General features: G+C 36.5%; 2 protein-coding genes across 3 annotated transcripts in view; one reads left to right on the forward strand and one right to left on the reverse strand.

Annotated features, from left to right (window-relative positions):
- Positions 1 to 656: 656 nt before the first annotated feature.
- Positions 657 to 36,108, reverse strand: HIPK3 (Homeodomain-interacting protein kinase 3). The gene is made up of 8 exons (XM_051213825.1): positions 34,535 to 36,108; positions 29,913 to 30,292; positions 23,230 to 24,409; positions 21,077 to 21,329; positions 20,522 to 20,690; positions 17,749 to 17,801; positions 15,240 to 15,939; positions 657 to 1,918 (listed from the first exon to the last, which is right to left on the reverse strand). The coding sequence occupies exons 1-7, from the start codon at positions 35,687 to 35,689 to the stop codon at positions 15,344 to 15,346; spliced, it is 3,786 nt and encodes a 1,261-aa protein (XP_051069839.1). The 5' UTR covers positions 35,690 to 36,108; the 3' UTR covers positions 657 to 1,918; positions 15,240 to 15,343.
- Positions 36,109 to 50,884: 14,776 nt separating this feature from the next.
- MS3_00005736 (uncharacterized protein) overlaps positions 50,885 to 72,089 on the forward strand; it is a 23,419-nt gene continuing 2,214 nt past the window's right edge. Inside the window, exons 1-15 of one of the 2 annotated variants that reach the window (XM_051213826.1) lie at positions 50,885 to 50,893; positions 51,324 to 51,526; positions 51,949 to 51,988; positions 52,024 to 52,104; positions 52,138 to 52,357; positions 52,397 to 52,477; positions 52,509 to 52,830; positions 53,552 to 53,684; positions 55,016 to 55,159; positions 56,219 to 59,088; positions 60,386 to 64,770; positions 66,385 to 66,506; positions 67,999 to 68,334; positions 69,797 to 70,006; positions 72,062 to 72,089. The exon at positions 72,062 to 72,089 is cut by the window's right edge and continues 2,214 nt beyond it. In XM_051213826.1, coding sequence (XP_051069840.1) covers positions 64,431 to 64,770; positions 66,385 to 66,506; positions 67,999 to 68,334; positions 69,797 to 70,006; positions 72,062 to 72,089 — 1,036 coding nt within the window. In that variant the 5' untranslated portion in view covers positions 50,885 to 50,893; positions 51,324 to 51,526; positions 51,949 to 51,988; ... (6 more) ...; positions 56,219 to 59,088; positions 60,386 to 64,430. Of the gene's footprint in view, positions 50,894 to 51,323; positions 51,527 to 51,948; positions 51,989 to 52,023; positions 52,105 to 52,137; positions 52,358 to 52,396; positions 52,478 to 52,508; positions 52,831 to 53,551; positions 53,685 to 55,015; positions 55,160 to 56,218; positions 59,089 to 60,385; positions 64,771 to 66,384; positions 66,507 to 67,998; positions 68,335 to 69,796; positions 70,007 to 72,061 lie in introns of those variants that run through there. The other variant, XM_012943135.3, reaches the window with a different exon arrangement.

A 72,089-nucleotide genomic window follows, 5' to 3' on the forward strand; every position in this document is an offset into this window, starting at 1 on the left:
CGCTATCAGTACCTACTTTTAGTATAGATAAGGTTGAAAACTAGAGATTCAATTTGGAAAGTTCAGTCCAAAAATATCGTACAATATTCTAGTGAAACGAAACAAAAGTCAGCATTTACAATTGTAATTCAATAAATAAAATGTCATCTTTTTTAATTTAATTTATTCAAACAATTTAGTCATTTTCAGTATAGGGTTGTGGACATTATTGAACTTCATTGAAACAATGAGCCGATCTAAGTTATATCATCATTGAAAATCTGGAAGTACTGGACGGCCGTTCCGTTCTAGTATGAGACGACTCACCAGAGCACATCCACGATCCCGCACACGGAGATCCAACCAAGAACTTTCAGTTTCGTGTCAGAGCGCTTAATCTCTAAAGCATTAAGCTGAAATCCAACGGTGTTTATGTCTAATTTAAATCAACCCACGATATTGCACGACCATTTCCCATTGTATTCTGTGGGTAACTGTCTCACACATGACACGGATTAGCTCCACTGGTCACAGCTTATCAACAAGACTCCGGAAATTTCCTCTCGAAAATAGTCACTAGTGAGTACATGGTAACTTTCAGTGGTGGAAATTATTAAGTTTCATTGAAATTATGAACTGATCTAAAATAGACCACCAGGATTTCAATGATGATCTAACTTAGATCGGTTCAGGACTTCAATGAATTTCAAGAATTTTCATAAACCTATACTTAACTGTGTTATTGTAAACACCTGGTCAAGAAACGAATTGAAATTATAAATTCTTGGTTGTTTGTGAATATGATGTGTTTATAATTGTCAATATTAACGAAAAGTAGATCCCGTAGGTTCTGCCTTAGTGTTCCGCGTGTTGGATCGTGGACGCACACTACTGAGGGGTCCCGTACTAAGACAAACATCATTCCAGTGCCCAATCGTGGTCTTACGTAGATCAGTGCATGATTTCAATAAAATTTGTTTATTTATCGGTCCGGGCAGACCCTATCGTTTTTCTATAGCAGATTTATTTAGATTAAGTGTTAACGTAATAATCATCATCACGCAACCATTCATATTAATATACACCAAGTAACAACTATCTCAAATACGCTTTATCATCAGAAGCTTTCATTGGGAAGAAAATAGCAACAATAAATATTGATAGTTGCCCACAAATACGTGTGTAGGTGTTATGATTTCAATAAAAATACTTACTTGTGAGATGAAACAACATCCACGATGAGAGATTCGTCAACCGAACAAAGAAATTTACACATTGAGTGTCTGTAAGATGCGAGTAAAAACTACAGGAAAGGCAAACATTAAAGAAATTTAGGGTCTAAAAATAGTGGATACATCCTCAGAGTTACTAGGAAATACCTTTTGTTCACGCTCGTGTAGTACAGTAGACAACCATTCAAACGCAGTGCCGTTATAAAAGAAAGTAACTAGAAGCCGAAACCTGATATCGAAGAAATGTGCTGACCACTAGTAAAGTGTTGGAGATTCTAGATCCCCAGAAATCACTTGGTTAAACATCTTATTTTCATAATTTTATTTTAGAAGTTCGAATTTCTCGTTTTCAGGCCAAAAGCGCCCAGTTTTACCTTCAGATTGTATTTCCTATTTCGAAGGACCCTGAATTATTAGCTTTAATCAATATTATATTTTTGGTACAATATAGAATTCTCAGTGCAAATTACTTCGACGAGTTTCGTTTTCTTATTTCTTGATCGATCTTGACGATAAATATTGAGTGATCACCAATTAGATGTTAGTAGTTCAGGAATCGATGTCTGAATAATGTACCTTCTTTTCGATGTATATTACCAGCAACCAAAATGTCTCTGATTGTGCTGTTTCCTAACTTGTACAGCGAAAGGTCGTGAACTTTTCACAAGCGCACCTGAATAAGTTGTGCAATTAATTGACATAATGATCTGTTGAAACAAACAAAAGACAGATGATTTGTTGAAATATCTAGAGAGCAAAAACGACGAGTTATCAAGCGTCTTCTTGAGGATTTTGAAAAGGGCTAGACAATATCAATGTCCATCTGCCTTCTATCACAATTTGTCAGCGATTACAATTTAGTAGAGTGGGCTAAGAACGCATAGTTATTTTTTCAAATACATTCAAGTTATCCTGATGTAACTTGGTTTTATCTATTATATTCAGCAGAAGCTTTGGGAATTCAAGTCATCAATCCGAGTCTGTGTCTAAAAAAAGTCTGAAGTACATCTGTCCCTTCACTAGTTTGCTGAAACCTTAAAATAAGTCATACAGATTTTCTACCTTTTGCTCGTTACTCTTGACCTATTCAATCTGTCTTTTTTACCACTTACATATACAAACTAATTGTTCACACACTTCATATTAGGTCATTTTTATTCATTACTATTTTTATAAACTTACTTCTTCAAGTTTTGACCTACTTCTGATATCGTATTTTTTCTTGTTCCGTAGCAGTTTATTGTACTTGTACTAAAAATACATTAATGAACAAAGAATGTTCTTTTTAATGAATTTTCACCAGATTTTGCTGTTATAAATCCAATTTAATGATTAAAATGTATGACTAAGATTTAAATAAATACAGCTTTCCCAATTATAGCATATGAATTCACCACTGTCTGTAAACTAACATTATCAGAGTTGAAATGAGGATTTACTAGGAGAACATTCTTCGTTTATATTATCTGTTTTAATATCCTGGGGTTTTTTGCATTTGCAACCAGACCTACCCTCTCACTATCCACTTTTACCTATTACTTTTGTGGCCCTCTGGAACCTGACTCCAATTTGATTATGTGATGGTCATATGAATGATTGTTATTGAATAATGACAAATATGCATCACTGCTACCCTCGTACATAATCATCGACTTAAATCGCATTGGTGAATAACGGAATTAAATAAGTCAAATAAGAGAATAAATTCCGAATATGTATATTTCGTACAACCCTTTGATCGGAAAGCGAAGCAAAACAAAATGACTGGCAATGGAGAAGGCAAGTGAGCTAACTCTATTTAACCAAGCGTGAATTGATATTTATAGTCGAACAAAAATAAGTTACAGATATGTAATGAGTAAGATAAGAAATGCAAACACATAGGCTTGCATAAAAAAATAGTCAGGATTAATAAGCGAATAAATGACAGAGTATAAACGTGGCTTGAGAAGAATGAATATATTTATCTGTCGAGAGGCTAGAATAACCTATGTGGGTTAAACATAGTATCAGACCCTACACTACATATTATGATTAATTATGTATTGTTATCATTGACTCACTGACTGCCTTTTAATATTCTTCACAAACATATACATGACCATCTCAAAGTAATGACTGCTAAAGATCCTGCTGAAGACAATAATATCCTCTGATATGAATTAATATTTAAATAAGAAATTTCTCATGTTTTGGAATCCAGCTTTTATCATAAGATGACGTCATATTGATAACCTTCAAAAGCCAGGAAACGCTAACACCGTCATTTCATTCTAGTTTGAGACTCTTAACAAATTTCCATTCATAAATTCATCAACTCATGAACTTAAACAATTCGATTCTCCAAACTAACATTACTATTTATGGACTACTGAGTTGAAATTCATATTTTCAACCTCAATCCATTTGGCATTAAGCTGTCCCAATATCGACATGATTAAACTCCACAGATCAATGATTCTTATTAAAAAATCTGGAAATCTTTTCGTGATAAAGGAAAACTAAACTTTTTGAATTACTTATCACTTAAAAAGTAGATATATACTGACACCCAGATCAATAAAATGAAAATTCTAAGAATAAAACAATACAATAATTGTTTATCTACTAAACTATTCCTCTTTTCTTTACCTGATAATATAGATTAAGTGATAGTATTTGCATTAACCAAATTAATAACATCGATAATATACTTCAGAAATCATCAGTTCTTACATTTGAAAACACATTAATCATCTTTATTATATGAAGTTGTGAATTATTTCAATAATCAAATGGGCGAGACTCTAATTTATGGACGAGCCAATCAGAGGCCTTTTAGAGATTTCAAGGTTACGGCGCCAACTTCAGTGCTTAATGCTAACGTACGATCGGTTCACAGGGAATGTTGTACAAAACGTGATAATTGAGCGGCTATAACAAATAGAATGGTGAGACCATAATTTGTGGACGAATCAATGAGGTATAAGATAATAGATCTTGGATTTTAACGCGAAAGCCTTTCATCCATTTGGCTAAATAGATTTCTGGCGTTATAGCTGATGTCAGTTCGTGATGAAAACCCCATATATAATTCCTAACTAAGGCAAATTACGACAATTAATGCGAACTGGATAATAAAAACACCAGTAACACTGGTTGCAACCAGGTACTACAAAATATACGGATGATTGGAGAGTGTACAGACTTCTACATAGGGTTGGTTATGTACATTGTATTGTTATCCACAAGTAGCGTTTTGTGCACTCAACAACCGGAGTGCACATAAACAATATTGAAACTATGTGGTCGAAGCTGAAAGAGTTTTTGAGACCTTATCATGGCTCCAGAGGCCGACCATTCTGTAGCCGTATGGATGATTTCCTCTACTGCATGCATTACGATTTTAGAACCTCGGAACCTCTTTCTAGCCTTGACAAGTTTTTGAACCACGTATAAGAAGTGTATCCACTTTATTTCCTTGGTTTTGTATAACATATTTTTACTCTATACTGATTGTTTGCCGATTGGCTAAGATTTCTCAAGGTCGCTTAAGATTCTTTCAAAGGTCGTCCATAAATTGGAGTCTCATCATCAAATGACTAAAAATACTGGTTATTCACTATACTATGATCTGCATCGGAATGATTTGTTCACGACTATTGATCTCGAGAAACTATATATATATATATATATATATATATATATATATATATATATATATATATATATATATATAGTGATACTGTGTTCGGTATTTTTCCAAATTCCAAAGATCTATTTTCTAATTTCCAATTAGTACTTTTCTTCCAGATTCCATTCAAATAAAAGTTAGTAAGCAGAACGTTGGAATATATATAGATTGAATCTTTTATAAATGACTATATTTTTAGTGTTTAGTAATTTTAAATAATTACCGAGATATTGTCAACTTAAACTATTTGTGATCGAATCGAAATTGAAGGTGAATAACCAAATTTCAAAGTCTAAGTTAATATAACTAGACTGTTGACGAATTGACCAACATTCTGCAGGATTAATTTTTATCGGTCAAGCTGTAATCTGACTATTAAGATATTAGTTGAGATGATATTATCAAACTCATTAAGTGATTAAATAGTGCGAATAACCATTACAAATTGAAGTTATGTTTAAAAGAAAAATGGTGATATCCACTTATTACAATTCAGTGTTAGTTACAATGTATTGCTAGTTAGAACGATTAATAAAAAGATTCTCAAAATTTATATGGTACAGAACTATGACCCAAGGCATTTTTACAATATAACATATAAAGAGTATAACTAAGAATAATTATACAAAATTCACTTGGTATTGTTTTGTTTGAATCTTCTCATTGATGTTTAGGACTGCAGTTGATCATTCCCTTATTGGCATATGTGCATCCTGTGTGTATTGCCTCGATATTGCCTTAATCTACAAGTATTATAAGCAAAGATGGATAGTGGCTAGCAATGGAATCAAGGATGCGCGTTTCGTCCCATTTGGGACTCTTCAGCTGGATGTACCTGCATCTGGGTTGATGTTCACACCGGGACTCGAACCCAGTACCGTTCAGCTCCAAACGCCACTGCGTTATCCACTTAGCTACTGAGTCCTGATAGCCACTGATCAATTACAGTATTAAACATCAATAGGTAGATTCAAGTAAAACAATACCAAGTGAATTAAACTTCACCTCATTGCACAAGCAAGTGGCTGTCAGGACTCAGTAGCTCAGTGGATAACACGATGGTGTTTGAAGAGAACGGTACTGGGTTCGAGTCCCAGAGTGAACATTAACTCAGATGCAGGTACATCCAGCTGACAAGTCCCAAATAGGACGAAACGCGCATCCTGGATCCCACTGCTAGCCACTATCCATCTTTGCTTATAATTATAAAAAATGTTTGTATTTAAAGATCAAAGTATAAGTCACGTCAGTTAAATTAGTAATTGATTATGTGTTCCTCGCCGTTAATTCCGAGTCAATATTAACGTATCATTACACATATCTACCGAATACAAAGGTTATTAATTCTATTTAATTATTAACTTATTTAGTAATTGAATTCATGAGTCAATTGAAGCTAGACCATGATTGACAAGCTGGATGCACTGAACAACCGTTTCATCCTAGTATAGGACTCCTCAGCAATGCGCAACCACGACCCCTCCCAGCGAGATTCAAACCCAGTACTTCCAGGTTTTCCATGGAGGTCTAGCTTCAATTGACTCAGGAATTCAATTATCAAATTACTATAATCTCAACAAAACCCCTCTTTGATTATTAACTTATTATTCCATATTGCTTAGAACTTATCTCTTTTAGATCAGAATTTAACTTATTAATGAATTTTTTAAAATCTGAGTCCCATGATTACAGACAACATAAATTACTGCTTTTATTTTCACCAGAATTAGTACTTTACAGCTATTCTTGAAAAGATAAGTTATGCATATACATACGTTAATAAGTGAATATTCTCCAATTATTACCTATGGATTATCACAGGAATGTTGGAATTCATAGAAACCTCGTACATAACTGAAATGAGTATAGATGTTTAACTTTTTAGAAAAATAACTGATAAATTCAAAACACTGAATGTTCCATTCCTCCATGCATATCTGAAGCATATGTCTTTAGCTACATGGCTGATTAGTAAATATTAAGAACGCTTTGAAAGTACATGAAATAAATAAATTTTCCCCTTAAAAACCCCACTAAATTAAATAAAAATATCCTGGATCCTTGACATCTGAATGTTATTTGAGTGAATTTCAACCGCAATGTGAATTCAGACCTCTGGAGGATATAAAAGGTGAAGCACATGATAGCCCTATCAAATATTAAGCATATTACGCAGCCAGATAATGTGTTTCACTCTAAGGCTATGAAACATAATCTTTGACATTGCACGATATGTGCAATGCATAGGAATTCGATTACGGGTCACTTCCAAATTGTTGGGGTGATCCAGAAAACTCCTCGCAAAAGACAAGAAAGGTTTAGGAAACACTAAGAAGCATTTTATTCAATCAGCGTTCACATGAAGTTTAACCAGAAACATCAAGAAAGTGAAAAGTCACATGTAGAGATTCTGATTGGCTGATTACCATACTGCTACTATGTTTAGTAGCACTCTAGAATTTTCGGGAAACCCAAGTACATCTAAAATACTATAAAAACCCTATATTTTCTGTACTAAAATGAACCTTTGGAGTAAAGTGCTTCTCGCATATTTTGCGCCTTTTCTCGTGTTCAGGTCGCTGTGTAGTGCTAGCTTGGGGATTACGAGAATAGCTTAGGAACCGAATATAGCGTTCAATTAGCAAGACTTATCACAAATATTATTCCCACACTCTGTAACAGCTAAGTGAACGGTGGTAACGTTGAGTGTAGACTACTAAGCATAAATCAGTTGACAGAGTTGTGAACATTATGGGATATGCATTACCAATGACTAGCTACTGACAACCTCAATACACAATTTTAACCTGAATGGGATGACAAGAAATTAAGTGTGCCCAAACCAAGATGTGACACCAGCCCATAAGCATGTCGATAAGCGTAGATTACTTTGTGAGTGTCCGCACAATAAATGCGATGAATAATTAGAGTCCCTCAGCGAAATGGCTCAAAATCAGTGACAGAAATAAAAGCGTATTCATTTTTATCGTCCTCTGAACCTTGAAACCCAATAATTTTAAGAATTTTATTTCAACGGTTAATCATATTAAATCAGTTTAGTTTTCTTTACTAACATGACACGATTATTATCATCATTTCAACTCCTTGCCGTTACTCATCAAGTTAATTTCATTTCATTTTGCCGGTACGATATGATAATTTAAGCTAGATGAACAAAAGTACAAATGGAACAGTTAACTTGAGTACACATAGCAAACACAAATTAATCACTAATTTAGAAACTAATTTAATAGTGTACATACAAATTAGAACAGAATAACTGTATAGTCCTCTCTCTCTCTCTCTCTCAAGTTTAGAATGATTCTTCAGTTGATACTAGTTATAGTAAGTAGTGAAGATTATCTTTCAACAAATCAAATTTCCATAAACCAAAAACAACAAATAAATTAGTACTATTCATTAATACCGATAAATAGTGAGAAGATAAATACCAATGAATAAGTATATACATACTGTTGTTAATCCGATCAATTTTTGAACTAATAACATTCCAACAGTTACTTATTCATATGATTTTATGTGTATTAAACTGTGTTATGCCCCGATAAGAATAATGAGTGGGATCCATTTGTGGACCAATACTATAGTATAGTATAATTGTTAATTAACTAAACTATTCATATTCATGTCTCTCTTATTATAAGCTTTATTTTTATCCATAAACTATTAATATACGTTTTACCATTCTTGAGTTATACCAAGTATATTAATTACTACCTCCCTCATTCACAGACACCATCTGGCTAATTCTTGTACAAATGTTATTTCATATTTTATTTGTACGTTGTGGTCTGTTTGATTGGTATATAAACTCAGTATGTTTGAAATATAATGATTTATACGCAGAGACTGAGATTGGCGTTCTGGACTTGACTGGCGGGGCTAGGCGGAAAGCAGGACCAATCAGAACTCTAGGCTGCTCGCACGTGTTTTACGCGTCGTTGGTCCGATCGGTAATTTGGTGCTTGTGATTGGCGGCTTTGGGCCATAACAAACTGTTATCATGTCATGAGTTTGGATGAGATATAATATATTAGTCTGAGTTAAAATGAACGAGAATTCCGTCGTATTCCTTTTTATAGTTTCAATATAATCAATTAATTGTGGCCTAATTCATCTCATTTGCTGCTAATTAGTTTGTCTAAATGTAATCAAGCTTTTCATCTACAGGAGTGTATATTATCGATTTATAAAAACATCAATTGGTGAATAAAACTCGTAATACATCCAATTACATGCTGTGCTTCTGTTCAACCTTTTTCATTTCAAGAGAATTCAATGTTTTGTTTAATACAAAACTTGTTTTATTCAATCGAAATTATCGAGGTCAATAGAGCTGACTATTTTAAATATAAAAATTAGTTGATTGAAATTTTAAAAATATCTTTCTGAAATGTGAAATATACTAGACAGTTCACATACTAGTATTTAGATAAAACTTCTTTAGTGTTAAATTCACTCAAAACCAAGAGCCATACAGTTGTGAATGAATCGTTTTGGAACTCAACTTACCGCGTTTAAACATTGTGTTACAGGGAAGATACGTCTACAAGTGTAAATTACAACTTTAGTTTTTATTTCATTACAGAAAAGTGACTGACGTTTGGAGCCCCTTGCTTACTTCCAGAGGATACCTAAAATCTCGTACTGATTCATCCATTCTTAGAAAGTAACAATTAGAATATCACAACCCCGGGTTCAACTTCACCTAAACAGAATGTCCAATAGGAAAGTCTCTTCTGAATTAAAATAGGTGCTTAATTTATGTTCTGGGTATGTTTCTTATTGAAAAAACTATATTATATTACACTAAGGCTCAGTTGTAAACCTTACGGGCGACACCCAGAAAATAGTGATAAAGCATAGTAAACTGGTCTGCAGTCATACCTTCCTCTACTAACAAGAAGACTAATCTTGGAACTCACTAAGGGCTGTGTTCCAATCAACTTCCTAGTTCTTCAAGCGGAAACCTGATATATGCTTCAGGACTCAAGACAGCACTTCGTACTAATTTACTAGAACTTCTCTTCCAGTTATTTCATATTACCTCAGTCCCTACCTTACGTAATCGGCAATATACTATCACTTGGCACGGAAGCTCGTTAAAGGAAAGCTTCTTCTATTCCGTTCACGGCCATTTGAAAGTGATGAAAACTGCTGTTTTTAATATTCTTTAGACATATATACATAGTATTTATAGTAAGAACTAAACAATAATTCAGTGAAATTTACTGGGAAATAAGCCACTTAAAGATGATGCATTCAGTATCCACCACGGCCTTGATCAGCTTCTAAGATCTGTGAAATGCTGCTTTCAATTACTCCAAGAAATAACTTCAAATACCTCATAAATCTGATCAATTAGATAACCCCTTACAGTGTACTTAATATGGTCAGTATTTTTCTCAACAGTCCATCAGATTGTAATGAGAAGTTAGGGGACCAAAGGTCGAAGCTGAAAAAATCCTAACAATTATCAGTCAACCATATCTAAGTCTTCTTCTAAGTAGGGTTGACTAGTGAATCTTACTCCCACAAAGACTTCTAAAGGTTATTATCACAAACAAACAATTCATCACGGCCTTCAAGATCTCCATATAACCATAAGTTAAGCCTAGAATAATACCAAAAAATAAGAGGTGTATAACTTTATCCTCAATTTAGGGGAGAACATCCTTGGCATTGTAGTTGGATTATGTTATTCTTAGTGTTGTGTGGCTACTTCGAACAATTCTTTCCATCAGCGAGAAGCTATACTGTTGCCGGTAAACAGGTCGTTCTAATCCATTAAAGTTTCTTCGCCTTTGTCAAGTGATTACCCAGAATTATTCCTGCAACAATTTGACTATTAAACCCCTAGTACGAATATTTGCGGCATAGCTAAGCGAAGAAAACTGTTTGCAATTGACAACAGATGACATATTGACAAGTTTCTATTTATCTCCAGTAGTTTACTTCAGTATTACAAAATCAATCTAGTTGAATAACATAAGTTAGACATTTACAACAAGAATTTAGTGTGTATTGAAGAAACATTTTTTTCCAAATAAATATTCTCTCAAGGTATTAGAGATTACCATAACTTATGAAACAAAGAGGACTAAACAACTGCTTGGTCTTAGCCGCTGGACTTCACAAAAATCTATATACGGGACAGTATGAATTTATTGGAGTTGGAAACAGACCATTTGATTTCTACTGGCCTGTCTACAACATCCATGGGACTCGCTGAAAGGACTATACAAGCTAAAGTTTCCAGTTTATCAAGGAGCCTCAGATTAATAAGTAGATGTCTGTTGTCACATATTTTAAGGAGTTTACCAGTTAGTGTTAGTTATTAATGACTACAAACTATTTACAGATTAAGGCAACTTTAGAAAAACTGTTAGCGCAGATGTAAAGCAATAACAGAAAATAGTGCCTAGCGCCATTAGACGTTTAAAAGTTGTAGAGAGAAATCAAAGATTTTAAAAACATTTTATGACAGACATTTATTTATATTTACAAGCAATTTTTGCATAAGTTGAGTAAAATTCATGATTTACTGATCTGAAGTTTCTTACTTGGATTTTTCTTAATTAAATTGTACTACTTATATGACATCTACAGTAAAACCAGTAAGAACAAGGATTTATATGTACAGAATTTTTGTAGATAAATTTAAAAAAAACAAGCAGTTTGCAAAAATTAGAATTTATTTTACCTCTTATCTAAATCAGTCTATTTGATCCACTTTAATATATTTTCTTTCTTTCCAACTTTATACAAACTATTTTAAAGATTAGATATGAAATCTCATTTAGTCAGTCGATGAGTTGTATGGATAGAACTATTATATGTGTACAAAGGCATGTAGACAAAATTTTTAGGTTAAATAATGTTAAAATACATTATTATTCATTAGGAAGATTACTGAGATACAGCATAACAAACTTAATGATTACAGCTGAGTTATGTATTGTAGGCAATAAATAATATGTGAGATCAGTGTACACAACAGCACCATATAGCTCAGAATTTCCTATCGTTAATGTAACCGTATCCTATAGTGTTGTCCAGAATGATAACGGCAATTTTGCAATCAAACTACTAACAAATAAATTGCAAATGAATTTTGCTTTTTCTGTACTCAGCAAAATCTTTAATGCCATGTTTGTCAATGCAACACTCAATGGACATCTTCATTTTACGTGTCCCAAGATCACTACCAATCATTCTATAACTAAACATTGCTGTGGGTTAATACAACATAACCCTCTTTACATCTACAGCTCTCAGTAAATAAGATGATTATGTTAATTACTGAATGGAAATATGTGTAAACCCATCTACATCGAAGCTTCGATTCTACTACATAAATTCTTACTAATATTAGTATTCTTTCTATTATATCTTGAAATCAGAAGAGATAAAACCATACTCCGTATATAACGTTCAAAGTCTTAGTGGTCATTTTCTGATTTACTTAGAACCGTACAAATCAACAGTATGTCCGAACAGATCTATGTTGTGATAAACTTTTCATATCACAATCCTTTAATGAATAGACTAGTATGTTCAGAAGAGAAAAACCGAAATAATTTACAAGCCAGCTGACCTATTTAATACAATAACAAATTCTAAAACAAAATCTTTCAGTTCACCTTAAAAATGGCAACGTATCCATTTATGATGCTAACTACAAGAACTATGCTATGTGAATTTAAACACATAAAATTATGAAGTACAATAATAATTATTTAATTAATGTATTTCTACATATAGACCAGTTTATAAAATTCGAAGACCAACTCAACATTAGTAACAATACAAACTATTCAACGAATTGAATGAACAATCAAGATATTGAAGACGAGCCCTTCATTATGTTTGCATGCTCGACTTCGGTTAAAAGATTGATTATATAAATAAACTAGACTTTTTGTAAGAATCCAAATTTTACTTTGGGTAGCAAATCTTCAAATAATATATTTCCTGTTTCTACAGCTATTTTGTACAGTTTTCCGAAATTTTACGTATTTCGCTGCTTAGACCGATTGTGAATATTAGTATAAAGATCAAGTGCTTACTAACATTTCGGGTTGGACCTGATAAATTTTTTAATCAATATATAAATCTCCAAAGCTGAGATAATCGGTACTGGGAATTAAATGTCATTTATTCACGATTATACTTCATAATAATCGGCTAATTGCGTAAGCCTTATTATAATGGGTATCCAATTTTAGAAAATTAACACCAATGAAATAAAACGGTTTATGCAGATTTGACAAAATATAGTCCCAGATAAGCAGATTACGATCGCATGTCAAACAATCAGGCCACTTCTCGGATAGCATTTTTTCATCCCACTGTGTTCTGATAAAAAAAACATGAGAACTGACTAAAACAACACGTCTACCATTATTTATTTGATCATTAGTACTAAGGGGCACCAAAATGAACATGCGCCATACAAACAATTGAATTTGTGTGAGCTGATACCGTCCGGGGTGCTCAAACCGAAACAAGTGATCTTATTAGGACACTACCCGAGCCTTTGACCTAAAGGTATAATCCACAAGGCGGTGGAGCAACGTTAGGAAATGCAGTCCCACGGTAGCCGATGACCAACAATAGATTCATACGCCATTTGTTTCCTCGGAATCCTGGAGCCAATGTACACCATTGGTTTGGAACCTGGTTTTTCCGGTTCCTCTAGGCGAATGCACCGTACTAACCGAGGTTAAGCTCCAGATGATCGCTTTTCATCCTTCCAATTTTATAAACACTGATGCCGTGATACGGGAGTGGGACTTTTCTGGCCGTGACTTTGTATATGTGTCCGTTTGAGAGCATTTACAGAGGAAGAGTGGACTAACCACACTCTCAGCCGTACCAGCTAATAATAATTCTTTTTTCTGAAACTGCAACAGTGCATCAATTCGCATCGATTTGTAGCATAAACTGTAAAGCTGTGTTTCATAACGACTACTAGTTGAACAACGAAGGCTGATGTATAACACTGGTATCAACTGTTAGCAATATAACTTCGTTTCTGATTACACCATAGTGAAATTATTTCGAAATATGTTGTACTTTAATTTAGTATATACTTCAGCTCGTATATAAAATATCACGAGTTGCAAAAGTTTAAAATGAGAGACGATAGCACTTAATCAAACAAATAGAAACTAATTTGTATTGAAAAGTAACAAATGATCGTTAAAGTACATACAGGAATTACTGAAAGATGAAGAGCTTCCAAAATGCATGTATTTCGCTCGTGATTCGGTCAAACTTTGTAAATTGATAACTTAGTAATTTCATATTTAAACTTGAATAAACATAAAACTCTTTCTGGAAAAAAAGGACTAATTTCCGTTGAACATAAACATTTCTTTCGCGATATTCTTAAACATTTATGAATAAGTGATATGAATAGATTAAAAGCCTCAAGATCAAGAACACAATGAAACGTTTCATCAAAACTGAATGAACGCTATTATTAGCACTATTATATTTGATCAAACTTCATTACCTATACCTGTCACAAGCCACGTAGAACTGCACTTTAAATGAATGAACAAAACATCAATTTTTGTGAACTTTTACTTAACAGTCAACATTCAACCAGCTGTGGTTGATAATATATAATATTGATGGAAATTTCATAAGACTGAAGTACATTGATAATAATAAGGCTAAAATTATTGTTAAACAATCACCATCCGTTCCACCAAAAAAATAGGAAATCACAGTATTTGGCGATATAATAACCAGTGAATCAATATACTGAAACTAGAACAAATAATTCGTATGCATGTTCTTGTGAAATGTTACAGATTATGTAAGATTACAAGATTAAAGGGTATATATATATATATATATATATATATATATAGAGAGAGAGAGAGAGATGAGACAATTTCCGTTCACAAACACACAAAAAGAAACTAAGTACCATTACTAAACATTTACAGTCAACATTCACTCATCTGAAACTAAGTATCCAATATGTATATATACAAGTGGGACAGACTAAATAATCCATAAATTAAATAAAAGTTCTGACTCTAAATTTACATGTGCAAAAAAATAGAGAAAACAAGATCACACAAACTAATTACTGTAGTTTAGAATGAGCAAATTTAAGGGAATGCTGTGCAAGGATTAAACAATACGAACTAACACCAGACAAATATAAATAAAGATAAAGATAAGAAGAAACCAACCAGACTAAAAAAATTATTAAGACAGAGGTAGATATATATATATATATAATGACTACGTGAGTGGAAGCAATAATTGTGTGATGGTATGGAAAAAACCACAACTTTTATAGAGATACATACCAGAGAAAAATATCTGTATCCAAAGATGACTCGTTTTAATGATAATAAACGCATATGCAACTCTATCTCCGTATGTGTACGTAGGAAGTGATCTCTTGAAATTATTAAACAGCACCCGACGAATGTTCAACAAAATCACGGCAACCAGTATTCCAACCGCCAGATAGCACTCTCTGAGAATGCTGGTATGTCTCATTACAATGATCAGGCATATTAGTTTGGCAGACAGTAGGAATTCCAGTGATAAGACTATGTTGAAGTTGTTGTTGAGTTTGTTGTTGCAATTGTTGTTGTTGTAACTGAAAAAACATTAAATTATGATAGGCTGCAGCGGCCGCATGAGCAGCCGATAATTGGTTATTTGATTGTACAACATGTTGATCATCCCTTGTAATGGATAACTGAGGATTTTTACGTACACTTCTACGATTAGATATATATTCTATTGGTTGCTGAGTATTATATGGAAATATATCATTAGTGAAATGATTACATAACTTTTGAGGAATGGAATTATTAGTATTCACCGACTGCTGATGGAAAGGTGACGTAAATACAAACAAACTTGGATTTGATCCCCAGACAACAGACTCTCGACTAGGTGGTATATAGTTGACAGGTGATGATACAGGTCGACTGGAGGAATGTAAATGACTTGAATCCTCTTGTTTTATCATCGGTTGAACGCGACCAACTGGTACTAAAATTAAAATGATCGAAAGAATAAGTAATTTAATCTACTACATAAAAATCCCAAAATATTATATTATATATTTGAGTACTGATTCGTAAGCAGAATCTTTTACGTGAAAGGGAGAGTGACTCTATTTACTTGTACAATTTGAATATACATTTTTGTTTTAGCTTTTATGATGTCTACACTTACAACTCTTTAAATAAAGTGGTGTCTCAAGAAATCTAAGTCAGTGACTACCTGATTGCGACCAGAGACAACAACCAGTCATCGAAGCACAATTACAATATCACAGTTAGGAAGAGATTAGCTACATTATTTGTATTTGATATAACTTTGTTAAATAGAATTTGGAAAGATAAATATAACAGTGGACTGATAGCTGTCGAAATCCAAAACGAATTCAGTGTGAGAGGAAAATGAATGTATGAATCTGTATTGTTTATAAAAGTTCCGTAAATAAGTGCTTAATTTATTACGTAGATAGTAATGATTATGACAACAGTTTTCCAGCCATAACGTTTAGTCTGTCAAAAAATGGATGTATCTGTCCGACAACAGTGATTATTAACTATATCACAGTCACTTCAATCAATAACCCCAGTTAATGAGTGGATCCCAATTACGCAATCTACACTCACCCACTATTAGCTTTCGAACAGCATTTCGTGCCATGAGAAGTGATTGTCAGATATATATAACGTATGATCTAAGGATTAGTTGAAGGTCTAAAAGTGGCAGAAATAACGTACACTTTTTCAAGACTTAGAAAACTGCATTTTGTCAACGTTTTCCTCATTGAACAGGACATGTTTTACGTCATATAATTCAGAAAGGTAGGTGAAGAAATTGTAATTTCTATTAAGATATTTAACAGAAAAAATAAGAATGAGAATGGTAGGTTTGGGTAAATAGCCTTCAGAAGGTTTACGTACTTCTCGGTACATCCTCCAGAGAAAAACATCGCCGCAACACAACTCGGTCAACTTGGTCGAATGAAGCCTTCACTTCAAGAGATATTACGGTCGACCGTCGTCATGCATATTTGTTCTAAAACATGCCCAAGGGTGAAGATTTGTTCAATATCTTTAGTCAGGTCTAAAATTACATTGTTTATCCCGGGTTTGCTGTAGCCCAGCCCCATTTAGAATATTTAAACTCTGGTGGTTAATATTTTAAGCACTGTATTGATCAGGCTGATTACTTTATAGCTGTCACAAAAGTGAGTAAATCACGATTGCAATTTTTTTCGGAATAAGATCAATATCAGACAACATTTTAATAAATGTTCCTTAGACGAGACTGGAAATTTCCCCAGTATTCATTATGGAGGTCGGCTTTTCATTTTCCACCATTGCTCACAACAATTTAGTAAACTTTTTGCTAGCATACGTCTAAACTTAGATTCAGATAGTTGTTGGAACAATATCTCTACATAATTTTTTGGATAGAAGATATAAAAACCAAAAACGATACCAGTGCCTACGCTAACAATCCACTAACTGGCGAGAAGTAAACAATGGATTACATCTATTAAGTGAAAACTATATTGAAACCGAAATTCATGAACAAAAACAAAAAGTGAATGCCTAGTTAACTTATGGTGTACGAAAAGTTGTAAGGATAAGGTAAGTCTACTCGCATCGAAATTACGATATGCCTGAGTAGGGCTCTGGGATTCACGTAACAAAGTCAGTAAGAACGTATAGATTTAGTTAACTATTATTATTAGAAATCTTATTCAGTTTGAATGTGATTATAAGACTACACGTATTCACATCAAGATATTAGAAATAACCATGAAAATGAACCTACTTTTTTTATCGGAACGCTGTTGGCACATCAAATCGAAGGTTGACTTGTACGCCCTAAGATAAGTTACAAAATATATTCCCAAAATAATTTACAAATTTAAACAAATTAAAGAAGTTAATTACTTGTAACAGTAACTAATTTATGGTATACGTGAAGTGATGATCAGACAGCTAAAACAGACATCTTTCACCTCATTTTTGGACGCCATTTTACTTCGATTTTGCATTATTTTAGGAGTACTTTTAATGTGCATAAGTCGTAGTCTGAAGAACTTTACACAAAGCTGTAAATTGGCTGCCGAATTATTATTAATCTTATTCATGAAATAAATGATAGGAAGAACTAAGCATAACTAGAGACATCAGTGACGATGAGTATATTACCATTTCGAACCGTTAAAAAAAAACAAATAATTTCAGTTGAATACACGAAACCATTAGCAACACAAAAGCTGGTAAATGTGTATTATGTTTTGCTGGTTGAGAAAAGCCTGAATGTAATGTTTCCTAATACAAACATAGCGCCTCTTAGTTATGATTCAAACACTTGGATACAACAATAACCCTTTCTTTATTAGCCTGGGCTATTCAAAAGATAATTCTGTAAGATAATAGTAATTGGTAGATACCAAAAATGTGATTAATCCAAGCTAACAAATGCGCAGAAATCTTGAAAACGAATTAGAAGCTTATTAATAGGAAAATGACAATTTCAATTACCAAAAAAAAGTTTAAACTTGCAAAGCTATCGTAAAAAACAGTTAGTAAGTAGGTATCGATACCACGGTTAGACTCCATAGTTTCAAAAAAATTGAGCATTGATTAGAGTTAATAATGAATATATTTTTGTTACATCCCAATGAGTATGAAAGTTGTATTTCCGACGTTTCGTGACTTAATGTAAGCCACTTTTTCAGAGTAAATAAACAACAGAAATTCGGTTATTTATGGCGACATATACGTAGTTTTCCTACTTCAAACTTGTCTTTTCAATTTATTTATTTATTTGAACACATAAATATTGGTACAAGAATGCACTTTTTTATGAACAAAGTAAAAGAAGGTTACAGCAGGATCGCCACTGGCTCCTATTCTGATCCATATCTGATAACGTCTCTAGTCACTGTGTCGCACCATCTCTCAGACCCCAGCCGGGAGTTGTGAAGGACCAACACAAGCCAGCCCTTTGCAGCTTTCTTTCATACCACGACACCATGTCATATACTGACCACCTCTCCGCTTCTTCCAACCAGTCCCAGAGTCGGCAAATAATGCACGACGTGGAATTCTCTGGGACAACATTCGCAGAACATGTCCAAGCCACCGAAGTCGGTGTTTCAAGATGGTGGCACTAATTGCATTATCGTCTCTGTGCCCGAACACACGATCCCGAACCTCTGCATTACTAACATGGTGTTACCACTGGATGTCAGCAATCCTTCGGAGACAACGATGATCAAACACAGGGAGTCGTCTAACAACCTCAACTCGGAGAGGGCAGGTTACACAAGCATAGAGCAAAACTGCTCTCACCGACGCGTTGTAGATCCAAACTTTTACAGCCAGACTAACATCACGAAGGTGCCAAAAGTGGCCCAGATTGGCATAAGCCGCTCTGGCTTTCACTATACGTGCATTGATCTCATCACTCACACCCCCATCAGCACTTATGCAGCTACCCAAATACACGAACTTCTCGACTACGTCTATCTGCTCACCATCCAGGGTGAGTACATGATTAGAATCCTGCCAGTCTTGTAGAAGTACTTTGCACTTCAAAGGTGCAAAGCACATACCATACCTACGGACACTGATTGTCAACTGATTAAGTGTGGATTGCATGGCTTGGGCATTATCGCACAGTAAGACAATATCATCTGCATACTCAAGTCTTTCTCCAGGCAACAGATCCACACAACCATTACTTATATCCATCAGAACTGTTTCCAGAATGTCATCAATGGGAAAGTTGAAGAGGAATGGTGAGATTGAGCAACCCTGCCTAACCTCATTGCTTGAATGGAACTATGGAGAGAAGTGATTGTATGCCCTCACTCTGCTTGAGGTGTTTATACATGGGTTTTTTAAGATGTTAATAAACTTCCCAGAAACACCCTTCTTCAAAAGACAATCCCAAAGAACAGTCCTGTACAACGGAATCGAAGGCAGCCCTGATGTCATTAAACACTACTATTATTTGCCTGTAATAAGTATGACGGTGTTCCAACATTTGGTGGAGGGTGAAGATATGAGCAATACATCCTCGACCATAAAGAAAACCAGCCTGCTCCTCGTGAGTCAATCTTTCTCGAGTTTTGAACAACCTAAGAAGTATGACGGAAGCCAGTAGCTTGGACGCAATCGGAAGTAGACTTATCCCCCGATAGTTGTTACAAGAACGACGTGAACCCTTTTTAAAGATAGGGACAACTATCAACTCATTACATGACGTTGGTACACTCTCTAGTTCCCAAACCTTTGTAAACAACACAGTCAGTTCCTTAGTCAGAAAGTCACCACCATCTGTAAATAGAGTAAATCATCAGGGTCAGTCTTCTCAATAACACACTACTGACTTTTTGTTGTCTTTTATCCAGACAAGTTAACTGGACGAAACGTTTGAATTATTTAAATTTCAATCTCTGAGATTATTTTAAATATAATTTTCACATATAATGAATATTCAAAGAGATTTGTGGGACTTGGTGATCTCTATACTCGGCGCCCAAGCTTGACGAATATTCGTATAAAATCTTTTAAACATTCAAACTTACCCCGGAAATCCGCAATCCGATTTGATAGCATTAGGATTTGATATAATTTCTGAAGGACAGCTAAATGTATCATGTTGAACTAAACTATGAGAAATCCTATCTACATTTTCAGAACTAGAATTTATAGCGACAGACTGACGTTTCATGCGATTGGAGTTATACGAAGAACCTAACAAAAAGTAAAAACAAAAACATTGATGTGATAAGATTCTATGCAACACAATGCTTCAACACAAGGACCACAAAAATGTTACTAAAGAGACACACATACAGCAAATATGGAGACTATAGAAAGTGGTTAATTAAAGAAACAAACAGTAAACAAATATTTGGAATTTGTTGAATGATAACTACTTTACCATCTGTACACAAATTCAATTAGTTTAAAAGTAACTTCCTCAGTCAACAATATGTGACTGTATGTTTTTATTAAATCAATTGTAAAAAAATGGACGCAGAATGTGTACAAACAACTTAACAGAAAATCGGCATTTAATAATTCACTGAGGACACTTAGATTTCAGTTTTCGATGACAAAATAACATTTAAACATACTTGGAGGAAGCATTGACAAATTGACAGCATTATTTACAACTGGTTCTGAGTTGTTTGTTACTAAATTCATAGGCATGCAATCTGTATCGTTCACAAAAGGATTGTTCGGTTGGACTTGAGCAACAGAATGTTTGTGGACATCGCTATGGTTGACCATGTGAGGTTGTTGATCTTGATAATGAAATGAAGTAGATTCCTGGCGTGACAGAGATTGTTGAGTTACCGATCCATGAACTTCATACGTTGGAGCACGCTTCAAGAAATACAATTAATAAAAGCAGTTAGATAAATGTAGATTTAAGAGAAAACGCGATATCACTTAAAATACAGAAAGTTAGCATTCGTAGTTATATGGAGTAAACTTACAGAAAAAAACTATGCCAGTAGTAGGACAACAGAAGTTAAAACTCACAAACTAAATATAGGAAGGCGAACAAAAAAACCGCATAATACTCGGTCACGAACTTCAGCACTACAAAATGATATCACCACCAAACATCAACAATCATTTGGAGAAAACGATGGTCAAACCCGGAATGTCGTAAAAAACCTTCGACCCGTATATGGAATTTCACAAGCATACAAAAAATTGCTCTCACCGGCATGTTGTAAATCCAACAACTTCACCCAGACTTACATCACGACAGTGCCAAGATAGACAGTAGCATAAACCGCTCTGAATTTCACTATACATGAACTGGTCTCATAACTCAGGCTATTTACGGAGCTGACAAAATACAAATTTTTCAACTAATTTTAACAAGTGAGTGAACGAACAGGCCTCTCTCAGTTTTATAGAAGTACTTTGAACTCGGGTGAAAAAATATGCCATACCTACCAACACTGATTACCAACTGATGAATAAACTTCTCAAGAACGTAACTTCTTAACATACAACTGCAGAGAACAATCCTGTATGAGGGATCTAAGACAGATTGATAGCAAGAAACGTAGAAATCGGTGGACTTCAATAATGATGGCTGTGTTCTAACATCTAGTCTACAGTGAAGATATGACTAATACATCCACGACCAGAAAAAAAACCAGACTGCTTCTCACGAGTCAATCTTTCACGGGCTCTAAACAATTTATGAATCATGTCAGAAGTCAATAGTTTGGACGCAATTAGAAGTAGACCTATCTCTTGATAGATGTTGCACAGGCAACGTAAAACATGGGCTAAATACTTCCTGACTTTTTGAACTTATTACTATTTGACTATGGCAAAGGAAATTATGTGAGATGTCCGTCTCAAAATTTGTCTGATTTACTTTTATTTGGATAGGTTTTGCCTTGTCATTTTCATAGGATAAGTCAACAACTAATCAGTGTACTAGTAAATTCCACAGGATTGACCATAATTATGATATATATGTTAAAAGTAAAACTGAGTATGTGATTAATGTATTGTGAGTTTTCTTCTGTATTTAGTTGTTTTTAACTAGCTTATTTTGTAGTGCGAAATGTTTGAATATACTTAATGGATTATGAAGTTCCGTCTTCGTCACCTAAACATAATCGGATATATTAGCAACACCATTTAAGTATGACTATGGTGTGGCAGGTTTTGTTGCACCGCAGATCATCACTCAGCTAATCAACATGAAGCATTGTAAGGGGCACTAGATATATTCAAATCAGTGACTCAATAAATTATCACAGCTTCAAATGTTTATCGTTATCCAAATTATATGAATCTACATACAAAAATTCAGCTCATTAACACTGTGAGGGACACGAATAAGCGACAAAATTCTATTATCAATCCTTATCACGTTTAAATCTCGCAAGTCGACGAACCAACTTGTCAACCATAGAGTAATATAAACAGTCATTCTTTTATTGACAATTAGTTATGTGAGATATCACAAAACCAGAAACGTTCAACTTTCGTAAATATTATGTGATCTCATACCTTGAATATGGTACTCATTTACTTTAATGCTAACCATAACTTATACATTGGTATGAGTAAAGTTGTTTTCGAAATTTCTAAATCCATCTAATATTAACATTTTTACGAATACAGATCTACATTTAATTCAAAATGGAACAAAGTTATGAACACATAAAAAAACAGATGCCTAGAATAAAAGTAGTCATCTTCAAAAAGCTTATAACGAGTAATTAACTCAAAACACAATAACACTTACAGAACAATTAAGGTCCGGTCGAACTATCTCATTGATTCTCGAATTGATCAATGGACCTTTGACTAAATGTGATGGACAAGCTCCATGACACTCACATCTTCTGGAGACATTGTTAACAAACTCAGATCCACTGCTGCGGGTGGACTTAAATAAAGTAGAGGGATGTTTTTGATTATTGTTGAAATTTTGCTGGTGATGAGCCACAGCTAAGGCTGCAACAGCAGTTGCGGGATATTGATATAAATGTTGCTGATTTACTAAAGCACACAGAGTATCACATAAACCAGTATTCGGTTTACACGTCACATCAATGGACTCTTGACGAGCAGTACAAGCCCCATTACCTTTTTCTCGACCTACAATATCCAGCATAAATGAATTGTCACCTTCAGATAACCTGCTGAGTTCAGGTTGAATATAAACAGAGTGGAGAGGATGATGTAGCATTTGTCGGATATGGTTTGTTTGCGAAGAGTTTGTCGAGACACAACTCAGTGGCTGCACTCTTGGAGCTGGAATGGAGCTACTAATTAAAAATGGTGATGGCGCAGGTGCGGTGACAGCATTTAGTAGGGATAATGCACTACCAGCACCACCAGCAGTTACCAAGTCGTAGAACGAAAGAGAACGTTGCATTGGAGAAGCATATGTTGCTGGTAAACTATCAGCAGTTACTTGACTCGGTCTCGCACAAACCTCAGATTTGTTTTGAGAAATAATTATAGTTGCAGGAGTACATTCAATGACTGGGCATACATTCCCAGATTCTGTCGCAGGAAGAGACACATGATTAGTTTCATTGATAGCATTGAGTGAAGAGTACTGATGCAAGCACGGGAAGCTGGATGAATTACTATTAGGAATTGGGATGAGCTGTGAAGTTGATTTCGCCGAAAACGCAGCCGCCGCTGCTGCTGCTGCGGCATAGTATGCAGCTCTAGCATCAGCCCGACAGTTAGATGAGTGATTGGCCTGATGATATGGGTGGCTGTTAATTTGTGTAGACAATGCAGTTCGAGTATCAATAATATTCGAAGTAACATAATGAAGAGTTTCCGGGAAAGTGCTAACAACCTTCTGTGGTAAAGACATACATTTCGAATTGGAATTAAAATCAGTTGCATGCTGCCTACGTGCGTTACTATGACAAACCTGCATCAGTGTGAGAGATTCTTGGGTTCTAAAACAGTAACAAAACAAAATTTCAAAAGATAATTTGAGTAAGATAGAAATGTAAAGTAGCACACTGAGATAGAGAGAAACAAACTAAGAGTACAACTATCAGCAAATAAGTTGTCAACATCTCTATTACCTGGTTTCGACTGTGCAGATTTACAATAAACTTTCAGCAAGTCAGTCACAATGTAGAACCTGTACGTACACATATCAATTCCAGTTACTATACCACATTAGCACAGAGATGAAATTGTCAGGCCAAATGCTAAAACAGTAGGTAGCAACAATATCGGTGATAATAGCACGGATTAGGCTCCGTAGGTACGACTCAAAAAGAAAATTTAAATTAGCGAAACGAAAAAATATTATGAATTTAGAATCTCAAGATTTAAGGGAAGACAAAGATTGGATTCACCTGAGCTATTCCAAACGATTTCGAGACATTTAATTCAAAGTCAAGCCAGGTTGTCTACACCCATTAACATGGACAAGTTTAATCATCAGAGACCTTATGGGCTGATGCCATTTTCTGATTCGGCCGCACCTAGCTTTTTTCCAGCCTACTCCTTCACTAGAAAGCATTGCCCGTCGAGGTAGGCGATGGATGGACATTCGTAAAATGTCCCAACCACCTCAGTTGATGGAGATTTACTACTTCATCTATCGACTTCTCATCTTTATTTAATATTCTCTTCCTGTCCCGGACATTGCATAGTCCGTGACCCTATGCCTATGCCACAAGTGAAACAAGTTACCAAAAGCCAGTCGAGCCTTTTGAATCCGTGCCGAGATTTAGTCAGACACCAGACTCCCAAGATAAGTGAAGTCGATGTGTACAACTCTTTCACTCCCTATCACAAACTCAGCAGATGACGCAAGCTGACCTTGAAGTAACATTTTATATTTGGAGGAAGAGAACTGCATCGCAAATATGCTTCTACTGTTGCTTAAGGTGATCAGACGACTCAGATTTTGTCAGTGTCATCACCAAATGGAATTATGTCATCAGGGTATTCAAAGTCAACATGTCTATCTTCTGGTAGAAGATTAATCCCCAAAACGTCAGACGATGAAATTGTTATCTCTGGAAACATGTCTAAGACAAAGTTAAACCAAAACCGGGAAAGATGATAACCCTAACGAACAACACTTGAAGTAACCAATTCGGACGACAATTCACTATAAGCTCTAACTCGACCGGAAGAGTTCGAGTAGCAAGCGCCAAAACAGGAAGACCTTAAAGGAAAATAAAAAGTTAGAAGTATTTGAACCACTGACATCAACCAATCTGTCGCCGAAGATTTACAGACACTGATTCGAATTATACTAATAATTTTACGAATTGTTGGTCAAAATGATTTTATGTAATATGTAACGGCAGCATTCTGATTCAGTGGGTTTTCCCTCAAAATGTTTCATAAATTTTGTTAATTCCAAGTTTGTTCAAGATAACCATGTGAGTAAAATGACCCAAATTACAGATGGGAAGTGAATTTCATTGCAAATATAATGTGAAAGACGAAAGTGAATATCCGAAATGCATGATTTCTAAGAGAGATCTTGTCAACAATATGAAACGGTGGTTGAAAAACTATGTAACTATGGTGTTTGTTGATGTGTATTTATTAATCTGAACATAGACAATAATACAAGGGGAACCAAATATGCGCCAAACAACAACAATTAGGTTGCGAAGTGATAGAAAAAGGTGAGTATAATAAAAATGTTTTAAAAAATAGATAGGAATTAGTGTATAAGGCTGAAATAATAACATTATTATTGTGGGAGAAACAGTTCAGTTCGGAAAAATGCTGGCTTCTATTCTGAGACATGTTTAATAACATCTCAAGCCATTATGTTGCACTGTCTCAAGGACTTCGACTAAAGGGTCGTGATGGACCAAAAGAAGCCAGTCCTATACAACTTTCAATCATACCACGACACCATGTTATACGTTGGTCACCTCTCCGCTTTTTCAAACCGATCTCAGTCAGAAAATAATACACGATGTGAAATTCTCTGGGACGACACTCATAGTAGACCAAGAGACCAAAGTCAATGTTTCTAGACAGTGAGACCAACTGAATTATCGTGGCTGTGATCGAACACACGATCCCGAACCTCTGTTGCCACCAAACGTCAGCAATCCTTCGGAGACAACGATGATCGAACACAGAGAGTCGTCTAACATCCTCAACTCGGAAAGGCCAGGTCTCAAAAGCATAGAGAAAAACTGCTTTCACGATGTGTTGTAGTTCCGAACACTTACAGCCAAACTAACATCACGAACGCGCCAAAGATAGCCCAGATTGGCATAAGCATCATTGGCTCTCACTATAATTGAATCAATCTCATCACTCACGCTATCACTAGCACTTATGCAACTACCTAGACACACGAGCTTCTCGAATACTTCTATCTAATCACTACCCACGGTGAGTGCAGGACCAGGGTTCTTCCAGTCTTGTAAAAGTACTTTGCACTTAGAAAGTGCAGAGCCTATACCATACCTACAGACACTGACTGCCAACAGATTAAGTGTGGACTGCGTGGCTTGAGTATCACCGCACAGCAAGACAATATCGTACGTGCACTCAAGGTCGAAAAGTCTTTCTCCAGGCAACAGATCCACACCACCGTTACCTACATCCATCAGAGCTGTTTTTAAAACGTCATTGATGGCAAAGTTGGAGAGGAATGGTAAGATTAGGCTGTAGTGTCAGCTTATTCTAGCTTTCGGAAAGACCAGATTATTTATTCTTCTTGAGTCACATTATGACCTTTTCAGTTATTCGCTTATTAACCTTGACTGTTTTTATATGAGCGTATGTGTGTGCACTTTTTATTCTATTCATCACATATCTGTACCTTATTTTTATTCGACTATAAATATCAATTAACGCTTGATTATGCTGAATTGGCTTACTCGCATCCTTTTATTTTGCTTCGCTTTCTGACCACTGACCGTACGAAATATACGTACTCAGAAACCCATTCTCGTAATTGACTTAATTCCGCTATTCACTAACGCGAGTTAAGTCGATAATTACGTGCGGGGATTGGCGACATGTATACTTTGATAGCAATCGTTCATAAGATCCAAATGGAGTCAGATATAGGGCCACTAAAAGGCAACCCTGCCTAACCTCATTGCTTGAATGGAACTATGGAGAGAAGTGATTGTATGCCCTCACTCTGCTTGAGGTGTTTATACATGGGTTTTTTAAGATGTTAATAAACTTCCCAGAAACACCCTTCTTCAAAAGACAATCCCAAAGAACAGTCCTGTACAACGAATCGAAGGCAGCCCTGATGTCATTAAACACTACTATTATTTGCCTGTAATAAGTATGACGGTGTTCCAACATTTGGTGGAGGGTGAAGATATGATCAATACATCCTCGACCATAAAGAAAACCAGCCTGCTCCTCGTGAGTTAATCTTTCTCGGGTTTTGAACAACCTAAGAAGTATGACGGAAGCCAGTAGCTTGGATGTAATCGGAAGTAGACTTACCCCCTGAGAATGTTACGGAAGCGACGTGAATTCTTTTTAAAGATAGGGACAACTATCGACTCATTCCATTATGTTGGAACACTCTCTAACTCACAAACCTTTGTAAACAACACAGTCAGTTCGTTAACCAGAAAGTCGGAGGTAAGTCATCTGGGCCCGGTGATTTGTAGCGCTTCAAAATTTGGAGTTCCTTGCGGACTTCTGCTGCATTTGGTGGACCAGTCGTCACAAGCCATGGAGGACAGGACAGTCTGATCGATGTCGTCGGGGCAGCAGACCAGTTTAACTTCCCCTCGAAAAGCTCTGCCCATTGTCCAAGACGTCGGTAGACGTTAGTGATTGGCAATCTTCACAAATTGTTTCGCTCATACTAGACTTCTTGCTGCCAGTGGCTCGGATCAGTTGAAAGAGCTTCCGGCAGTTACCAGATGCAACTGCTTCTTCCAATTCTTTGGCATGCTCCGATCACCATGCAACTTGGTCCTTACGCAAGCTTTACCCAATTTCATTACGTAACAGTCGTCGTTCGTGGTCAGACTCACGGTCAACCGGAGTAGACCGATGGGCTTCAATGAATTGTAAGGAGACAGAAGAAACCCAGTACTTATAAGCGGGACGTTCCGCGAAGCCGCGAGCGACTTTACCCACCATTTTCATGGCGTCATACAATTCCAACTAATGCTCATCTATACTTTTCGACGGGTTGATAGCCAGTCTTGAACCTAGGATGGTTAATTACAACAGAAGATGCAACAAATTTGCTGAGATTGATCCGTTGAGGACGATGAGTCTGGTGAAACGTAAGGTAAGAGTAGGGCAAACAAGAGCACGATCAGAGTCCAGATAGGTACTCCAAAAAGAACAGCAGTCTTGTACACAACCACAGTGGTAGCCGATTGCGACGTGATCAATCTGAGCTCAGGCTTGAGACGCAGAGGGAGGGCGCCAGGTGGCATATCAGTGACGACTGTATCGATAGTTAGTGCTAGTCAGAAACAGGTTGTATTCTGCGCAGTTGCAGTAGACGGTCACCATTATCTGACCTGAGACCAACAGGTTCCCATTGGTCACCTAAACGACTCTATTCTGTGCCTAGACGCCCGACCTAGGCATTCAAGTCTCCGGCTAGTACTACAATATCTGTAGAACGCACTTTTTGTAAAAGAACCATTAACTGGTGGTAAAACTCATTCTTGGTCGTATCCGGGCTGTAATCTGTCAAAGCATAGGCGGAGATGACGAAAAGACATCGTTTCTCACATCGATTTCTTCTCACTTAGATGTAACAGCACATAACCGACTGCTAATGGGGATCCGATCCATTAGAGCTGCCTCAGCTCTAGCGCTTAGTGCGACACCAACGCCAGCAAAACAGGAGATGTCACAGAGTTCCCGGATAAACGAATGTAAAACAAACTTTCCGAAGCGACAGATGGAGAGCGAATTCGTAGTACTCTAATAGTTTTGGATACGGGTCTTGAATAGACAATAGACGTCGATATTAAGACTTTCTAGACATAGCTAACCCTATCTGCATTAATATGCGAATGTTGAGGGAGGACAGTTTGAATGATATACGTGGTTTTAGAAAGACTGGTTCAGTATTCGTAGTTGGTGGTAGCATTCAACTTCTGACTAGTCAGTGACTTAAGATCGTTTAGATAGGACTGAATCTCCATCATAGGCGAGCGGCTGCATAAATTGGGAAATAAAATACACAAAATGAGAATAAAAGGTAGTAGATAAGTGATGTACAAAAGAAACAAGTTATCAAATGATTGTATGATATGTCTGAAAGTTGAAGCAAGAGTAATTTTTCCAGTAGTAATTATCATTTGATTGGTGTTTATCGAAGCCAATAGTACAGATCGATTAACTTACATCCTTACAAATAGTTTATGTTATTGAAAAGATCCAAACATAAATGCTTGTACAAAGTAAAACATACTTGTGACAACTACTACTGTTACAATAAACAGAATACAAACTTACCGTTTAGCGAAAGGCTGACAGTGAAGGTGAGTCATAGTTACGAACGAATGTTGAAGGGCCACATCAGGTGTTATTCGATCACATGGACGCATTTTTAGCATCTCCGTTAAAAGATAGGTAAATTGCTGGCGATCGACGATATCAAGGTCTAATTCATCAGACGCAGAATGTCCATTTACATCACGGATTTGATTTAGAGAATTGAAGAAATATTTCCTAGCCTCTTTAGCTTGCTGACCAGTTTCAGAAGCATATTCTTCCGGAGTCTTTAACCGCCAATCACATCGATAATGATCACGTACAAAAAATGTGTTGCATTTTCCAGCATTTTTTAACATATCAGAAGGGGGTAAACCTTGGGTTTCTACTATGTATCTCATCTAAATTTGGAAACGTCAAAGTAAATCAAAGAAATTAGTGGTGATATTATACTACTATAAAAGTACTTCATTTGCTATTACAAAATGTATGAGAAAATAGATATCAATTTTACTGTTGAGTCTAACTCAACACTCCCAAGCAAAAACAGCATCTAAAATACTAGTCTCAATAATTATCGGGCGCCTAACAAAGACTCGTGAACTGCAAACACGAGAAAATCAGGCTGACTTCAGACTTGGTCGTGGATGCATCGACCACGTATTCACTATCGTCAGGTCCTAGAACTGAGGCATGCTTATCGGCGTCCGACAATGGTGATCTTTCTTGAATTAAAAGCGACACTTAACTTTGTAGACCGAGAGGTTCTGTGGCAATGTCTATCATTGAAAGGTGAACCTCAGAAGTAAATAACCGTTGTGAAGGTTCTTTACTCGAACACTACCAGTCGATTCAGAGCTTATGGCGAACCTTCGTTTGATTTTGCAACCTCAAGTGGTGCCCGGCAAGACTGTCTACTATTTGTTTGATTTCATCATAAACCTACTGCTGGAAATAACGTTCTCATCGTCTAGATTTTCGGGAATCGATCTCCTATCAGGAGACCCACTTATCAACTTAGAATACGCAGATGACATAGTCCTGTTGGTAGAAACGCAGCGTCTTGGTAGCACTGAACAACACTGGGATGTTAGGGATGCGTCCCACCACTAAATGCAAGTTGTCACTTCAGGATTGGCCTGCGTCAACACCTGAACTAAGGATAGGGAGTGAAGTAGTCGAACGCGTCGACAACCTCAATTATCTTGAAGTCTGATCAGCCCTAATTGGTTGGTGTCTGATGAAATTTCTGCATGGATTCAGAAAGCTCGTTTGGCTTTTGCCAACTTACGTCACTTATGGCGAAGGCAAGATATCCGTCTATCAATTAAGGGACGAGTATACTGTCCAGTAGTTCGTTCTGTACTACTTTACGTCTGCGAAACGTGGCCATTGAGAGTAGAAGATACCCGTAAGTTACTAGTATTTGACCACAGATGTCTTAGAAATATTGCTGGCGTCTGCTGGGATCACCGGGTAAGTAATAGTGAGGTTAGACGCAGGGTATTAGGGAATGATGATAAATCAGTTGATGAGGTTGTAGATCTTCATCAACTGAGATGGTTGGACAACGTATTGCGCATGCCAAACCACCGATTACCACGACGCGCAATGCTGACTAATGTTGGAGACGGATGGAAAAAGGTTAGAGACGGCCAAACCAAAACTTGGCATTATTCCATAAAGTCACTAACTTCTAGTCTGAGCCATGTTGGTAGATACAGACTACTTGGTTGTGGTCCGTGTGATTATCGTATCTAATGGTTGAAGACTAGGTGGCATGGCTCAGAATCGATCACAATGGCGTAGGTGTATGCACACTGTCTTCCCTTAAACTGTGAGATTAAACTTACTTTATACCTTTCTTTCTACGAACTAATTCTTTCTTCCTGTATTGTATCCTTTTTATATATTACTATCATTGAGGTAACTACTTCTATGAATCTGGTGTTCATCTTGTTATGTTAATGAGGTGTGGCAATTTGGACCGTTGCATATATGTGCCTGGTCTTACGTTGTAGCTGACTTAAGCAAAAATTAATAAACATCAACGTACTACCAAGTGACCAATACTGAGGTTATGAACAGGGTACTGGGTAAGGATGACGAATAAGTTGGTGAAGTAGTATATCATGATCAGCCTAGGTGGTTATATATGTATTACTTGTGAAAATAGACCGGTTACCTCAACGAGAAATTCTGTCTGGTTTACCAGGCTAAAAGAAAGCTTGGGTTGATCAAACCAAAATGTGGCGTGAATTCATAAAATTAATGACAAGTGGAGTAACGCAGATAAGTGCAGACTACCTGGTTGGGGTCCGTGTAATTATTGCAATCAAAAGTCCGAGGCTTTAAGTGATACAGTTCAAGACCGATCACAATGGCGTGGACGTACTGTCTTGGTCTTTCGACAAATATTGATTATTGAAATCCCCTTAACTTTCTCCTTCTATATCTAAGCCTTTCTTCTATTACTAGTGACTTAGCTAATGCTTCTAGTAATTTGATAATCTTCATGATAGTTTTGCCTTGCTGTGATGTAATGTGGCAATTAGAACCGATGCACACAAGTGCTAGATATTACACTGCATATTACTGACTGGTACCTTACTATTCCTAGAACTCAAGATTTTTGGAGTAACTGCTTCTTTACATTTCAGCTAGGCAAGCGAGTCTACTAAAGTTTGTAATCACAAAAATGCAGTCGCGTGTTGAGTTTTCCAATGCCGAAAAGAAGGAAGTCCGGTACGCACTAACAACAGTTATGAAACTCGGACAGACTTTTTCGGAACCTACAGGTTGCTACAGTAGCCAATTGCGATTAAATAGCTTGAAATTGGGAGTTTTCGTCGGTTTATGGGACTGATTCATGGAAACAGAAGCAGTCAACAAGAACATCTTCAAATACTAATTATAACACTGTCATATTTCAGTAGTCAGCGACCGCTGACAATACTACTGTGAAATATTTAAATAACATTCTATGACATGAAAGACTTGTAGTCGAACAAAATCGTGTTAAGTAAGGGACTACGGATAGACCCAAATATCATGTAGCTACTCTGGTAAAAGAACTTTTTGAGACGAGTCTTCGAGAGGTTCGTAGGTTAATCAGAGTGGATAATGGGGATTAGTTTCATCGAAGTCAAAATGGTGTTTTGTAAACCGATAGGTAATTCATGCCACCATGTACATTTACTTAGATCCAGATGGCGAAGTACGGCTAATCTTAAAAATACATAGCTTACTAGTATTAATATGTAGTGACATCATATAGGAATGAAATTCTATTCCTAAAAGACTACCGTCACCTCAAATTGTTGTGAACATAGCAGTCAGTTGGTATAAAGTACGGAACTTACAAAGCTAAATAGCTACGCGAATATTTTCCGCGATATCGAAGGGTTTACGTAACGAACGAGTAAAATTAATAACTCAGCGAGCAAGGAAGGAGTAATGCAATGATGTTCGAGGCAAACGCAAATGGCACACAGCAGTTTGAGGAAAACGACAAAACATTCCAAGTGACAATAGCAGTAACCAATAAACAATGGACCTAACTATCGTAACCAATGGTTGGAGACTAGTTGACATGGCTCAGAATCGATCACAATGGTGTAGGTGTATACACTCTTTATCTTCTCTTAAACCGTGAGATTAAAATCGCTTCATATCTTCCTTTCTACGAACTAATTCTTTCTTCCTGTACTATGTACTTATATGCAATCTTTCTTTTATATATTACAACCACTGAACTAACTACTATGAATCTGGAGTTCATCTTGTTGTGACTGAATGACTGGATCTAACACAAAACCGCATCGATCTAAGTCATTATAATTCCCATTATCATACACACAGAAAATGACTACTATTTGTGTTGTTGGACCTCAAATAAATGTGGCTCAAAGCAGCACGAGAAAGCGCAACTAGTAAGTTATCTATTACATCTCTATACTTCATTTGAGTAAAACCACACGCACCTATAATCCCAGAATTTTAACTTCTTATGAGTACATCTCCCCAAATAGAAAAGTAAACACTTATCGGTTTACAAAGGCTGTATGAAGCTCATTTACAAAATTATTAATTGGTGACATAAAAACCGAATTTTCGGATTCTGATTTATTTTTTGAATTCAAATTTCTGGTCACTAAATGAATAAATAATTCATCCTTAATATATCTAACTCGACACACAAGAACTTGTTTACGTATTGGAGTACATAACTCATTCACTAAGTATTTGTTTTATTACTGTAATTTGAACCAGTAACTTATTGGGCCAATAATATTATTCAGGCACCCAAACCGGAGTAAGCTGCCACTAGAACCCGCGACGTTTCGGGTGCAAGCGTCAATTACAACGCCAATATTTCACACAAAAGATATACCATAGAAGAGTACTATTCCCCCTCAAGAATAGACTTTAGCGTGTAGTATGAATCCCTTAATAATCACTACGTAATGAAGTGCTTTTTTCTTTGATGAAAAATATACAAACATAAGATTCAGACAGCTAACACAATCTGTGATTAACTTAACACGCTATAAGCATTTCAGTGTCGTGACATGCTAGTTATGTTTGATGAACAAATTCCCAAACTAATACATAAACGAAACACAAACAGGTTTAAAACTCACTTGATCATATTCAGATGAACCAGGATATAAAGGCCAGCCGAGGAAAAGCTCAGCTAAAACACATCCCAGTGACCACATATCAATTGCTTCATCAAAAGGTAAGCCCAGAAGGATTTCAGGAGCACGATAGTAACGTGACTGAAGGTAAGTATTTTGAACAGCTTTGGAGCTATGGCATGCAGAACCAAAGTCGATTACTTTGACTCTGTAACGCATGTTTTCTGAGTTTGGATTCACTAACATTATATTTTCCGGTTTCAAATCAGCATGAATTAAACCAAGAGTCTTTAACTTTGATAGGGCCGTGAGAACCTGCTGAGAAATGGGGCGGATCTCAGGAAGCGTCAGTGGACGAAACTTATTTGACTTGAGATACTCATATAAGTTTTGATCCAATAACTCAAACACGAAACACATATGGTTTCTATGTTGAAAGCACTCAATCGCCCTGACAATATTATGAGACTCTGTATCCTGTTGAGCCAGTGTTTGCAAAATTTGAATCTCTATATTGCCTTGCCTTAAATAGGAAGGTAGATTCTTCAATATCTTGATAGCTACATAACGACTCGTTGATCGACAGCGGCACTTGACAACCTGGCCGAAAGTTCCTCGCCCGAGAAATGAAAGAACTTCATATGCCTCGCCACCAGAATTGAGCATCTCCCCGACAACTATGGCATAGTCACCTTCAGTTGTAGTTAGCTTTGAGTTCGCCTTTGCGGTTGCAGCCGGCAGCGTATTCATGCTAGAGAACTGTATAGCACTACTTGAGATGTCAGATATTGGGGCATTTATTGCAGAGATATCAGATGCGTTGTAAGTACATGTCTGATGCTGTAAAAACGAGCCAACATGAGCTCCCAAATGACCATGTAAATGACCACTAGGAGAAGAAGGAACATGCAAGCGGTGTAACCTTGGTGCAGAAGAGCCATCGTGAATCTGCAAATTGGCGTCGTCTGCTTTCCTCTTTTTATGAATAATATGGATCCCATTCCGAGCAGGATACAAATCATTCTCATCTTTTGGTCGATCAAACTGTTTCTGAATATTAACAAGCTCTGAATATCTGGGGAACCCCGAATATTTAGCAAACTTCAATTTATTTTCTTTGAAGACATGTCCTTCCGCATAAACCGTTTGTAAATCCATTAGTAGTTAATTAAAGACGAGAGATAGATGCATTTCAAATATCAGCAATCAAGAAAAACAGTCGGCCAAACAAAACCGGCTGCGAAGATACCCGCCACTGTGTGCTTGACTCCAACTCACTCAAACAAACTAGCGATCTGAGATGAACCACTATATACATCAGTCTGCACATCGCACTGTTGAAAAAGTCACGAACAAAACTGTCTTTGAAGAAATCTTATTTCTATTTTATTACAGCTGTGTAACGGTAAATAAATCCTCAAAATAAATAGCTTTGAAAAACTTCAACATTTGATGCTGACCGCATTCGTTTTACTGGATGCACATAACTGAAGGTACTCGGTTACGCATTCACACCAGATCACAAGTGGGTACGTTGTGCGACGCGACTCTGACAACCGTTTGCTAGCTTAGATAGAACGCTGCCTGATATGTCGACAGACATTCAAATATATATTCGAACCTCTTCAGTTCTGACTTCTGATTTGACTGGTTTGGCATATTTCGATTACAAGGGTGTTGGTCGTAAAGGCGTTATCAAAATCCGAATACTTGCGGCATCATCAGTAGTGATCTTAACGTAATCTAGTACACCTGTTCTCAAACTCAGCCAGTTCCTTGACGGAACATCATAAATTATTTCTTGTTATTTGTTAAACATTGAGATATTGTTTCCACATTTTCGGATATTTTTCCCGTTCATTGGTATACTTTGTACTTATCATGGTGGAACAGACCTCCACCATTTCAGCTAATGCTATTTTGGACCGATAATATAGAAGCCTGATTCCGCTACGCAGCTGACTTTCACGGACACAGAGTGAGACATACGTCCACAATTCCTTAACGTAGCGAAGGCACTACTGCGTGATCTTAACAGGTACATCACACCAAGTACGTTTACTAGTGATGTTTCCGAACCTTATGATACTTTAAAAAATTTTCCTTAAATTAAGAGACCTAACCAACCAACGAACGTTGGACCAACATTTCCATAACACTGATCTACAGCATGGCTTAGCACTAGAAACGTTGGGCCATTGGTCAACGGACCTTTGACGAGGGCCTGGTTAGACAGCTCTTCTAATCTAAGCTTCCTCAACAAGTACAGGCGTCTCTTGTCTCATTTCAAAATAGCTCTGTAGACAAACTGCCGACCGAATTCTGATGAGCACGAGAATCCTCAGCGTCGAGGTCTAAAAGCATTATACTATACAAAACGACGTTACGGACCTCTGTCATACTCTCACTCGTTATAATGTTCATCATAATCGTCGACGATTAGGAACTTCTCACAAAAAGATCTGTCCCTAGACAACCAAGGGCAGATAATCCTGATCGATGCCGGTACCACAATAAGTACTCTAAGTTTTCTCGAACTTACTGAAAACGCTGCAATTTTTCAAGCTTCGAACAGTTCCATCAGAAAAACCATTGAGGACACTCCACTGACGACACATATTTACGGCTACCTGTGAACATAGCCGTCTGCTGCACATCACTGATATGGTGACAAAAATTCTCCATCGCGTGCGGAAGCTAGAGTTCTTCCAGCAAATTCTAACAACCTGCTTCACGAAGCAGTTTTCGATTTTCAGACAACGAACCGACTGCCATTTGCGGTAACCGATATGTATATCTTAACATGGGATCATGCAAACAAATTCACCGGATTTTCATTGTTACAGCTGTTTCTATGACAGTCATTGGTACAGACCTGTTTCAACACCATAATCTACTCGTCAACACTTCCTCTTCCGGTTGTAGTTTATCCCCTTCACTTTAAGGCACATAATCGACCCATTCTATCAAAAAATAACCGATAAATACCCCGAACTATACCAAACGCAACCAAAATAATCGTTTGTAACCCGTAACGTTACACACCACATCACGACTATAGAACTATCCGTATTTTCGAAAGAGCGCCGACTAGCTCCCGAAAGGCTTAGGTTGGCTAAGAATGAATTCAACCACTAGACACACTTGGGAATTATCCGTCCATTAAAAAGCCCATGAGCATCTCCCTTGCACATGGTTCCTAGAAAAGACAGCGATGACTGGAGTCTGATTTAACACGAAAATCAGTCCATATCGTTACCCGTTGCCGCATATTCATAATTTGACAGCTACCTTAAAAGGTACAACTGATTTTTCCGCAAATCTACCTGGTTAAAGCATACAACCGGATTCCCACCAACAATTGAAAGCTTCACTGTCAACTGCAAACATTTCAGAGTGGACTGACAGTCTTTTACTCGTGTTACTTGGCATTCACAATGCTGTGGCACAACTCGTTTATGGAATGTTACATTGACTTCCGGGAGAATTCATGGACCCATTGCCTTCTTCAATGAATATGGATATAAACTCCTACACCAGCAGGCTAACAAACGCCATGCGTTCCATTAAGCCTGTTTCCACTCGACCACGGTCAACGGGTGTTTTCATTCAGCTCACCCCACAATATAGTACACATTTTTATAAGCCACGACTCACTTCGAAGATTCATCGAATGGCATACGGAAGAAATGTCAAACTCCTTCATCGCAGACCTAAACACCGTATAATCTACAAAGGTGGAATCAACTATAAAATCTGGATTGACCATCTTTAGGTCGCGTATTTGGAAATAAACCCTAGTAATGTTGATTTTCCTCCCGTACACTTGAATGATACGAGCCTGACAACCACGATAATCAACCTGATAATCAGCGATCGCGGCGAAAATCCGTGGACATCTGACAACCGGCCTGAAGCAACGAGCTCTGGAATAAGGTTGCGCTTTTCGGTACACTTGATCAGTTACTGTGCATAGGGTAGTGCATAAAATCTGGTTTCATCTCGTTTGTTTGTATTGTTGTGTCCAAAAACAACATTTTTCCAACATGCCCATAAATGTGTATCTTTTCTTGAAAAATCCAAAACATTATTGAGCAAGTGTTTTCACGCGTATTTTCCATACGTATATATACCGCTCTTTTTGCTTTTTCGCCCGTTTTGTGCCCTTACGCACTTACTAGTGCACTTCCATATACCCTTACATATCCTTTTTTCTTTCACGAAAAAACGAAAACTGGCGAAGATTACGATGGATTGGAAATTTCAGAATACTCTCCATTACTATATTGTACCACATGGCCTCTTATAGTAAGGAAAGACAACCAGACGCTACTGGACATAGCAGGCTATCAGAAGAGCGTTTACCAATGACGAACCCGTTGGATTTAAACTTCTGAAATGCCACGTCTTAGGTCATCACTATCTCACTAGGGAGGGAGTGAGCTGTAGAGGTAAATAAATCCTCAAAATAAGTAGCTTTTCAGGTCTTCAACGTTGATGCTAGGGACTGGATACACCTAGCTGAAGGTGCTCGGGTAGCTGCTTTGTAGCTGCTTCTGTATGGGCAGAGGTTCAAGCCTCAGATTTGTATAAGAACTTAAGGCCTCAAGCCCGTGCAATTCTTTGCTAGCAAGCCACTCCTAGTATTTAGTATTTTCTTTAGCAGGTCGGCTGAGTGCTAGAATATGGCTTCCTTCAGTATCAATTTCGGTGATCTAGTTACTCCTGTAAAATATGCTTACCGCGAGGACTTTGTACGTTATTGGTTTTCGAAGTGACCTGCCATAACTCCAAGATTACTTATAACCATGTAGAAGAAAAGATTATAACAATATATTTCTGCATGAGCAGGTACACGCCATTTTTACAGGCATGATCTATAAATTACAACATTTGTTGGCACATAGCATGCTTCCCAACTTATTAAGTTTATAGTTGTTATAAAGTAGACTCGTAGAGCGCTTGTTGTAAACCATGACCCTGAGGAGATGCAGACGTTAAGTTTGTTCCAGACGTCAGCAAGGCACTTAGATATGAACGCCAAACGTTGCTTAACATTATGTAGTAGAACAGATATAGGTATAATAAATCAGATTAAATTCATATTATCACTTGTTAGAGTGAAATGAAGTCAGAGGCTCTATATAAGAGAATGTAATAATAAAGACCAATGAGTTGTGACGTTTAACAAGTTGGAGTAAGCTCACATGAAGGAAGGAAAGTCAAGGTTGATACAAGGAAAGCGGTTTATTAGAAGGGAGTGTGCATATAGTGGATGAAATGTTAAGAATACTAATGTCTATATCTTTTATTATCTAATTTTTTCTTTCTTTTCTGTTTTCGTCCATCCAATGCCAGCAACACAATCCTAGTGTAAAAGTCCGAGTTAGCATGTTATAGGTTATCTTAGTAGAATAGCTAATCCAGCATAAAATGAAACACATTAAACAGAAATTCACTTCCGAATATCCCGAAAACCACAATTCAATCACTGTAACGGAAAGAGAACGACGAAAATCACTCCGCAGCATTTTTGTTGGACAGTACTGTCATTTATTTGTCGTGTATTTCATTCTTTGTTCAGATCTCGTTTAACCACACCTTTTGTTCGTCAGTCTTCCTCGTCTGAGCTTTTGTTGTGTGATCTTGATTAAAGACTTATCTTTTGTTACCTAATTTTTCATTGCATGTTGCCGCACTATTGACAGTAGGGTCGTGTTTGACTAGGCTCAAGGCCAAGGCGTGGTTCATTGTGTGGCTGTTAACCTATTGACTGTCTGCTTGGGAGGATTGCTGGAATCCCTGCAGATAGATATTTGATCCCATCTTGTTGGGAATATTTTTATTGATTATCAGGTGTCGAACCCTTTGGTATTTACTGTTTCTTTTATTCTTTAGCGCGCTGCTTTGCGACAGAGAAACTTCTGACTGTATAGCACAGACTGTACCGTATGAGGTATTCTGTTTTTTTTTATATAATTTGTTCTATTTCCAAAATTTGAACCGTTTAAATTGAGCACAGAGTTTGTGTTTTGATATAATTTAATATGAGTATCGCAAAAACGCTTCGTACATTATACAGAAGAATGTAGTCTGTCCTATTCGAATAAATTTTGGTTCATCAGTCCTGCGTTCGAATCGAATACTAGAAGTTTGATCGTTACAATCACCTCGTAATCTACGGTAAGGTAATGTAAAAAGGTCTTAATTTCGAACCCGCATACCACAAAATATATGCGCTAAGCCTCTCTATCAACTGTTCTCCATAGGTCCCAAAGGCTTTCTAAATAATGGATGGTGAGCTGCCCATATTTTATTTGTTGTGACCTAACTAGGATCGTCAAAAAGTGACATTACTTTGAGTCGAGGCAGAGCAAATAATCTAAATTTCATTTCCAGTTTTGTGCTTACTTTTGTCCTCCTATGGTATTTAATGCCTACTTAGTTACACGTGTTATCCCTCATGGAGGGGCATAGACCGTTCACCAGGAATGCTATTCAATACAAACATGTTGAATGTATTTAACTACACAATCACTTTGGACTACTATGTCTAAGTAACAGTCAAGAGAAATAATTCAGTTCCATTGGTAAACTTGTGTTCAGTTGTCTGTTTAATTAAAATGCCTTATATGTAGTTTCTTACAATAATTATTTACTTGATTACCCATCTGTCTATCCGCCAATCATATTCCATAATTATTTTGGTATATGAACACCTGAGATACGCTGATTATTTGGCACTTTTGACAGTTCGTATTAACTTCATTGCAATGCTGATTAGACCAGTCCAACTCTGTTCTACATTTATCTCACTAGAATACAATTGACGGATATTCCAATATCAGCTCTATTTATTTTAATACAGTTTCTGATTATTCTAATTTCCATTAGCAATATAAACCCAGTTAATATATGTTTATCAAAATCACTAACAAGAGCTAAATTAAACGTGGAAACCATTAAATGCATTGTCATACCATATATCGATGATTTGTTGGAAAACACAAAACAATTATTGAGACAATTTGGTTTAGATATGGCACGTTAGCCAGTAAATGTACACTAAGCAATCTTATGCAAACCAGCTGATTAAATGACAAAAGAAGGGCCTAAAATTATTACGGGTATTAGAATTTCAACATGACATCTGCACTCAAAACCTTTATAATCGAAGTATGCCAAACCAGTCAAATCAGAAGTCAGGAATTAAAATATAATTGAAAATCCACCGGTATGTCGAGAAGCGTTTTGTTCAGGTTGACTAGCAGTTACAAGATATACATAGCACACAGTTCCCACTTGTGATCTTGTGTGAATGCGTAACTGAGCACTCCTAGCTAGGGTATGTCCAGCAAAACTAACGCGGTCAGCACCAATGTCAAAGACGCATAGAACCATTTAATCTGGGGATTTATTGACCGTCACAAAACGAATGTCATCTGCAAAGTTAATTTTCCTGACTGCAATAAACACCCTATTGGATGACGTGGTCATTCTGTTCATCCTCATATGCGTGTATATTAACTGACTGTCAAACTAAATCATATCAATCCACGTGAACAATTTTAGACACATATCAGTCTTGGAAAATGTTGAGATCTTGGACAGAAGAGATTTGGGATTATTTTCGACTTCATAACTATGACAGTCTTTCTAAGTCCTAGTGTTTTCTTGATTTATGGGAGTGCATGAATAGAAATAAACGTAGGCATATCATCGTCCCTTAAGAGGTAATCCATCACACTGTCTATACGCATTTGGTCATTCCTGTGCTGAGCACTCACACTATGTGAAAAACCAACTGGATGGCTAAATTTTCCAAACGAGTATTTTTCTACTTTTATGGTAGTAGATGAACTAAGTCATCATGCAATTCAAGGGTTGTGGCTTTCCAAGTTGATTATTATGTCTTGTGTTATAGTATATTAGATGGTTTAGTTGTTTTATCGAAACGAAGTATTCTCAATTCTGAGGCAACGCTGGATGAAACAACTTTTAATATGGAGTTTCGAAAATTCTGTAGTGAACCTCCTAAAAAGAAGATACTCATGCATCAGCAGTTATGTAGAATTACGGTTTACTTCGTTGTTAGTACTGCTTCAATAATAGGCTTGATCCAAAAATTATAGATTTGTCATGATGCAACTGCCTAATGTATAAGATCTTACGTGGAAATCACATCATCGTCTACACTGGCTCATCGTACGTGACAATCAACAATATATGATGGAGAACACATTCGGACTGGAGACAGAACAATATATTTAATATGAATATAAGGTATATGTTAACACTCAATAATGACCACGCCTGCAAGGCGGAGCCATGTCGTCGTTGGGCTTTCTCCGCGTTAAATGTTGAACATTTATTTTGCTAAGTGTCCCCTGTTTATCTTTGAGGATTATGTGGTTAGGGCTCAACGCCACTACATGTCTATATATATATATATATGTATATATATATATATATATATACATATATATATATACATATATATATATATGAATCCAAAAGCTACATTGTTCGTATTCAAGAGGTTTGTCATCAGCCTCTTAGATATACTATTCTGACACCTTATGCAATGTGGCCTCGAGAGATAATATTAGCCTCTTCGTTTTTATTATTATTACTGACCTTATTCAATATTACATTTTTGGTAAAATGCAAAATTCTCAGCACAAAGTGTTTCAGCTAGTTTCCGTATCTTACTTCTCAGTCGTTACTGACAATAAATATTGAGTGATCGTCATTTGGATGTTAGCAGTACGATAAATAGGCATCTGAATAATGTACATCCTTTTCGCTTCAAATTCCCAACAATCACGATATTTCTGATTAAGCCTTTTGTAATTCGTACAACGAAAGATTGCTCACTTTTCAGAAACACACCTGAATAGGTGCAATATCATGACATCATGATGTATTAAAACAAACGAAATTAGACAACTTGTTGATGTGTTTAGATGTCAGACACAGGTAGCGCAGATGTCCAGTCATGCCGCCAAAGAATAACCGGTGAGGTTAAGTAGTCTAGCATAGCTTCAGCTTGTTGTATATTAATTAATTCAAGGTTTGAATGTCCGCCAACTAAATACATTATTAGGATCAACCCATTAAAATTATTTTAAACATTATCAACAATAATCAGCATATCATCTAGTTCTTTCTTTGTATTCGAGACTCTTTTTCTATTTCGTACGTGATATTTGTAGCTTTGACAGGCGGAACTGATATTACGCCGAGAATATGATGAACATTTTGAGTGATGTTATCATGGTTAGATGACACATGTTCATTAACTACATACTTTCTAAGTACTACCATTCGAGCTGTAGGTTTTGAATCGTTCAAATCGATTACGTACCGTTTTTATTCACTAGTATTTCTTCATTTCAAGCAATGCTTCTTCAAAATAAAGAGAAACAGATTATGTTGATTGGTAAAATGACGCTAAAGTTAAGTGATGTTTAAAATAAACTGACTGTGAGGAGAAATTTTATTCCAAATAGTAGTTAGAGGAGCTGAAGTGAACAGATGTATTCAATTTCTAAATGTTATATCTTGAAAAGTTGATTTTTCTTGATACTACCGCGTATAACAGAGCACTAGAACACCAAAACCCTTCCAAGTCGCAGTAAGAAGACAGAAGACTAACGAAAGGAATATTATTCCAAACAGTGTCAATCATAGTACAAAATTGTCAGGTATTTATAGTTCTTAGTGAGAACGAAATCATCATTACAGTCTTCCAATCCGCATACAGGGGGTTATAAGCATTATCCAATCGGGAAGCTACACGTTGGAATTCTAGAATATTCTTCCGAAAGGTGATTGGATGAGACGTCTTCGGCTCCTTCTGAGCCTCTTACAGCTTCCTCGATTTCACCAGTGGTCCGTCATCACACTAAATATCATAATACTTGTAAAGTAGCAATAATTATGAACGTGAGGACCTGACCAAGACATCTATCAAACCGGATTGTTTATAAATGGAAGGACTAGTCACTGCTCAGTGGCGACGTGTGTGGATTTGCGAATTAACGTTATAGATTCAATCGACTCAGCAGTTGGCAGCCCCTGCTCGTTTTACTGTTTCATTATCCTAGTACTGAAATAAAACATTTTATCCACTATTGAATCGTTCCGTTGCAGCAAAATCTACTAGCACCATATTGGTGCTTGCGACAAGTGATGGAGGACGGACACCTGCAGTACACCTTTGGGTACAGATGCGTCTAGCAGTTTCGAAGGTATTTCGCCTAACAGTTACTCCTTCCAGTCATCACAAGAAATAATCCATACGTGCCATGATATAGCAGTATTCATCCCATTCTAGCTATGCTTCTAAAAGGTTAAGATAGTGTGGTCATTACTCTCATCAGGCGTTGGAAAACCTAGGCGGCATCTGCCATATCTCGTTACCCTAACCAGCAATCATAACAGACGGCCGTAACCCTCCCCGTGGTTGGTGTTAATGCGTACCAGTGGCCGAGCTTCCTGAAGAATCCGGGCTCGGGGAACCAACAGAATTTCCTGCGATTTCTGGAAGAATTGCCGTATGTGTTGTGGTACCAACACTAACAAGGGGTATCTGTCTAAAAAGGTATTTTTTGTGACAGGACACTGGGGGGTTTCGCATCGTCTTCCATCCTTCTGAGGGTTAGAAAAACTAGGAAGCGTATAAGAGGTTCGCGATTTCGTTTTGTGTCATTTGACACTTTTCTTTGATAGAATAAAACTGTGTTAGGGGTTCGTATGATCTACAGAGTCTTATAGGTAGATGTAACCAGTACATCTACAGCATTGTTTTGGAATGAAATGAACACTGCCAGCATTTTTCGGGAGCTTCAAAAAATTAGTCGTCCATAAAGACTATCGTCCAAAGTTCTTTGTCCAACGACCTTTCCCGTGGGCAATAATATTTACTTTTCTGAGCCATGTTGCAACGTGATATTTTAGAACGGTTAATCTGAGCTTTGCAGGTCTCCAACTTTAAGGACTATATTTCAAAACTACCGTAAGATTTGGAAACATAACTAGTGGACAGACTAGGTGTTACGTACCTGTTGAAATCGCGCAATAGTTCCTTCACTACTACAAGGAACTGTGCATGTGAGTCTGTTACACCGTGCTCGTGGAAGTCAGCTTCCGCATAACAGAACCAGACATCGATGTTGTTAGGACAAAATGACATGAGTTTCAAGGTGAGAGGCCGTTAGAGCCATAATCTATATCACTTTGGGCGTGCATTCCTAAAAAAGAAGGACAAATCTTATAGATAACCGGAAGAACCCGGGAAAACTAAAATCATGACACAATATGTAAGAGTATAATCTTACTACAAGGAACAAACTCACAGTGTATGATTTGGTGTACCAGATCATGCTGGGCTCACCAAAAATATCATGTACTGAGAAGTATTTGACCTAAGCTGAATAGTTGTTGCGATCTGGTGTGGATGCTTGACCGGATATATTTTAATTCTGCAATACATAAACATAGGCAGAAGAAACGATACATTCTGAGCTAAAAAGAGAAATTAGGCATGGAGATAAACATATATGAATAGATCCCACATATCCTTCCGCTCTCGAGGAAATTGAGAGCCTTATCATGATTCAGCTCTGGATTTGAATGAGTCCATAAAGGTGGGCCCCATCAGGGAAGGAGATAACAAGCATACGGATGTAGGCATTGCCACAAGAGAAAAAGCATGCCGAGAAGAGGCTACTTATAAACAGTACTAAGGTATGTAAATCTAGAGTTTCAGTTCCGGACTCACATATCAACGCAAAACAAACTATGAGGGAGCAAAATCTGGGTGGCGTAGGGGATGTGATCAAGAGACGAAATAAGGTAAATGAGTGACACACAGTCACACCTAGGAAAAGAAAAGCAAGAAAACAGAATGTGACCTTTGCGTTTGACGCTAAACTAGATTCGGTTTGCAGAGAAGGGGCAATTTCAGGAACTAAAATTCCACAGCGTGTTAAGACGGACCTCACTGACGAGTTAGTCATTTTTCATAAGTTGCGAGAATCTCCTGAAAAAGAACCAAAGGCTAGATTTGAGCACAACCTCAGTCACATTAAGTCTTTAGTAAGCAATCTACTCCCAGAAACAGTTTCAAGAATTAGCATCTGTAAGATTTTTAAAATAGGACAAAAGGTGGATTCCTAAAGTACTCAGAAAAGCAGCCTCTTCAAGGTTACCTTTGCTACGGTTGAAGAAAGAAACTGATGATGGGAAACTCACGCAAACTGATGGGATCCGGAATAAATGTCTGCGAGGATCTCAGCCTGGCTGAACGTATTAGGAGACGAGCTGCATAAGTAGAAAAAATGAGCGCCGCCGACATGATGAAAAAAAACTGTATTTAAGGGTTTCCAAATTGCAAATCTTCGGAGCAAAATGATCCCCAGACCACTGTGCGTGATAAGGCGAAATTCTCAACAGAAATAAAGATTTGCTGCACAAACGTTCGCAGCCTACCAAATAAAGTGACGAAGCTCAAGACGATGGTGGATATAGAAAAACCGAATGCGATAGCTGTCTCAGAAACATGGTTAACGTGTTCGATAATGAAATTCAGTTGACTGGTTTTTTATCCAGTAGGGCTGATAAATACGGTTATCCTGTACACAAAGAGTACTTTAACCATAGAGCAGTTGAAACGGTGGCAGGGACGTGTAAACTGGTGAGTTGCAGGCTGGAATTTTGACGGCAAGATATTGAATTAGTTGTAGTATATCGCAGTCCAGAATGTGTAGTAGATGACTTCCTCCTATGCCATACTAATTCCTGGTGTAATAAGGGTAAAAACCTTATAGTAGGCAACTTTAATGCACTTTGATGTCATCGCGAATATCTAGTAAGACGAGTGGAAGAGCGTCAGTTCACCGAGAAACGTTTGCAGCTGATAGTGAGGCTTTTAGTTGTCGGTGAAAATGTTCTACCAACCCGTTTGCTTGTGGATGGTAGGCGGTCGTCTGGAAGTGAATGATTCATAATTGGGCGGTCAGACAACGAAAAGTTCAGATTCGAACTGACGTACGCGGTCTGTAGTGATAGTTGAAGGGCAGCCGAAGTTTGCTACCCATCGTTCGACGAAGGCGCGAGCCACTGTTTCAGCAGTGATGTCCTTGATAGGTACTGCTTCTGGCCATCGCGTGAAACGGTCTACGCAGGTTAAGAGGTAGGCGTATCCATTTGAATCTGGTAAAGGTCCTACCAAATCCAGATGAACATGGTCGAAACGAGCATCGTGAGTTTTAAATGAGCCTAAGGGACATTTATTGTGTCTGATAACCTTAGATTTTTGGCAGCTTACACAGGAGCGTGCCCACTCCCTCACGTCTTTATTCATGCCAGGCCAGCAAAACCGTTCTGCTATAAGTTTGATGGTTGCACGGACACCTGGATGAGAAAGTTTGTGCGATGTATTGAAGACATTGCGTCGATAGTTTTTCGGAATGATTGGGCGATCCCTACCTGTAGATGTGTCACAAAGTAAGGTTTCCTTACTTGTTCCCATCTGTTTGATGCGTAGTTTAAGGTCGACTCCTTGGAAACTGTTCAAGGAAGTTATGCGAGATAAGGCGTCTGCAACTACATTGTTTGCTCCAGAGATGTGTTGAATATCTGAAGTAAACTGCGAAATGTAGTCCAGTTGTCGAGACTCACGTGGTGAGTACTTGTCTGAAGAGGAGCTTAAAGGGAAAGTAAGAGTTTTATGGTCAGTAAAAAGGGTGAATTCACAGCCTTTGATATAGTGTTGAAAATGCCGTACAGCATAATACATAGCTAGGAGTTCCCTGTACCTCTATTCACTGTCTAGCAACCGTCCAGAGAAAAATGCCAATGGTTGCCAGGAGAGCCTAACTCATTGTTGCAAAACTCCTCCAATTGCTGAGTCGGATGCGTCTACTGCGATGCTAATGGGTGCTCGGGTGTCCTGATGTGCGAGCATTGTTGCTTTAGCGATCAGTTCCTTAACTGTGGAGAATGCTTTTCGTGCGGTGTCGTCCAAATTAATTGACTTCGCATTTCCACGAAGTTGGTCGGTTAGCGGTTTCATGAGTAATGCGCATTTCGGTATGAATCGTCTATAGAAACTTACAAGGCCGTTAAACGTGCGTAATTGCTTGATGGTGGTCGGTTCTGGGTAATCTAGAATGGCCGCCACTTTGGTTCTAAGGGGTCGGATGCTTCGGGCATCGATAGTATGTCCTAGGAAGTCTAATTAGTCAGTTCCGATTTGGTATTTCTGAATTTTTACAGTAATGCGATGTTTTTGTGGTCGTTAGAAAACAAGATCCAGTTGCTGGAGATGAGATTCTCTGTCCGGACTTTCTATTAGACAGTCATCAACATACGCATGTTCGGAGTTGAGACCTCGAAAAACGTCGTCTATGAACCTTTGGAAAATTTGGGCAGCGTTTTTTGGACCGAAAGGCATTCTCAAAAATTCGTAGAGTCCGAAGGGAGTTATGATAGCTGTTTTTTGGAATATCGTCAGTAGCCATAGGGATTTGGTTATACGCCTTAACCAAGTCGATTTTCGAAAAGACAGTTGTACCTTTCAAGGTAGATGTCAAATTGTGAGTGTGAGGCGACGGGAGACGATCAGGGATGAATTTCTCATTCAATCGCCAATAGTCACCAGTTGGACGCCAATCGTTGCTGTCCTTTTTAGGAACCATATGCAGCGGAGATGCGCATGAGCTGTTTGACGGTTGTATGATTTCTAAGTCTATCATGTTGTCGAATTCGTTTTCGCCAATCTTAGCTTTTCGGGGGCCAGTCGGCGTGCTTTCGGGAATATAGGTAGTCCTGTAGTCGTGATGTGATGTGTAACATTGCTGGTTACACACGACAATTTCGGTTGCCGTTGGTGTATCCCAAGATACTTATCGAGTAGTGGTTGATAGAATGTGTCTATCGTGTGCATAATTGTGACTGGAGATAATCTGCAACCAGAGAAAGAAGTTACGCAAACAGATAAGTTAGTGTTTCCGTCTACTAGCCTACGTTTGCGAGTATCTATGATTAGATTGTGGTGTTGAAGAAGGTTTATATCATTGATTGACATAGAAACATCTGCAACAACAAAGATCCAGTGAATGGGTTTGTGTAAACTCACGTTAAGGTAAACGTACCTTTTGCCATACGTAGCGATAGGTTTTCCGTTTGCCGCCTGTAAGTTTAAAACCGATTAGTGAAGCCGGTCGTTAGAATTCGCTGGGAGAACGCTAACTTCTGCGCCAGTATCGACGAGGTAGCGAACTTTCGTTATCACGTCTGTGACGTATAATAGACGGCTATGTTCGCCGGCTACGGTTGCCGTTAACGCGTGCCGGCTTGGGAGTTTTCCGAGTTGTTTTTCGAGTCGGTCGGTTTTGAGTTGGGAAAATTGCATGGTTTTCTGCAATTTCTGGAAGACTTTCCATACTGGTTATGATACCAGCACCAGTCGGGGTTATCCGTCTCTCGTCGTCTAAAGGCAGATAGCTTACGTGAAGTGCTTCTTCGCAGGGTGTGTGATCGTTTACGGTCGTTCCGAACTTTAAGATAACGTGTAAGTGTATGACATAACTCTTTCATGTCATTCTGAGTCGTCTGAGGCTTTTCTTTGACTGAAAAAACCTCGGCATTAGAAGATTTCGTGATTTATAAGATGCGGTCGGCAGATGAAACCAGCTCTTCTAAGGAGTTGTTTTGAAACGAGACTAGCACAGCTTGCATCTGTTGAGGAAGTTTGGATAGGAAATGTTGTTTGAATGAGCCTTCGTCGAAGGCTCATTGGCCGATAACCTCCCTCATTCTTTGTAACATGACTGTCGCAGAACCGTGTTGCAGGTCGATGTTATTAAGGAGTTGGTCTAACTTTTGTCTATCGGTTAAGTCTCCGCGTTTAAGAATAGAACGTTTCAGCGTTTCGTAAGGTTCGGAAACATCACTAGTAAACGTACTAGGTGTTACGCACCTGTTGAATTCGCGCGGTAGTGCCTTGACTACTGCGAGGAATTGTGCAGATGTCGTTCACGCCGTGTTCGTAAAAGTTGGCTTCTGCGTAGCCAAACCAGGCTTCGGTGTTGTCTGGCCAGAAGGGCATTAGTTGGAACGAATGTGGGGACATGGTCTTTAGCTTTAGTACCTTGTGTGTCTGTTCCATCATGGTGAAATATCAAGTACGAGAATGAATGAGGGAAAAAACATATCCAAAAACACGGACAACAATCAAAATGTGTGAAAAATTAAAATAAAGCAATGATTTATAAAATCTCAAAAAGGAACAGACTCACAGTTTACAATTTAGTGTGCCAGGTCACGTCGGGCTCACCAATAAAGATGCCCCAGGTATTCAGAGTTTGACAACGTTTTAACCAGTAACATCTTCTAATATGAATCGTACCCACCCAGTGAAATCAAAAGACAGAAGCGAGAAGGCTTGAACATATATTCGATAGGCTATCAATATATCGTGGATCGTCTGATCTAATCTGGCTAGAGACTGCAGGGGTTGTTGAGCACGGCGTTCCCACTCGTTATCTAGTGCGGATGCATGACCGAGCGCCCTCAGCCAGGTGAGTCCATTAAAACTGATGAGGTCAGCATCCAATGTCGATGACTTACGGAGCTATTTATTTTTGGGATTTATTTACCGCTATAATACTACGATGTTCACTACAGTATACACAACCTTAATGAGAACTGAGCTTGAGAACTGCGCTCGGGCTGCAAGCCTCTGTTTAAAAGGGTGACTCAGATATCCTGGAAAAAAATACAGAGGGCATCTGCCCGTGCAATTCCAGAACTGCGGGGTTTACCATACAAAAAGCTGCTTGAAAAGCTAGATCTCTTTACTCTGTCCCATCGGAAATTAAGAGGTAATCTGATTTTGATGTACAGAATACAAAGAAATGCTTTTGGATATGATATATCTTCTCTTTATCTCCTCACTAGATCGGGACATTTCAAAGGACATAGCAGGTGAGTAGAAAAGTCAAGAACGAAAAAAGTACCCGCAGCATACAGGTTTTCGCACCGAGTCATCAATTCTTGGTACCTGTTACCCGAAGCAGTGGTGTCAGCACCTTCAACTGATCAGTTCAAGAGAAAGCTGGACACTCATAAAAACACACAGAAAAGAAATAAAATAGACTGTAGACCTTCTGTCCTTACTACACAAATCTGAATCTGAATTCGATTTCATCTAAAAACAGTTCATCGGATTAGTGACCAAGGATTTTAACAATAAAAGTCAGAGTATCGTTCCAAATCTTCTCAGAGAATAGAAAGTTAGCTCATCGTATCAGTATTGGAAATTGGTCAGCATACGGCGCACTTGAAGAAGAGAGATTCTAGCGCTATAACTATTTTATTTTAAAATCATGATGATATTTCATTATGAGGTTTCTGGAGTCCTTCCTTCGTATTAATTGCTTAAAAATGGTAGGTTTACTTAGACCTCATATTCATGTTGTCAGGGGCTCAGCAGCTCTCAGTTAGAGAAAGAGATTGCCAGTGATCAACTTCTCAGTGGAGAACGATATTTTGGGCTGGTGAACGTAAGCATATCCATCTTGACATAAATTTCGTAGTTCGGAAATACGTGCTACTGCAATTCAGTCATACAGGCCTTGTTCTTCTGTAAGCCATTTCGAGATAAGGTCTTACAATACAATGATCGAGCGAAAAATCCCAAAAAGGAAACTCTACTGACATGTCTTTCGGATCTCTTTTATTCAGTCGTATCTCAGCAAAGAAGAGTGGGTCAGATGCGCCCTAAAAAATTCATACAAAAGTTGAAGCGGGAGAATGGTATGTATGATCTATTCTTACGCTCCACTCCTACTTTAGGATTATTTGATAACTATTTGCAACAGGATGCTCATGAGTTTCTTAATTATCTTCTCAACAAAATAGCTGACATAATAAGAGGTAATCAACGTATCACAAACAAACTTTTTAGCCGAACAACAACCAACCGGAGTAGAAGATGCTGAAGATCCTAGTGATTGTGAAATGACCGATGTTTCAGAAAGTAATCGAAAGCATAGTGGCCGTAATTGGATTCATGAGATCTTCCAAGGAAGCTTGACCAATGAAACTAGGTGCCTTAACTGTGATAATGTTCGCACGAAAGAGGAAAATTTCCTCGATCTATCAGTTGATGTCGGAGAAAATGTTGATATATCTTATTGTCTCCGTTGCTTTTCCGATACTGAAACAATGCGTTCAGACAATAAGTATTACTGTGAATTTTGTCGTTGCAAGCAAGAAGCTCAGAGACGGTGAGTTCATGTGTGATTTCTTAACCAACATTGGTTTACATAACTTTAACTAAGTCGACATACCTAATTAGTAAAGTTGTTCTTATTTGGATACGGGCCGTTCAATAGTTCGTCCAAATTTAGTCGGTGTTTCTATTGTCAAAGATTACAGTGTATGTTGTTAATAGCAGAGCCTGATAACTAAGTGACATTACGTAATCCATGTTGTTTTACGAACTCCTTTGGTTTCGAGATACACGTTACACATTGGACTCGTACATTACATCATTTGGTATTGAAAGAGAATGAGGGTTTTGCTAAACTTAAACTTCTCCAGAAAACTTAGTACTCAAAATTAAGGTGTTTTCATTCCAACTGGGATACAAAAGCTTTTAAATACTCTTATTGCATAAACTATAACCAACTACCTACAAGTTAATTTATTCTCAGTCGTCACGTATTCAACTAGGGCAAAATTTAAACGAAATCGCAATCACCTCTGAAATGTTATTAGCACAGAGATTCATCGGCAGTCAAAAACCATACCTCTAGACACCGTTCGGATTCTTCGTAGATTAAAGTTTTGGAGACCTGGTGAAATTGAGACCTTCCAACTTGTCATCTCTAGTAATTTTTGGGTTTCTCCTTACCTAAATAGTATCGTTAAAAGTAACCACTCCTAGGCTAATTTACCTTTGTGATTTTCACCACCGTCAACCAGGTTTCTTGTTCTCTTTCACAGGATGCGCATTAAAAAGCCACCTTTACTTCTGGCCCTGCATTTGAAGCGATTCAAGTATTCAGAAAATCTCAATCGGTTTATCAAGTTGTCCTACAGAGTCGCCTTCCCTATGGAATTAAGACTATTCAATACGGTTAGTTTCGCTTAAGATTTGTGTTTGTTGTGATTTTCATGTAGTTGCTTTCACAAATTTCCACTGGTAAACGAAGATTATTCTACATTTATGTAGCCTAGTGTTTGAGAATACCAGAGTTTCACACTTTCATAAGTAGATAGTTTATCATGTTTTTGTGTGCGGGCTGAGATACTGCCCGGGTGCCCAAACCGAAGCAGGTGGTTTTCTTAGGGGGCCACACCCCGAGCCTTTGACCTAAAGGTCTGACCCACAAGGCAGTGGAGCATCGTGAGGAGATGCAGTCCCATGGTAGCCCGTGACCAACAATTGGTTCATACGCCATTTGTTCCCGCAGGATACTGGAGCCCATGTGCACCATTGGTTTGGAATCCGGTTAAAGCGCCGGACATTCGCTTTTCGTCCTCTCATTTTTGTAAACAACACCCCCGCCACGAGAAGGCAGTGAGTAGGATTTCCCTGGCAGAGGCTATATACGCGTGGCCGTGTGAGAGTATTTCGAGAGGGAGGGCGAACCTACCTCGCTCTCGGCCATACCAGGGCATTCGGGGGCAGAGATTCGAACCCAGGACCTACTGGTTTCGCGCGCGAGCACTTAACCACTAGACCACTGAGGTCAGTATATGACATGGTATCGTGGTATGAAAGAAAGCTGTAAAGGACTGGCTTGTGTTGGTCCTTCACGACTCCCTGGCTGGGGTCCGAGAGATAGCGCAACACAGTGGCTAGATACGTTATCAGATATGGCTCAGAATAGAAACCAGTGGCGACCCTGCTGTAACCTTCTTTTACTTCATAAAAAAGAATGGCTGTATCTTCCTTAACTGAAGGATTTCTTCTGATTGTACCTTTCCGTTCCCGCATTATTACCACTATTATTATTACACTAACTTACACCAATCTCTTCCTTATTGTTCTTTTTTTACCTTCCTTACCTTTTTTTTCCTTTTTCCTTCCCTTTAAATTCTCATTGTTTTGTGTGGCGCATATATATTTGGCGCACTCTTGTACCAATATGTATGTGTTCAAATAAATAAATAAACAGTTTCACACTTCGTTATCCTTGATCGGAACAACATGGGATCATTAACTTAATGATTTATAACTGCTTTACTTAGGAACAGTTTAGACACGTTGGTCAGTCATAGTCGACGTAGGAAATAACACAAATGAATCGATTCAAGCTTCCATATCACACCAGCATGATGAAGTGTAAACTTTAGAGTCCATAAACTGTTATTAGGCTTCATAATCTATAAATTGTTTTTTTATTCCTCACATCTATTGACGATTTAGTTGATTTTCTCACGCTTACTTATTTTCACTAACAGTCTAGTGACTCATCTAATGATGATCGTCTATATAATCTTATGGCTGTTGTCGTTCACTCAGGCTCTGGACCAAATCGTGGACATTATGTAACACTTGTGAAGTCTCATGGATTATGGTTTTTGTTTGATGACGAACTAGTTGAAGTAAGTTTCATATTCCAATTCTTTAATGCTATAACTAGCTTCAAGCGACTTTTTTTATTTGTCCAATTAGGCTTTCTGGTTTATAGGGTGATCGATACCATCTCTAAAAGGAAAATAGCCCATGATGTTATGAGCCAAAAGTTCCAACCACCTAGAAAAAAAGATCTGTACCGTCAGGTCGCTGTTTGGGTTACATCGTTCACGATTTCCTGATTACCTCACTAACTATCTGAGTACCTGTGATATTCAGATGCCACATCAAAAAAGGTGGATCACAGCTGAAAACAGTGACTCAATGTTTGGAATTCTAGTGTTTCTAAATAAAAAGCCAATACTTTAATGCCTAATTCCAACATACAAATTCTTTTAAGAGGAACTCTAATTTCATGGTTTAATTTCATATCTTTTTACCGTTCGATACCATCGCTTGTTAACCAATGATTTTGCCAGGTATCCTAATATTCTATGGACAAAATAGATTCAGTTTAATTACCTTATCAGATTTCGTGTTAATGAAGATTTGTATCTTATGGGGTTGAATTTGATATTATATTCTCTGCACCCGGATTACCTACCTTTTCAACTTTAAACTCCGCAGTTAACCTGAATATTTACTGCTTGGTGACTCATTCACACGTAAATACTTTCTTTTCATCTAGCACCCGCAAATTCTTAGCTCTTTTTTAAGTAAAGGCTTCACATACATTCCATCTATTTTAGTTTTATAAACCAGATGATATTTCCTGTCCATCTTAAATATCATTCTTGGTCTAGTGGTCAGACTTCATATGGTAATTGGTTTGCGTTTTCTTTCTTAACGGGATCTGTTATTCTTTGGATCAGTTATTCATATGCCACTCACCGGGTTACACTTTTAAATTTCATTCCATGTGGTAAAATGTAATAAATTGTTGTAGTTTCTTAGCCCCTCATAGATTAGCACAACTCATACTGTATACAAGTGTAATTACTTTTTATATTTCTTTTAAAACCATAAGTGTACGCATATAATTTAAATTTAAATTCTGTATAATAATGTGGTACTCCTTTTCCGTCTAGAAAATCCATCGCACCAATATTGAAGACTTTTTTGGTTCGTCTACGGAGACCTCGAAATCTTCTTATACAGCTTACATTCTTTTCTATTTAGACGCTAAAGTTGCTTCAGGTACATCAACAGCTACTGATTATACTTCTACAATAGTTAATAATAATACCATAGGCGTTGGTGGCAGTAATGGTAGCCCTACCAGTTCAATGTCATCTGGATGTATCACCTAACTAGATTCTATTATATTTTCTTTTATTTCTGTCTTTTACTCTACCATCAAATTTTTTTGTAGTTTTTCACTTAGTATTTTGCATTTCCAGCTTTATGCTCAATTAAATTTGAAATTTTGATTCTCTCTGTGTTTGTGAGCCTTTCATATATGTATGTAAATTAAATGTGGAATCAGATATTTCGTAAATTTATTTTTGAGTGTATATATATGTTCGTGTACTTAGGAACAAATGTGAATAAAGTGCTATTCCAAAGGAATCATTGTGTCTTTCATGAACCTTTCTTGTAGGAAATTTTACGTGTTTATTTTGTGTTTATCTGTTTTTATTCACACGTTGTGTGGACAATAAATATTCCAGGTTATTATATTAAGTAGTTTCCATTAAGTTGCATCATAGTTTTCATTACTATTACACAACTTTCTAATTTTATGCTTGTAGAGTGTTACTGTTGGTAAAGTTAAATAGAGACCGAAAGAGTTGGTAACCCTGTAATCAATATACTCGTTGTTTAAAACAGTATAGGGTAGAAGGATTGGTTGTATCACCTTATTTTGTCTAACTTGTTCCTTTATAAAGGTTTCAAATTAAGGATTACATTCATGTATAATACTAGTCATTGTTCTCATGCAATACATGTGGTGGTGCCCGAACATTTTTCCCAACTTGGCACCAATGTATTCCTAGTCTGAACAAAACCCAGGTAACTACATCCAACTCCACCATTCACATATTTTCCATAGTCCGCGCATTATGATGGTAACCAATTTTTTTAGAAGCAACTGGTCGTAGAATTATTTCCTAATGAATGTTAATTACATTATGTAAGTTACTTTTTAAAAGTTGGATACTATCTTAATTGAGTTACTTGTTACACACTTCAATTTTGTCTAGTTCTCCAGTAACCGTGTCTTGATATTGAACATCCATCTGAGAAATTTCTAGCTTATCCTACTTTATCTCCACAGCAACCATCCTGAAACGTCTGTAGAGACGACGGTTTTGCCCGCTTCTGCTCGTAAGTGAACTATCTGGTTAAAAAAAACGGTTGAATTTCCAAATAGCGGTACACGATAGTAAATCTAATATGACTGATACTAGCATATATTTGTTTTACTCGATTGAGTTGAAATCAATGCTTACATAGTCGTGTCATTTGGTTGACTTAGCATTCACTAATTCTCATACTTACAATTTATATCTGAACTGATTTATCTTCGCAACTCTAAATAGATGAAACAGAAAACGTTAAGTCATGTAAAACAGACGCAGACCTTTACAAATTTAAGCATAACAAATATTAAATCAATATTTCGCATTTTTTACAAAACCTGTTTTTGATAGTTCAAGTTCCGAATATGGACAAATACTAGTGATAAATATTAAACTCACTGGCACCTTGTTAGTCAAATTAGAAACGTACAATCTACATTTTCTACTAGTTATCTCAAAGCTATTGTTTTGGATTTTGGGAGGTGGTTGTTAAGGAGCCCCTATAACTGGCATATGATCCTCAACCATGAGACACCAGTACGTTTTGCTTTAGATCTCACAAGATATTAACAGATTCGAACCCACCTCGGTTGACGCTATATCAAAAGTCCTTGTTTCCTAATATTTCCAATGAATACTCTGAGATTACAAGCTGGTTAGTCTAAAGTTATCATTCATTCTTTGAGACTCTTGAAACACAAAGCGAAACTCTTTTGAGATTGTAATCACACCTCATTGGTGACTGTTAGTGTCCCTGAAATGATGACTTTTTGCTATTGTTTGATTCCAAACCAGTGGTGCACATGGACTCCAGTATACTGAGGGAACAAATGGCGTATAAACCAGTTGTTGGTCACGGGCTACCATGGGACTGCATCTCCTTACGATGCTCCACTGTCTTGTGGATTAGACCTGTAGGTCAAATGCTCGTGGAGTATTCGCCTAAGAAAACTACCTGCTTCGGTTTTGGCGTTTGGGCAGTATTCCAGCCCTACAACAAATTGAATGATTTTTATGGTGCATATCTGTTTGATGCCTTCTTGTACCAGTGTTTATGTGCTTAAATAAATAAATATATATGCATTAGTATGTTCGTAAATAACTAGTATAAGGCAAATTTTTCTACGATACTATTTTACTTGTTTTTCAATGTCACCAAATAATAATATACTTTGTTTTGTAGACAAAATGGTTACTCCGAATCCAACAGACTTATATCGCTTTTGTGATCTTGTAATGGAGTCAGTTGTAGAGATGAGTCCACCCTCGTATGATCTACCTTGGCTTCCTGGGTTTGAAGAATGTAAAACAGACTATGAACGTGTCAAGAAGTTTATGTTAATGCCATTTCTTAGACAATTTAAAATCTCAAGTAAATGATCTTTATTTTGCAAGTGGTTATGTAAGAATTTCGTATGTTTGTAACTACGAAATACATTTCTGTCGTTCGGGAAGATGATGGATGTCGATGATTCAAAACACCAACGTTGCCTTTTTCACAACTCTCAACATTCATGAACATTTTTGGAATTAAATTCAGGAATAGTTAGACTTCATCCTGTGTTTGTTTTCAAGCCCATCCAAAGCTTATTTGCAACGTACACCTTTGATATATACGATGAAACAAAAAGTGATTTTCTACCAAGACATGGCCGGTAAGAGTAGACGATATTCGTAGGTTACTAGTATTTGATCATAAGTGTCTTCGAAGCATTGCTCGTATATCCTGGGACCACCGAGTAAGTAATGCAGTTGCTAGGAAACGGGTACTAGGTAAGGATGGCAAATAAATTGATGAAGTAGTGAAACTTCATCAGTTGAGATTGCTGGGACTCGTGTTACGTATGCCCAAGGACCGACTGCCTCGACGTGCGATGTTTTCTGGTGTAGGAGTAGGTTGGAAGAAAGCTACGGGCGGCCAGACCAAAACGTCACAAATCCATGAAGTCACTGACAAGTGGACTGAGCCATGTTGGTAGGTGTAGACTGCGTGGTTGGGGACCGCGAGATGATGGCAACCGATGGTTAGAGATCCTGAATGATATGGCTCAAAATCGTTTGCAGTGGCTCACGTGCATCCACTTTTTGTGCTCTCCCAAATTCTAGTCTTTTGAATTATTCATATCCCTTTTTTTCTCTTTTCAAATATATTTCACTGGGTTTTACTCATTGAATAATATCTCCAAACCCTAATCTCTCTGATTACTGCTTATACTCTTACTACCTCTACCACTATGGGATTTGAATCGACAATTGTATCTCTGTGCTAATGTGGTATGGCAACTCGAATTGATGTACATAAGTACGAAGTTCTACGTTGATACTGACTGACCAAATCCCAAACTACACTTAAAGTTTAGTGAATAATAAGTAGAATGTACACCCTTATTATCAGCTGCTCATATTGTAGTGCGTTATACAATACTATTTTCATTTTATAAAATCTCTTCTCTTGATTAGTTTGAACAAAGTAAAAGCAACAAAGTGAACGGAATAGCTTAGATTTATTTAGTTTTTTTTTTTAAAGAATTCTGTTGGCTACTTGCAATTTTCGTTATTCGTCTGATACATTCCAGTATGACTGAAAAATCCAATACTGAACAAAATAACTATTCAGTGTTTCCTTTTCTATTGGGATCTTTTGGTTAGTATCAGTCCATGATAAGAAGTATTTTTAAACTATATTACTGTTAACAAGAGTTTAAATGATCCTGTTGTTGTTATTTATAACTTCAGCTTGATCAGTCTTCGTTAGCGTATGTGTATCCTGTACCGTTTGCCTAGATATAAACGTTTAGCCACATATTTCGTCCTATCCGGGTCCAAAATAAGACGAAATGGGCGTTTTACTTTTCACTACTAGCCAAAATTAATCTATTTTATATTTTAAAATCATTTATCAACCTTAAAATAATATTGCTTTATTGTATAATTACTTATCTTTTCTGTTAGTCTCTGACCAATCATCAGCTGTGAAAAATAATTCCATTGCTAAACAAAAACGTGAACAGGGAAATGAAGCATGGCGTACTAATAATTTATCTTTAGCTCTTCGTTACTACACTGAAGCGATTTTCTTTGCCAGCAGTTCTGAAGAAAAAGCTTTAGGCTATGGTAATCGGTCATGTGTTTTAAGTCGTATCGGTGTTCATGAAGCAGTATTACAAGATATTGATCTGGCTATTAAAGTAAGTTTATGAAATTCAATTAAACTCATGAACCCAATTAAAAAGTAGGGTTTTTTATGTAACTGGTTTAAATTCCTATTCAAATATAAAAAAACCCTACTGCATATTTGTATAGACTCATGTTTTCTAATTACTGTGAAATTGAGATTGTACAGTTTTTGCACTCAACATTTTTCGTATTCAGATTGTGACTAGTTTGTGCACTGTTAACTAAAAATGGTGCACTATTACCGAGTGGTACATAAGTGAACACTTTAGTAGACTTTTAAGCTAACCGAAAATATGTATTGTACTTAGTTCTGTAGAAAAAAAGCATTCTTATATTCTGTAACTATATACCTACTTAACAGTTTACTAAGGGGATTTACTTTACCATATATATATATATACTACCTAGCTTTTCAGATCTCAAAATTGGGATTTTAATCCTGGAAGTTATTATATTTGACAGTCGAATAATATTGTTAATCGTAGCCACCATAGAATCTCGCTCAGATGTGTATCTATTCAAGTTGTTACACCTCATTTCAACCCCATCAGATAAGAGATCAATGAAATCAGAAGATATGTGTAACAGATATCCTAACTATCTCAGTCAATGAAGGCTTTTAGCTTCCTTAGTCGACTCGCCATATCTGTCCAACGCTACACGCTAACTGTAGTACCACTCTCTTGGCGGTTGAGGTTAGTTGTTTCTGAATGCTGCTTATAATATTTGGTCACTCAGTGGCAATTAATTTCATGTCTAAGTTATCCCTTGTGCTTTTATTGAGTTTTATTAATCAATTTGTTGCGTGTTCTCTATTCTAAGAACCCGATTTTGTGATGCATTATTTCCAAAGTTAAGTGATTGAAAGGAATAGTTAGGAAGATTTAGACCTAAGTTTTATAATACGAATCTTCTTATTTAGTTTAACACAGTTTTTCCAGTTTGCATCACAGATTGATCTACCAGATAACCGTTAGAAATCGAGATGTATTGGATAGTTGCTTCTTCTAACTATGAGACTACTCAGCGGTAAGCATCCACAACAACACCGGAGATCGAACTCAGGACTTTCATATTTCGTGGCAAGCGCTTAACCTTTAGAACAACTGAAATAATGTTTACAAATAACCTTGCAGCTTTCACTGTAATCAACACCGGTAATAGTAGCTAATAAATTCTTCCATTATTCTCTTTTTCCTGATTTGTCCTTAAACGCTCCTGACCAAAGATAACATCATTTTATATCAAATCCGAACGGCGAGTTACTGTGTATTGCAAATAGTTCATTGGAGTTAGATTTTAATAATCTAATGTACCGTTTTGTTAGCGGGACAGACTGGATTAAAGCATGCTCAATGCACGATTGCTTTGGTGCACGCTGATTGGCTAGTTCTTATCCAATCAGCACTAGTCGATAGTTGGAGAATACTCTAGAATCTTCTCATGTAAAAACTATAAATATACTAACGTTTTCTCTATTGTGCTTCTTACTTGCATCTTACTTCCATCTAACCTTGTTATTTGGAATATAATCTCTTTCCTGTTCAACCGTGTTCTGATTTGGCGACTTGTCGAGTGATTTGGTGTCCAAGAATATTAAGCAATAGGAATAGCTGGGTCATACCGTAAGAAAGAGATTATAACACGTTTATAAAATAATTCAGTATGGTTGTGTTACGGTTTGTAATTCAGATACATAAAGTCAGTTTTCAGGAAACATTAAACCTATGTTATACGGCACTTGCTAGCTATGTTCCCATTTGCAGAAATATACGTGAAGTGGGTTCCGATAACTGGTGGAACACTAGTTTCTCCAATGCTGCAAATTTGCGAAACCTTATAGACACATTTCAGTAAATTGACTCCAAGCATCTTTTACTATCTTATTATGTTCAACCAACGTAGATTAACTGATAACGCTGAAATGTATTTTCATAGTTTCCAAGTTATAAAAAAAACATACATTTAGTATTTACACTTCTCTTTGCCGACTAACTTTTTTCTAGTACTGGTGTATTTTAAATTGCAATCACAAAATAAAATGTTCGTGATACTAAATTTTAAAGTTAACGAATATGCAACTAAACGTAACTACTTAAGGATACAGCTTTTAGCAAACAAGGCATTGTATGCGAAACATTTCAACTTAATATTAACCTATTCACGACTGATTTTTATATAATATGATATATATCAGCATATATGTTCATGTAATTGCAGTCTAGCGACTTAAGTACTAAATTTTCGATGACTAAATCATTCTAATTTTGATTTAGGTTAGTTATTCTATCTTGTTGTAATATAAATATACATTGTGTTTCTATACTTCTAGCTTTCACAAGATTACAATTCGTAAGTTGTTAAGATTCTGTAGTTAGTTCTTCATTTCTGTCGAGTTTAATTTGTTTAATTCCTTCTTTGTTCTGGCTTTATTACAATTTAGCTCTTCTACTTAAATTCTCTTCGTTTTACTATAAGAAACTAAAGTTTGTAGTGTACGAAGATAGGTGATGTGTGTCCTAACTATCCTAAACATTTAGATTTTAAATCTGATGGGTTGATAAGTTTCCACACTTTTACTTACTCTCAATATTGTTAGTTCATTTTTATTCCTACGACCATTTTCGACCTATGGCACATTTGTGTATAGCCTTATTGAAAAGCCTGCATCTAATGATGCGATTCAAACCAAAAGTTAGTGGCTTCATGAATATTAGACAATATGCTACTCCTTACAATTTTCAATAGGCTGTAGGTGGTGAATGTTGACAAGAACTGCGCGAGCTTTTTGTATCCATATTGAGATTTCCCCTTTACCTACCCGTTCAAGTTGATAAGACTCCTAAGATAACTGGAATGGTTAACTTTCTCTGTTAATTCGCTCCCTACAACTTAGTTGGAAAAGAATCGTATTAGTGATTTATTAAGTCATATTGGGAGCTGGTTAACAAATTTATTGGAAATACAAACAGTTTCCTACATTACGTTAAACTTGAATAATTCAAAAAAAAAACTTTCATATAAACATATCAGTTCTACTGGTAGATAGAACTAATGGTCTGAGATAAGAAGAATGTTTATACAATGTGATCAAATCAATCGATAAACATCACCACAGTATTGATTGGCTTAATCATTTAAATAATGTGACTTATTTGTTGAAAAATCTTGGATTCAGTAATAACTTTTGCTATTCCTTCTTTTACAGTTTATCTCTTCATTTCTATTCACATATTTTAGTGAAATACATATTTTGTTTTAATGATTAGATTTACAGAACTTTTATGTGTTGTCACGGTAGAAAAATACAGAGTGATCTTGTTCAACTTTGTAATTACTTGTTATTTGTGTTGTGAATTACATGTATGTTTTGATATGATTACACTGTTAATATTTGTCACGATTCACTGTTTTTTTTTTTTATTTTTGCACCTAGAGTATTAATTAAAATTCAGTTAAAAATTATTTTATCACTCTCATTCAACTAAAAGGTTGATACTGTTTAAATTAAGCTATAATTTTTCATAAGTATCATAACTGCTGTAATTGATTTGTTAGTAATATCTCTCTTTACCCTACACTTTTTTCATCCTATTTTAGTCATTCTCTTAGTTTCATCATTAATCAATGATTGTACTTTTTATGACTTGTCATATATATTTCAATTGCTGTTTATTTTCTTTTTACTGTGTTTTCTTTGTAAAAGTGTAATTTCCCTAAAGATCGTCTACCACGTCTATTTATACGTCGTGCACAAAGTCTTATTTCGCTGAAACTCTTTAAAGATGCATTAACTGAATTCAATAACTGTGTAGAATATATGAAATCTGAAAATTTAACTATTCCAAATAATTTAAATGAAATGATGCAAAAGGGAATAAAAGACTGTTCAACTATAAAGAAAGATGAAATATTGATTGATAATTCAGTTATACCGTACTTTGTACATGAGGCGAAATCGTTAATAGTGAAGCATGAAAACACTCAAACGATCATTACAAAGAATTTTAATAATCCTAATAATGGCAGTAATATCACAGATCATAATTTGCATCCAAGCATTTTTCGCTCTCTCCATTTACAAGACCCACCAGCTGTGAAATTAAATTATAATGATGAATTTGGTTGGCATATCGCAGCGACAAAAAATATTCAGCCAGGTTCGTATACTGTATTATTTTTAAATCTGGCACATAATTCATCTGTTCCACTTGTCACATCATATTAACATAGCTAGGTAAAATCATTAAGTATTAATAGTATCAGCAGTAGTAGAAAAGATTAAGCAAAGAAAAAATAGAAGTTAGTGTAAGAAGATTTCTGAACTCAGGGTTTAAGAGTAGATAAAGAGTGAATACATCTATTCCATTGTGAAGGTTTTTGAGCTATGCCACCCAGCGTCTCCAACTACTTGTTACGATAATTGCATGGACTTCGATTGTATAGTGTGCATATATCAACACTGTTCATTTCCATAGTCCATGGATTGTTATTGCGTTTCGGTTTTGCCTCCTCTAGCTTTCTTCCAGTCCGCACCAGACAACACCTGTCCAGATAGGTAGTGGTTGGGAGTAAGTAATTACTCGTTAATAATAATCATGTGCTTAATAGTAACTAACTTCAAGATGGAATTCCTGTAGTTCTAATGAAAAGTCTAGCTCAATCATATAAATAATGATATTGTTCTCATTCTAACAACAAGAATTCAAAAGTTTTAAACAGCTTTTTCTATGATCAAATTATTAAGTTTTCGATTTTTGTCTTCCTATGTGTTCAAATAGCATTTATTTGAACCCGATTAATATTTGCAAAAACTTACATTTCATCGTTGTTTATATCAATTTAGATCATCGAAACAAATCTATTGGTTTGAAACAGCCATCATTATAGCTAGAAATAATTTGCTGTAGTTTACCTGAATCATCGCTATTATTTCACTGTGTAACAACCAATATTGATATATGATACTATTTTCACCAGTGATTTCTTCACTGACAGAACTGTAGCTGCTATAAGTGGAGGATTGATTTCTAGGAGAATTAGATTTTTGAATTATTCACATTTACTAGTAATTTATACGTTCGGGTATTTAAGTAATGAGCATAAGTTTATTTATTCAGCTTTAGACATCACGTTTTGTGTAAGAGGGCTAATAATATTTTTAGCCACTTAAACTGCAGTGGAGCAAGGTTCAAGAACACAACCTCCTAATTGAAAATCGATTATAATAACCACTAGATCAAGCCTCCACAAATCATACCTACAATCATGCTGAACTTCATTCTCCCGAGATCCAGAGCTGTTATCGAGTTTAGTTTTTAAGCTTTATGACAATGCACATGTGCTAGGTTGGTCAACTAGTGAATAGAATGCTTATTTACAGATAATAAGCAGTAATACGGTCTGGTCGACGGATAACTTTCCAGGAGGTCGAATTCCTGATATAAAGCTCCTGAAAAACGAACACCTAGAGAGAAAGCAATTGATCAGCAGCCTTAATTATTTCCGGCTAAATAACGTACAACATTTTGAACATGAAAATCAATATGATCAGGAATCGTTTACAAACTATGTGATTGGAGGATGTCCCAAAGAATTTAAAAAATCAAACTCGAGTTTTGTCCATATCAACAACCTAGTCAATTATTATCATTCCATTATTTTAATGCTCGTAAAAAGTGTAAGTTCAGGTCTATTATTATTATTCAATTTAGTCTGTTAACAGATTGTTTCAGGTTCAACTTGACAGCTTGTTAACGATTCTTTTCTTTCAGGTGAACTTCTCATACTAGATAAACCGTATTCTTGTAGACTTCATTACAATAGATTATTACTCAATTGTTATCGTTGCTCTAAACGATGTATCAATCCTATACCCTGCCGTAATTGTACTCAGGTGATCAATTGTTTTACTGTTTTTTCTATGTTAACGTATTATTTACCTATCGATTTTTCCATCAACGTCATTAACTTTTTTTAGGGAAGAATCCAAAAGTCTATACTTTTAGTGTATCTCGAACTAATACGTAATAGCTGTTATGTTCTAGTATAATACTCTCCAACAATGGACATTATTTAAGGGCCCCATACTAATGTGTTGTGTGCTACTTATACGGACAGATATAAGTAGTATGTGCCAAGAATTGGAAGTAGAATTCTTGCTGACTAAAGAGGAATATGAAGAGAAGAGGAAGAAAAGCAAAAGCAGTTCTTGTAACACCATGAATGAAAGGACGACGGAGTTTGTAAGAAACAATTCAAGGAAAATGTGCAAATGGTCTATTCAATGTATTGTTTTCATATTTTATAAATCGTGTGTGATTTTGCTTGAAACTATAGATTGGTTTATTCTAACCAAGTATTCATTCATTACACTAGAATGAACCAGCTTCCTAATGCTTCCTCCTCTTAATTGGTTGTTCAATTAAGATCAGTACTTAATGTAAACTATGACATTCAACAATCTCCACGAGCTCCCTACAGTAATAATTTTTTAACGACTTTTTCTCGATCTTTATAGTTTTTAATAAATCATCAGTTAGTGGTACATCATTAAAAATATTTTCACTTTTCTAATCTGTGACCGAACCGGCACGATATGCTGTGTTAGATATTATATCTCCTACTACACTGTTAATACGAATGTCTTAATATAATTCCGTATGGTTCTCTTTTGGGTTAGACATTCTTTAAATATGTGTAGGTAAATAGGTACACTATGTTTTTGTGATCATAGATTCCTATATTTATTTATTTAAACACATAAACATCGGTACAAGGAGGCGCCAAATATATATATATATATATGCGTTACACAAACCATTCAATTTGTGTGAGGGCTGGAATACTGCCCGGGTGTCCAAACCGAAGCAGGACATTCCTATATCAATGGGGTTTGATAGTTATTTAGTTATTTCTGTACATCTACTTAAAGTGCTTGTTTTGTCATATTTTTATTGAGTTCGTCTAGTTTTTCTATACATACATCATCCATAAAACCGTAGTGGAGCAAACAAACATAGAAAAGTTGTTTTTTTTGTTTTAATCATCGTAAGTACGAACTCTTTTTCATATAATAATGAATCTCAAACTCTCAGTAGATTATATATTACTGTCTTTTCGTTCCATCTAAATCCAGTTCTCTATGTATTCGAACTTAGTGATATATATTTTGATATGTCCACAACTGGAATTTGATAATAACCTTACTGTATCAGTTCAGAAAATCCGAACTTCGTATATTTGAGATGCTTTAAAATGAGGTGATAAAACCCGTTTCTTAATCTAGGTAGTTAATCGATAGCCAGTGTTAGCTTGTAATAACATTTACTAATAATTCATACTTGAATAAGAATTTTATTGTCTGTTTTGATATACTTTTTTTGAAGGTTGGTTTTTGTAGTGAATTGTGTGAACAAGAAGCTTGGAATCCAGTATGGATTGATATTAACACATCATTGCCTTTAGAGTCGACAGCTGATTTATCTTTACCGTGCCATCGTTTCGAATGTGGACTTGTTGATCGACTGATTATAGAAGATTATGCTGGTTGGAAACGATTACGCAGTAAATCGTCAAATGACTTGACAGTATCCATAAAGAGATTGAAGTCATTCATTGATAAATTATCTGATGACGATGTAATTGGTGGACCGAATATTTCATGGCTTGCATTTTCTCTTTTAACTAAAACTGCTCCAAATATTTTGAATAAATTAATCAAGGTAAATTGATATATTGTGTTTCTCTGTCACTAACAAATGTCAATTCGTTACAAACCATACCTTCTCATTCACTGTTTCGAATAGTTCTTTTACCAGAATATATTTATTTATTGTTCCAGTTGGGATTGTTAAAAAACTGTATACTTATCAATGATCTGTCACGTAAATTTTATTATGTTAATAATCCGGACTCGGGTTTTGCCCTATTTGTGAGTAATCGGATAGATATACCTAGTGTTAATGTTCACATTGAAATTCAAACCTAGCACATATCGCTTCGAACACTGGCGTGTTATCTGCTGATCTATTGAGTCCAGACAACCGATAGCTTGTTCAACGAGTATAATGCTTATGTCAGTAATGGTATAGATTTGTATTATTCCATTTTTGATACTCAGGACTGACTTTGGACTGATTAACATCAGACTTAATTTTATTTAAATATTCTTTACCACTAATTGTCTCAGTTCTATGAGACATTCACATCAGTTATATTTTTAACTAGCATGCGTTAATATTCAGGATTGCTCGTTATTAAACGGAGTACCAGATACGTATATCTTATAATGGGTTGCATTGTACACAAACATCGTACGTCATTTAGGAGGGAGAATATATTTGTACGTGTTTGAGTATACAAAACAATTACCATTATAATTTTCCATAGTTTGGATGACGAAGCGATCATAGCTACACCATCATTGAAAATATTTAAGCAATAGTATAGCACTTCTCAGCATTGCTCATTCACAACCCAACATCCAGGGCTCGAGCCTAGGACCTTCGTTCTCGCGCGCAAACGCCTAACCTCCAGACCACTGAACCGGGATCCAACGATGTTAATGTCTAGTTTCAGTCAGTTCACTATATTGCTGAATTACCTTCCATTATCTATTCTAAATAACTCTCTCACACCCGATATGAACGATACTGCCTTATAATAATTCTCGGTTTTAAATGCCGGCGCTTTAACCGGGTTGATGGACACAAAGAGTCCACCTAGGGGAGTTGGAAAACCCTGATTCCAAACCAATGGTGCATATGGGCTCCAGTACCCTGAGGAAACAAATGGCGTATAAACCAATTGTTGGTCGCCGGCTACCATGAGACTACATCTTACGCTACTCCACTGTCTTGTGGACTAGACCTGTAGGTCAAATGCTCGTGGAGTATTCGCCTAAGAAAACTACCTGCTTCGGTTTTGGCGTTTGGGCAGTATTCCAGCCCCCACACAAATCAAATGAGATTTGTGTGGCGCACATGTATCTGGTGCCCCCTTGTACCAGTATTCATGTGTTCAGATAAATAAATAAATTCAATGCTGGTCCATCTAAGATCGGTTTGTGATATATATATATATATATATACATATATATATATATATATATATATATATATATATATATATTTATAGTGAATTACTAAAGTGAATAAATTTGAAAATTTTAAATATCCATTTCAGATTTCCTTAAATAAATTAATTTATCAAATTGATGAAAACCCAGTAAACAAAGAAGAATTATCATCATTTACTGGTAATCGTGTTATTCCACAACAAAATTGGGATGATTATACAACTGTTGATTGGCTGATAACAAATTCAATTAAACGTAAAACTAGTGATTTATGGCAACGGACTGTTGTAGCTGTTTATTTAACTTTTTGTCTTGAAGTAAGTTGTATATTTCCACTATATACTATCAGAAATTATTATCAATAGAATAATAGACATTAAATCCAAAAACTTTTAAAATTATACCTGGTTTCTGATTTGTTCTGTTTATTTGTCTTTGTAAATTTTACTGATATGTTATATTCTATTATCCAAAGAAGCTTAAATTAGAAATTGAAATAATAGTTGTAAATTATAGAGAATGGTGATTAATTTGTACATATATAACCCAGATTTAAAAAAGTGCTTCGACGATATTATTAGGTAGGAAACAGTTTTGTATATCTAAATGAAGGTTTTATACTTCAAGCTATAAAAATGATTCCATAAATCTCTCAGATATGCGTTTTCGTCGAAATCTTCTGCCTTCCAGTATGTAAAGCAATTAATTTAAGGATGTTATGACATGTAACAAGTTGTCAATGTTTTTTTGAAATCATCCAATACGGATTTTGTATACAAATTATTAAGATCAAATACTGTTATGCTCTACGATTCATGATCAGCTACTTTCCACTCTGATTTCCAAGGTAATTCAAATACAGTTTTGCAATTGGCCAATCACAAATCAACGAGATAATGAGCTCACGTGGTTGGTCAGGAAATGGTTTGAATTCCTAGAGTGAGACATACACTGTTAGTGACGTTAAATATATATAGGGTTACATAACAGTTCAGTCAATAAACACCCTTCTCACTCTCAGTATTTTCTTTTGAATAACCGTTTGGGCTCGTATCTAGGGTGATCAGGGATCAGTATTGATATCGGACATTGCACGTGGCAACTGAATCAAGTCGTATTCACCGGTAATGATTTGATGATTTACTGTGTAAATACCGTATTATGCAATTAGGCACTTGTAATCCTTAAGATATGGATGCGTGTCACTTGTGATTGAAAAAAATCAGTTTCGTATATCCTTCGCACTCTAATCGATTCAGCTATTGTCCGCCATATCAGCTCGCTTTGTTGAATACCATATATGTTTTTATAGTAAAGAAATCTGGATACAAAATTCCAACAAGATTCTCGTTTTGCAAGGATTTACCTTGTAAATATTCGGAAATACACGTATATGAAGTTTTGATGTCTGATTAGCTACCATTCATTCTTAGATTTTTACGAACATTCTTGGTCTCGTGACATTATTTTTCATCGCCCAATATATTTGATGTGCGTGTTCTGTAGTGATTTTCTCTAGTTTCTCCAAAGGACATAGGTCGATGAAATTGTACGAACCACCATGTTGATGCTTTTTAGGTTTCTTAGTAGTCAAATTTGCTGCAGGGTTGTAAACATTTCAATGAAACTTCTTAAATACAAATGGTTGACAGAAATAATTAGTTAATTGAAACAAATGTAAAATAGAAGAATTTATAGCAATAAATGCACATTTGGGAGAATGGCGACTCAGAAGCTTGTATAGACCCTTAAAAAAATATATGTTAATAATTCCTAAACTATGATGAAGTTTGATTTATCCAAAATCTTTTTCTAAAGTATGCTGATAACTGTCAACTGTGTTTGCATAAGGTGGTTTTCTTTCACCCGATATTTTAGTAAACTTCTCAGTACTGTTACATCTTAATAAATATTACGTGACTGCATTGTGTCCTCCCACCAACTGAACTAGATTTTATTAACACGAACACAAATTAGTTGCTTTTACACTACCACCATTGTGCTCACATTAACATCCCTAACCCATTTGTGATATAGCGCGATGTCTACGCAGTATTTTCATCTGTGGTGATTTGTGTATCATGCTTAACATGATTAGCCTCCACTAATAAGGAACTCTTCTGACTAAACTTTCGTGAATTTTACTCGAAATCAGTCACTAATGAGTGTGTGACGTTTTGTGGAAATCGAAACCTGAGCTGATGATGTCTAGAATAACAACAACAGTTCCAAAATAAACCATATAACTCAGAGAACACAGCACCTTCAAAAGTTTTTCGACGATGTAATTTACCTTCGAAGTTGAACAGACTTTTCAGATCTTCCTAACTAATATTCATTCTAATAGCATTTTTCTTGTTATATTTGTTTAGGCCGGTGGTTATCCAATTACCAGAGACG

This window comes from Schistosoma haematobium, chromosome 3 (genome assembly GCF_000699445.3).
Source record: "Schistosoma haematobium chromosome 3, whole genome shotgun sequence".
Classification (NCBI taxonomy): domain Eukaryota; kingdom Metazoa; phylum Platyhelminthes; class Trematoda; order Strigeidida; family Schistosomatidae; genus Schistosoma; species Schistosoma haematobium.

Bases quoted from the DNA above. Each gene is read 5' to 3' on its own strand.
- HIPK3 (XM_051213825.1), bottom strand. From the start codon at position 35,689: ATGGATTTACAAACGGTTTATGCGGAAGGACATGTCTTCAAAGAAAAT. The intron at 24,410-29,912 runs GTAAGTTTGTAT...TTACTGTTTTAG, and splicing joins TGTCAGCCTTTCGCTAAACG to AACCCAAGAATCTCTCACAC. The intron at 20,691-21,076 runs GTATGTTTAAAT...ACTTTTTGTTAG, and splicing joins TTTGTCAATGCTTCCTCCAA to GTTCTTCGTATAACTCCAAT.